Source organism: Eucyclogobius newberryi, unplaced genomic scaffold, assembly GCF_026437365.1.
Source record: "Eucyclogobius newberryi isolate DKJ021-1_F unplaced genomic scaffold, fEucNew1.0.hap1 SCAF_15, whole genome shotgun sequence".
In the NCBI taxonomy this organism is placed as follows: Eukaryota; Metazoa; Chordata; class Actinopteri; order Gobiiformes; family Gobiidae; genus Eucyclogobius; species Eucyclogobius newberryi.
This window is the reverse complement of record NW_027315779.1, coordinates 22,068,126-22,138,573: the sequence shown is the minus strand read 5'-3', so window position 1 is coordinate 22,138,573 and position 70,448 is coordinate 22,068,126. Positions and strand designations below refer to the sequence as shown.

Below are 70,448 nucleotides of genomic sequence, written 5' to 3'. Positions count from 1 at the left end.
TTACAAATACATGCACAAACGTTACCGTGCTGACAAGAGACATGGCATTGTAGTGGAAATGGAGGGAGACTTGGCACCTAAAGGCATTGATGTGATCATGGATGGAATGTTCCCTGACTGTGGTTCTGGTGCTGGAAACTCTTCCAGTGTGACTGTGTCGGTGCAGACAGGAAATGAATTAGATCAGAACAAAGACGAGGTAGGCATGACTTGGAAAGCAACAGTTTGTATTCGATCTGACATACTGCACGTAATCTATAGATTTGAGTTTACCATTTGGTTTTGAGACGTATGATGACAAACTTACAATTTAGCATTCAATAACGGAAAATAATAAATTAAACCATTTTAACAGGTATTTTCCTGCAAAAGTATGTGTTGGCTACAAAAAATTACAACACATGGCACATAAATGATAATAAATTGAAATATTACACTATGAATGCTCGAGTCTCAGGAGGACTCTGAATGCCAGAAGTCTGGACAGCAACTGTTTTTGTCTCAAGACAGAGCTGTAGAATTCTAAAATAATTTACAAAGATATTACAGAAAAGTTATTTTACAATGAAAACATTGTTACACAATAACAAGGTACTATAACACAATGTTTCAAGTTATACAGCCCGCTTCTTCTTCTTGATTTGATTATTTTTGACAGCTAGTCCGCATGCTGAAGGACCTGAAGGAGAAATACCCAGACAAAGACATAGACCAGTTAATAGAAATGGCCAACTACTCAACCCTGGTAAATCAAAAAAAGAGCCGGGCCTTCTACCGTGTCCAGGCCACTCGCATGATGATCGGTGCTGGGAACATCCTGAGAAAACATGCCGCTGACCATGCACGGCGCCGTGCTGCGGCCCCGGAGGCGGACCTGGCCACGTGCTCACAAATCTACTTCGAAAGTGCCCAATACCAGTGCACGGAAAACTGTGGACATCTGAGCGTCTGGGTCATCCTGGAAGGTGGCACTGGACAGAACACATTCCTCGTCGATTATTTTACTGAAAATGGCTCTGCAAATGCTGGGGCAGACTATGAGTTTACTGAAGGCACCCTCATGTTTAAACCAGATGAAAACCGAAAAGAGATCAAGGTGAGAGGGTCGGTGTCTTATTGAAACAGTATTGTCCTAATTTGATAACACTACTTTCATCATTGTGGCTTATCAAATTTGCATATGTTTTTTTTAATTTTCAGGTGGGAATACTAGATGATGATATCTTTGAGGAGGATGAGCACTTCTTTGTGCGTCTGCGAAACCTGCGCTTAGACGACGGTGGCTCTGACGGTTTAGGATCTCCACCTAAGGGACGCCTGGCGGAGCCTCACGTGGCAACTATCACTATTTTAGATGATGACCATGCTGGCATCTTCAGCTTTCGCCAGCAGGTACTGCGGGTCAGTGAGAGCTCAGGAATTCTCAATGTTACTGTAGCAAGAAACTCCGGCTCCAGGGGAACAGTGTCTGTGCCCTACCACACCGAGGATGGCAGTGCTAAAGCTGGGGTGGACTATGAGGAGACTAAAGGAGAGCTGGAGTTCCCTAATGAACAGACCAGGTGAGTCATTCATTAATCTTTGTATTTATATAGCGCCTTTCATGACACCCAAAGCACGGTTCAGTATATTATTCCGTACTTAATGGTAAGTTACTTTGGGGTAGACTGTTATTGGACATTTCAACATCAATAAAACATACATATTCAAAACATTACAGCTCTCCTTTTCCTCTGAAACACGTGTCTAGGGAGTTTATTATGGAGCAATTATACTACTGACTTAACTAAGATAATTCCCCTTTGTAGTCGGGTGTGGGAACCATTGGCCCACATGGATGCTGCCAGCTCTTTTTACCATTAGCATTTCAGCTCATATAAGGTGTGTGTGCACATGGACTAAATGAGCACTCAAGGAAATACCTAGTTATGCAATAGGCCAGACCTCTTGCTCTGTTATGGTACTTTAAATGAATTAATACATTGTTTACACCTCAGAAATTGGTCTAGGTATTATGAATTAATTAGATTTTTGTAAACAAATAAAAAAAGAAAAGTAGTATCCCCACACAGCATCCACAAACCTGCTTATATAGTCCAATGATATTAACTAAACAAACAGGATGAGTAGAAGAGGTGAAGTAGGTTAAACACACGTTGTCCAATGTCATTAATTGTTTATGTCAGTGTAGTTTGTTGTATTTGTTGTTTCTTGATGTCAAGTTTAATTGTTGAATACATAGGTGTGTTTTTTTATGCTTGCATTCCTCCAGTCAGACCCTTCAGGTGCACATTATAAATGTGTCCGAATACGAGAAGCAGGAACACTTTTTCATTGTGTTGGAGGAACCTAAATGGCTCAAACGTGGTATTTCTGGTAAGTTTATATGCAATTGTTTTAGATAATATTGATCATATTTATAATACATTTGTTGGGAGTGTCTCTTTTACTCTAGCACAGTACAGTACGGTACAGTACAGTACGGTGCAAGTCATGTACAGTAGGAAGCTTAAGATCAAGTATCAAAACAAGTGTACCAGAAGATTTTACTCCTCCCTCTGCTGGTCCTATTATTGTCATATTATTGTTTTATCATCAACACTTTTTAAATTCAATGTTACAGTATGTAAAAAGTATATACATATACAATACATTGATTGTGTATAAAATAAATTAATAAAATTAGTGGAATGTGTGTTGATGAGCGGGTTTATCGTCAAGGCAGAGAGCGGGCCCTGGGACCATAAAAAATGTAAAGCATGCTTCATGCTTTATGCAAATGTTCTCAAGTGGCATACAGAGCATTAGTAGTATTGTCAGATGTGTCACTGAACATACAGTTGGCTGTATTGTAGTTTTAATAGTATCTTTCTAACTTTAAGTTCATTTGACACAATAAACTTCACTTTTCAGTAAAACAAAGGGAACATGATTATATTTAAGATCTGACCAAACATTTTGCTTGTTTTTCTCCAATTTTTGCTTTTTTGTTACTTTTATAATGTCACTTCCTGGATTGACATGTACAGCAAATATGACATAGGTAGAGGTAATTCCACAACTGTAACTTAGCAACCAGATTGTAAATAAGGTCCAAAGTCCCTTTAAATAATATGATGGCTAAATACACATTACAACACATACATTTTGTTAAATAAAAGGTTAAACTGTCAGAAAAAGATGCAAGTTCTGTGCAAATTTTCTCAGCATTTTTAATGGGATGGCACTTTTTTGATGACATCACAGAGGTGGAAGTATTCTGTTGTACAACTCTGCACTACTTCCTACTGTAAGAAGAAAGTCTTAAGTCTAAGGCGTACAACTGTCTGTGGGAAAAGAATAAAATCTAAAGAATAAAGTCAGGTTTAGTAATGTAACAGTTGGATACCGACCGCCATAAAACACCGAAGAAGAAGCACTACTTCCTGTAATTTTTATTTATCACATTTTCTTCACAAACTGCATATCATGAAAAACTATGATCATTATTTACAACAGGGACTATCCCACTAAACTGTTGCATGGGCTTTAAGACTTTTACTTATCCCCCTTATATAAGCTCAGTTTCACTTCAATCAACAGGTTAATTTAAATCAAACTAGCGTAACAATTGTAGCCCTATTTTTAAACTGTATTTTGTATTTGTTCACAGCTTTGCTGCTTAACCAGGGTAAGAATGTGTGTACATTCTGGTTTTACTACTACTCACTGATGGCTGGCTGTTGCACAGATTTCTTCTAACTATTACTGAAATATTCCATTTCCGTCAGGAACATAGGGATTTCTTTGTTTTGGATTGGTCTTTGGTAGTGCATATTTCTTTTTATTTTCTAGCTCTTTTGTACTTTTGGTTTGATGTGTCTTCAAATAGCATTTAGAAGATACTATGCAAATATTATACTTTGTATGTAACATGAACATTTTGAAGTTGCATTACCACATGGGCATGTTGACTTGCAAATAACAGTACCTTTGCTTGTTTTTGTTTGTTTGTGACTTTCAACTTACCTCAGTTGACAGGATTTACAGAATATTTTAAAATGTCTAACAGGTTACCCAACCCCTGAAGAGGAAGAAGCCAGGAGGATTTCAGAGATGGGCAAGCCCATTTTAGGAGAGCACAGCAGGCTTGAAGTGATCATTGAGGAGTCTTGTGAGTTTAAGGTATGTGATGGTCATTATTGATGGATTAATGATTTTGGGGCATATATATATAAAATGTATGAATCTAAAACATGTGTTTGTTTGGTTCATATTCATTGTGCATCCTTGTTCACATCAGACTCCAAACGGAGTAATAGACCAGGTACAGTGTTTGGAATGCTGTGCATGCATGTGAAGTCTGCAGCAACATTTCTACCTTACTTCTCTAGCTACTGTTTTCAGAAAACCCTATTAATATTAGTCATGAATGGGGGGTGGATATGCATTGTCGTTTTGCATTCATAGCATGTGACAGGAACTCCTGTAGTATTCTCCTACATGCTTGTTTTCTGTTTCTGCTTTGACAGAACACTGTGGATAAACTTATAAAAGACACTAATCTAGCAGATGTGCTAGGGACACATTCTTGGAGAGAGCAGTTCATTGAAGCAGTAACTGTCAGTTCAGGTTGGTTTGATGTATTTTTATTCTTCCTTTTTCTTCAACCCTTAACAAATTCATGTTTGTCTTTAACAGGCGATGAAGAAGGAGACGACCAACGAGCGCCTTCCTGCTTTGATTATTTTATGCACATTTTGTGCCTCTTTTGGAAAATTCTGTTTGCTTTTGTTCCTCCCACTGAGTATTGGAATGGTTGGGCGTGCTTTCTCGTGTCCATGGGTGTCATTGGTTTATTAACAGCCGTTATTGGAGACTTAGCATCTCATTTTGGGTGCACCGTAGGCCTCAGAGACTCTGTCACTGCAGTGGTGTTTGTCGCTTTGGGGACCTCAGTTCCGGGTGAGTTACTGCTGTTTGAAATTAAAAAAATATATACACAATAACAATGTATTATTTATTGTATTCTTTCCTAGATACGTTTGCCAGTAAAGTGGCTGCCACACAAGACCAGTATGCTGATGCTTCAGTGGGGAACGTGACTGGAAGTAATGCAGTTAATGTGTTCTTGGGAATCGGCGTAGCCTGGTCTATAGCAGCTGTGTACTGGCAAATCCAGGGGAAGGTCTTTTATGTGGATCCCGGCTCTCTTGCCTTTTCTGTCACATTATTCACTATTTTTGCTTTCTTCACTATGGGCGTGTTGATGGTACGACGAAGACCATCCATAGGTGGCGAACTAGGAGGAGCTAAGATTCCTAAGGTCCTTACATCACTACTTTTGTTTGGATTGTGGTTCCTGTATGTTCTCTTCTCCAGTTTGGAGGCCTACTGCCATATTCAAGGCTTCTGAGAAAACTCAGTCGAGAAAAGTACATACTGTACCTGGTGACAGTCATTGATACATGTGTGCAGGACATTTATGGGACCTGCCGAAACTGCTGGTGGAGAAGCAATTACAAATGCTGCCATGGTTTTCTCAAAGAGACGAGTGCCTGCAGTGCAGGTGGGCTCAAGTCATCTGGAGAACGTACTGTTTTTATATTGTCTGTCCGTCCTGTTTATTTCCTAAAGGTTATTGTGTCACAGTTAACAGTATGACCACAACATGATGTGAAATACAGGTGCTTGAAATTACATTATTTTAATTTAAATCCATACTTAAGTATTACTATATATAGGTACTCAGTATTAATTTGAATCCCCTTGCATGAACGCTGCAGTGGAGTGTGTCCATGGCAGAGGTGGTCAAAGTACTGAATTTCATTACTTGAGTAAAAGGGCAGATATACTTCAGTCAAATTATTACTTTAGTTAAAGCACTAAAATATTTAAGCTATCATAAGTAAGTATTTAAAGCTACTACTTTTTACAAATTATTTTAAATAAGTGTTAAATAAGTATCATTGCCGCTACAACAATAAGATCAAAATTGTTTTTTGGTTCTATTCTGTACCTAGTTAAACTAGTATAACCGTTGAACAAGATTAGATTAGAAAGTGTTTTGCTTAGATTGGTTACATTGGAAAAGGGAGTTCAATTTGCCAATATTTTGTATATTTATCATCTCCAAAACAAATAGAATGAGAATAAGCCAACTCAAAGCTTGTTAGAACTGCTGGTATTGTTAACAACCTGCTTGTGTCTGGAACAGCATCTGCACAAGTCTCAGGAGAGAATGGGACTTTTTTTTTAATGTTGTGGAGTAGAAAGCATTCTCTTTCTAATGTAGTGGAGTCAAAGTAATGAGTATTCAAAGAAGTACAATGCTTGAGTAAATGTACTACTGACCACCTCTGGTTTTAGATTTGGTCTTATTAAAGCCCTCGGGCCTGCTGGTAGAATCAGAGTTTTAGAGTAGCTTATGAGTTGACAAAACCAAACTAATGCAAACTGAGTAACTTTGGGTTCTCAAGTTGCTTGTAACTGGATATAAACTTTCTTTGTTGACTCTGAGTGAAACCTGAGTCAAACCCTGAGCCACTGATGATGCAGCTGTAGAAAGGAGAAGAAAAGTAACAGCTGTGTTTTAGTTCATATAAACACTGACTCAGTTTAGAGACAAAGTGTAAAAACTTCTCAATCTCAATAATTTAATTTGCAATATACGGGAGATAATAAAATCATAATTATGATGCATTCTTTGAATAGGATTAATGCATATAAATGAGATTCAATGGGATTCAAATGTATGAAATGCATGTGCATGTATCAGAATAAGGTTTATTGCCATTTGTCAATGAACACAATTCACAAACATTGAAACTTGTCCTGGTGATTCGATGCAACACAAACAACAACACATTGAACAATGAATACAAAACAATGAACAATGATTAGCTACCAGGTATATATAAAAATAGGCATGATATGAACATAAATAAAATAAGTAGTGTAGTGTACTGTAGTGTGCAAAATCAAAATGTTTTACTAAAATCTAGAGAAATGAGTGAGATCCTGATCCAAAGGTTTGATTTAGAATGTGTCACTTGTAGGAATGTCAGGATTATTCAGTTAATCGATAATTTGTATTATTTAGGTCACAATATAAACTCAAAAAAATAAATAATTAAGACTATTTTTTTTTAAAAGTTCAATCCATTTTTAAACAATACATAAAATCACAAACTTGAGAAGTGATTAGTGATGTGTTAGTTAGACTATAATAAAAGCTTTAACTGTTGTTTGTTCATGGTCTATGGAATAATCATTAAATTGTTGTTTTTCTCACTGACAATAAAACATAATCATAACAATAAAATTTGATACTGTGACATCCTTAGTCACATGCCACTGTGCTCACAGCTGATTGGCACAGCCTGTTACCATGGTGATTTACACTGAACTAAAGCAAACTTTTTTGAGTGACAGAAAACTTAACCTAGCAGCAGGCGACTTGTCACTGTTAAAACACTGTCTCATCTGTGAGTGTCTGCTGCCTCTCAACATCCTCTGGACCACCCTGGAGTCACCTGGATTCAGGTCTGAAATACTGGAAATTCATTTTGTTAGTCTTAATTCCAAGCACCTGTATATGGAAGACTGCAATAAAAATGAATGACATTAATAGAACGACTCATATAATACACATTCTAAAGCACTGCAGTTAAACCTACCTGTGGACCTAATCTTGTGAAGACAGGGTGTTGCTTTGACAACACTGATTTATAAATGCCATTGCGCTTTACAATGCTTCACAACTGTATTATACTGTAATAGTGTAATTTTAGTAAAGAAGTAAAGTAAAGAAATACATTTAAAATTTTCTCTGCAAGTAATCAACAAAGATTACTGCACCTCAGTGTTAACTGCACAACTAATAATCACGTACCGTATTGTGTATGGAGAAATTTTAAAGAAATTCTTTCCTAAATACAAGCAGTGTGAAAAGACAAAGCTTGTTTATCCTGTTTATCAATGGTGTACTCTTTGTAAAAGAATGCACTGTATATTGTGGCAAGTATATAGATTTATTATATTCAATTGTACAGTATCAAGGCAATCGAATGTATGTGTCTCTAATGTATGTACTCTATTGTATTTATAACTAAATTAAATGGTTCTATGATGATGAATCAGGCTTGTTCTGTGACAATAAAAGGATGCATGAACCTGATCTGTTATGTACGACAGAACATAAGGGCCAACCCAAAAAAAAATTTAAAACTCGGGCACTATGAGAATAAAGTTATTAATTAATTAGATTATTCTCATTAAATAACGAGAATAATCTCATAATTTAAAGAGATTAAAAGCCCGGGCCGATAAGCGTTTCACTTTCAGCACCACCGCCAGGACGCAAATGGAGCTAGACTTGGATGGGTTAAAAGTTAATACAAAAGCCCACAATAGATGTCGATCTTTATAATGCGGGCCTTTTAGTCGTCACGAACAATAATTTCCCCGGTGCAGTGTCCCCATGTCAGGTCAGGGACCCTGGGCAGGACACTGACCATGCTCAGAGCCACAGCCGCAGCAGGCGAGGGTGTCTCGGACCATTTTCACCAATAATCTGCTCCCTCGACAAAGTTGCAGTTCATATGAGTTTTTTGTGTGCATAGGTTTTACATCAGAGCACTACGGGCTGGAGGAGCTGCAGTGCCTTACAATTGGGATATATCTGTAAAACGACGCACTCCGGTGTTGGTGCATTTGTGTTGTTGGAGCTGCGCTCATGCCATAGCCATAAGCACTATGTCTTTATAGTCTCCTCTCATTGTAGTCATCAGCCTGGGCTACATGGGTGCGTTAGGCTGTAGTTGTGTTACTTGGCTGAAGAGGTGGAAAGAGTTGTAGGGTAGATGTGTGTAAAACATCACAATCCAGGCGTTACACAAGAGGAGCTGAGTGGAAGCGCAGACTGCAAACAGATGTTTGTGTTCTGTGTGTTTTACTGAGTTTGTCCAAGGGATGACAGGGATGGTTAGAATCGGTGCATAAAACTTAACAGCACACAATGAGCACGTAAGAAATGTGATTGTGCGCAAAGTGTCCACGTAGAGAAACAACACTGTAGAGGAGCAGAGAATGTGTGACTATAACGCCGAGGCTGCTCCTTCTGTCTCCTGGGCGGCTGTGGCACGGAGCACGGCTGGTGTTTGAGCCCATGGTGCACCGCTAAGTAAAGCGTTTATCCAACAGTTTGTGAATGTGCGTAACAGGAAAGGTGCTGCTAAACGTCTTGTAAATCAGCACACACGTAAGACATCCGTAAGACATTGTTTTAAAGGCCAGGAAACACTTTAACATTTAATTTAATTTGTGTAGTTCTAAACTGTCAACTCATCCAAGCCCGTTCATTTGAGTCCTGGCCGTGGTGCTGAATGGAACCGCCATAAAACACCAAAGAAGAAGAAGCAGACTTTAAAGCAGAATTTAAAACAAAGGTCTGCATGGGGAGGAAGAAGATGACTCAGGGCTGCACAGTGGGCAGTCCGGAGGGGCAACCTCCTGTGGATGTTGGTACCCGGAAACGTAAAATGTCCTTTGGCTCGTCTGTGTCGGAGGGTTCTGGCAGTGAGATGCAGGACAGAGCTGCAAATATCGGGAATGAGAGCACAGAGTGTAAGGTGTTCATAAAGCTTGCACAGGAAAATGCGTCCTTTTAAGGAGTGGAGTCCAGTGGCATTGACGATGAGCCTTAATAAGGCTGAGGAAGAGATCAAGGATGCGAGAGTCCTTAGAGATGGCTCACTGCTGGTTGTGTGCAAAGTCAGCGAAGGAAAGTTATTGAGATTAAATGTCTGGGTGGAAAGAGCATTCTCGTGTCTGATGCTGAAAGAAACACGGTCAGAGGAGTTATCGCAGGCATCCCTACGATGGTCACTGTGGATGAAGCAAAGGAGAATTTAACTGGAGCTAAGGTAGTGGACACCAGGCGGTTGAAGACAACCCGGTTTGGAGAAAGCTGTGACAGCTTGTCGGTAATGATAAAACTTGAAGGGAAATGCCTGCCTAGTACGGAGTTCATTGGAAACATGAGCTATGGCGTCAGGCCGTATGTTCCACCGCCCCTGCATTGCTTCAAGTGCCAGCGCTATGGACATAAGCAGCAGTCTGCAGAGGGAAGCAAAGATGTGGTAAATGTATAGATGTATAGATCATGAGTATGGGAAGTGTGACGAAGGAGCAAAACTGAAGTACTGTAACTGTGGGGAAGAACATAGCTCTGCCTACAGGGGATCCGTGTTTAGCAAAAGAGCTGCTGAGGTGCAGAGAATTAAAGACTCTCAAGGCATATCCTATGCGGATGCAGTCAAGAAAGTGTCAAGTAAAGAGGTGAAAGTAGATACAGAGAGAGAAGCCAGCGCTGCTCACAGCCAGAGCCAAGTGAGAGAAGCCAGCGTTGCTCCCAAGTGTGAAGGTTCCAAGTGTGAAGCTTCCAGAATGACTGAGAATACCTTGGTTGTGGATAGAAAGGATTTTGTACTCTTTATGGTGGATGTTGTAAACTGTGCTGCTCAAACTCAAGAGAGAACTGAAAGGATCAGGATCATTGCTAAAGCTGCAGGAAAATTCCTTGGAACTAAAGAGCTTGATTGTGCAGAAATAGAAAACACGCTAAATGCGCTAAATGGGAGTCAGAGTAAAATAAGTCTATTTTTGGAGAATCTTTTTGGAGTAATCGAAGAAAAGGAATGGAGGTAGGGGCGTCGCTGGTCTCCTGTCCACAGTAGATGCACAACGGCAACATTACAGTGGGTGGATGCCGGCCGTCGTGGAGCGCTGGGAAGAAGAAGAAGAAGAAGAAGAAGAAGAAGAAGAAGAAGAAGAAGAAGAAGAAGAAGAAGAAGAAGAAGAAGAAGAAGAAGAAGAAGAAGAAGAAGAAGAAGAAGAAGAAGAAGAAGAAGAAGAAGAAGAAGAAGAAGAAGAAGAAGAAGAAGAAGAAGAAGATGTTGTTGTTGTTGTTGTTGTTGTTGTTTTATGGCGGTTGGCATCCAAGTGTTGCATTACCGCCAGACTTTATTCCTCAGACTTTGTCGTAGTCCTCAGACTCTGTCGTAGTCCGTAAAAGTACTCCTTCCATTGCTTTGGTGTTACAAAGCCCATGAGGTCATGATATGTCTTTGTGACTAGAATAGTTGTTGTTGTTTCAGAGACCAACCGGCTTTATTCCAGGGAGACTCTTCTTCATCTTCCTCTCCTTCTTTGACGTTCGGTGCTTCCACCGTACAGCTTTATTCTTCAGGCTTCATTCTATAGGCTTTAATATGTCCACTGATGTCGCCGCTTGGTAGCCGTGCGTCTACGAGACTGGGCGAGGACAGGAGACCACCCCCATCTCGTCACTCTGATCACTCTGACTCCCCACAAGCAGACCCCCATCACTCCGACTCCCATTTAGCGCCTTTAGCCTGTTTTCTATATCTGCCCAATCAAGCTCCTTTGTTCCAAGGAATCTCCCTGCAGCTTTAGCAATGATCCTGATCCTTTCAGTTCTGCTTTGAGTCTGAGCAGCACAGTTTACAACATCCACCATAAAGAGTACAAAATCCTCTCTATCCACAACCAGACTCTGTCGTCGTAGTCCTCAGACTCTGTCGTAGTCCGTAAAAGTACTCCTTCCATTGCTTTGGTGTTACAAAGCCCATGAGGTCATGATATGTCTTTGTGACCGGCTTTATTCCAGGGAGACTCTTCTTCATCTTCCTCTCCTCCATTACTTTGGTGTTTCCTCTTGTGACTGTTGTTGTTGTTGTTGTTGTTTTATGGCGGTTGGCATCCAAGTGTTGCATTACCGCCAGACTTTATTCCTCAGACTTTGTCGTAGTCCTCAGACTCTGTCGTAGTCCGTAAAAGAACTCCTTCCATTGCTTTGGTGTTACAAAGCCCATGAGGTCATAATATGTCTTTGTGACTAGAATAGTTGTTGTTGTTGTTGTTGTTGTTGTTGTTGTTGTTGTTGTTGTCGTTGTCTTATGGCGGTTGGCATCCGAGTGTTGCACCACCGCCAGACTTTACTCCCCAGACGTTTCGCAGTCCTCAGACTCTGTCGTAGTCCGTAAAAGTACTCCTCCCATCGCTTTGGCGTTACAAAGCCCATGAGGTCATGATGTGTTTTTGTGACTAGAATAGTTGTTGTGTCAGAGACCAACCGGCTTTATTCCAGGGAGACTCTTCTTCACCTTCCTCGCCCTCTTTGACGTTCGGTGCTTTGGAAGTACAAAGCCCATGAGATCATGGGACGTCTTTGTTGTTTTACAAAGCCCATGAGGTCATGGGACGTCTTTGTCGTTTTATCCTTTAGAAGTCCTTCTTCCATCACTTTGGCGTTTCTAGGCCCATGAAGTCCAAGCGCGTTAGAACATCCTCTTGCTCCTCATCCTCGGCTCAGTCTCCAACACCCCCCACCTCTATAAACGTTTACCCAGCCCTGTGCTACATAAGTAAGCAACCACAGCCTGACCCAAACCCTGTGACTGGATCGCCAGAACGTTCCGCAGATTGAACTCCCGCCCATTATTCCGAAACCACAAGGCCAACCCGGCCCTTTCCCTATCATAAGCCTCACAGCAAATCAGCACATGCTCGACAGTCTCTGGCACCCGACAGTGACCACACAGACCGGTCGGATGTTTGCCTATCCTACTCAGTGACCAATTGAGTCCAGTATGGCCAATCCTCATGCGGGCGAAGGCCCTTTCCTCCCACGCGTTCCTGCCCATAGACCCGCAAGGACCCACACTACCCTGTATGTGATAGAGATGCCGTCCAGTAACACAGTGGCTCCAAAATTCCTGCCAAAGGCCGACCACATGACTCTTGATAACAGGCTTGATTTCAGATTTGCTTAACTCAACCGCCACATCAATTGATGGCCGCCGAAGGGAACGTTTAGCCAGTGCATCAGCCATTTCGTTACCATCCACCCCCACATGCGCAGGGACCCAAATGAAGGAAACCCTCACATCCTTCCTGGACAGGGAGAGCATCAGACAGAAGATGCCATTCAACACATCCTGTCTGCAATCCGATTTCCCAGATTTAATGCTTTGCAATGCAGAAAGGCTGTCAGAGGCCACCACAATGCCGCAACACTGCAAAGCAGATTCCGCCCATTCCAACGCCAACCGTATCGCTATAAGTTCCGACGTGAAAACAGAAAGGCGATCTGTCAACCTCTTCTTGACCGCTAGCCCCAGGTCAGGCACAAAATAAGCGGCGCCAGTACGCCCACTCTCAGGATCCCTAGACCCGTCGGTATAAATAAACAAATCACCTGAGTGCTTATCGATGAGCGCTTGAACGGCAAACTGCGGTGCCCTCCCAGCGACTCCTCTAAGCTTGCCATGCAAGCTAACATCAACAGGAGCCGGGACAAACTTCCACGGAGCTATAGCAGACAAAGCCACCGACGAGCTCACACGCAGATCACCAACCCCCGCAAGCCGCGCCTTCGCATTTCCTACCTGGCTCGCATTTCCTACCTGGCTGAAAATCATACCGCCAGCCTCACTCTGCCCCCCATCAACCCTGAGAAAGTCCCTCACCGGGTGAGAGCTCGTATGACCTTGCACATTCACCCAGTAAGCCAACAGAAGTTCTAGCCTCCGGAGCCGTAACGGCAATTCCCCCAACTCAACCTGCAGCGCCGAGACAGGGGAGGTCCTAAAAGCCCTACAGCAGATGCGCAAGGCCTGGGCTTGCTCCACATCAAGCTTCTTTAAGTTAGTCTCAGCCGCAGACATGTAGGCTATACAGCCATAATCAATAGCCGCCCTCATGACGGCCCGATAAATACCCAGGAGCGACCTTCTGCTGGCCCCCCAGTCCTGGCCGGATAGACAACGAAGCAAGTTATTCACCCTTTTGCATTTACCACTGACCTCATCAATGTGCCGACGCCAACTAAGCCTCTCGTCAAAGGTGACCCCCAAGAACCTCACCTCCCTGACCTGTTCGAGCACCTGCCCATGCAGTCGAAGGGAGACGTCCCTATGTCCATTGAAGAAACAGATCACTTGAGACTTCCGTACGGACAGTTTAAACCCCCACTTCAGGGTCCACTGCTCCACCTGCTGTATTGCCCTTTGCAGTTTCGCCTCGTAAAACCGGAGATTCCTCCCTCTCACCCATAGAGCGCCATCGTCAGCATAAAGGCTCCTCCCAACAGACCCATCCACGTCGTCAAAGATGTCCTTAATCATAACATTGAACAAGATAGGGCTACACACACTCCCCTGCGGGATCCCATTCTCCACCCCATAGACCCCAGAGTAAGCAGCGCCCACTCTGGTTTGGATACGCCGGCCAGACAGAAAGCTCCGGACCCAGTTAAACAGTTTACCCTTCACACCACACTTCCGCAGCTTAATGAGGAGCCCATCCTTCCAAACCATATCGTACGCCTTCTCCACATCAAAGAGCACCGCAATAACCTTTTCTTTCTGAGCCCTGGCCAGCTGGATATCAGATTCCAAACACAACACGGAATCCATGGTGTTCCTGCCCCTACGGAAACCACTCTGGTGCGCGGGAAGCAAACCCTGACTCTCCAAGAAGTAATCCAACCGCTCGGTAACCATGCGCTCCATCGTTTTCCCGAGCTGCGACGTCAAGGCAATCGGCCTATAACTTGAAGGGTCAGACGCTGGCCTACCCGGCTTCAGAACCGGCACCACCGTAGACTGTTTCCACGCAGATGGAACACAACCTGAATCCCAAACACGGTTGAAAAGACCCAGGACTAGCCCAAGCGTGTCATCAGTCAAATGAGAGAGCATGTCATAGCACACCTCATCTTTACCCGGGGCTGTCTGTTTCGCCTTAGAAAGTGCTCTCCTTAGCTCAAACAAACTAAACGGAAGGTCAAGGTCATCTTGAGTCGAAGGCTGGTGCCCAATCAGCTCAGAATTCTGGGCCAAAGTACTCTCCCTGTAGTGCCTTTCCGCAGGTGAGAGATTGTCAGAGCTGTGCACCGACACAAAGGTGCTGGCCAACAGTTCAGCTTTGTCAACGTCGCTGACTGCTTCAACACCATTCAGTATTAGGACCGGGGTCCCACGACGGCGCTCAACCCCATGCATCCGCTTAATCATCCCCCAAACATCCCCGAGACGCGTTTCTCTCCCAATTTTGGAACAATACCGCCTCCAATAGGCACTCTTGGCCGTTCTCACAGTTTTCCGCACAACAGCGCGGGCCCTCTTGTAGTCAATGAGGGCACCCTCAGTGTGGGCAACCCTTAGCCGGCGAAACGCCGCATTTCTCGCCCTAACAGCATGACCACATGCTTCAGTCCACCACGGCACCCGCTTCCTATGTCCACTACCACCACTCTTAGGAATCGTGCCTACCGCTGACTGCGTGATGAGCGAGACAATTGCACTATTGAGATCATCCACCTGAGTCAATCCTCCTTCCTGCAGAACCCTAGAACCATCATCAGCTTTCCTCAGGAAAGCCCCCCAGTTCGCCCTTGCCAACTGCCACCTCTGGATCCTCGTCCCCCTGACCACACAGCTCCCAAAGCCAATCACGGTGCGGACTAGATAGTGATCGCTACCAAAAGAAAGATTACCAAGAACCTCCCAACTACAAACACCAGCTAACTCCTTGGACACAAGTGTAAGATCTATTGCACTTTCCGCACCGGTCCCCATATCATAGCGGGTCCCACCCCCATCATTCAGACAAACCAACTCCCTTTGATTGATAAAACCCTCTACCACCTGCCCAAACCTATCGGTACCACTACCGCCCCACAAAGCGCTATGCGCATTAAAATCCCCACACCACACGGCCTTTCCCCGAACATCCTTACCGATACTATGTAAGGACTCTAGCGTTAACTCACCACACGGATTATAAAGGTTAACCACAGTAACAGCTTCACCACCCAGCCAGACCCTCACCGCCAGGGCCTCCGGCGCTTTACTCACACTGACAACAACGTAATTTAGGTCATCTCGGACAAACACAGCCACACCTCCGCCTCTACCCTGCTCCCTATCATTCCTAACACACACATACCCTTGTATCCCAAAACCCCACCTAGGTCGTAACCAAGTCTCCTGCACGCACATAACGTGAGGCTTGTTCAACAAGGTAGAGACAAAATGCTTAAATTCCTGGCCATTAGCACGAAGACTACGCGCATTCCATTGCAAGACAACCACCGCCATTATGAGCCCCCGGAACCTGACGGCGCATCGGGAGCCCCCCCACTCCCACTGCCAGAATGGGGCAGGGCGCCCTCCCGCAGCGCATCCTCTATCTCCGTCCACTCGGGGCCCCCAGCTCCAAAGTACTTCCCTGCAGCCTTAGCGATGATCTTAGTCTTTTCGGATCTCTTCTTGGTTTGCCCAGTACAGTTAATCACTTCCACTATAAAGAGGAAGAAATCTTTCCTCTTCACAACCAGTACATCCTCCGCACCCACAGGGCCTCTGCCCGTGGAAGCCACACTCACGGGCATCCCAGTGGGGACCTCCCCCTGGCTGCGGGCAACGCTGCCCCCTCCCCTGTCGCCTAGGACACCAGCAGCACTGGCAGCCCCCACTGCATCCACCGTCACCTGACTACCAGACACCTTCTTGACCGCATCCGCGTAGGATATGCCTTGAGAGGCTCTAACTTTTTGCACCTCCGCAGCCCTCTTGCTGAACACGCATCCCCCGTAGGCAGAGCTATGCTCTCCCCCACAGTTACAGCACTTGAGTTTTGCTCCGTCGTCACACTTCCCATACTCGTGGTCTCCTGCACATTTACCACACTTCTGCTTCCCTCTACAGACCGCTGCAATATGCCCAAAGCGCTGGCACTTGAAGCAACGCAGGGGCGGCAGAACATATGGGCGTACGCCATAGCGCATGTACCCAACGCACACCACTCGAGGCAGGATCCCACCTTCAAATCTAATCATTATCGACAGGCTGTCACACCTTACCCCATCCCGGGTCATCTTCAACCGCCTAGCATCCACCACCTTAGCTCCAGTCAAATTCTCCTTTATGTCATCCACAGATGTCGTCGTAGGGACGCCTACTATAACTCCCCTGACCGTGCCTCTTACAGCATCAGACACAAGAATGTCCTTCCCACCCAGACACTTAGCTTCAATCGCCTTCCTTTGCTGAGCCACGTCCTTGCACACAACCAGCAGCGAGCCATCCCTAAGGACACTCGCATGCTTGACCACTCCCACAGCTACAGTCAGGCTCCTTGTCAACGCCATCGAATCCCACCCCTTAAAGGACGCATTATCCTGCGCGAGCTTTATGAACACCTTACACTCTGAACTCACATCCCCGACATCTGCAAGAAGAAGAAGAAGAAGAAGAAGAAGAAGAAGAAGAAGAAGAAGAAGAAGAAGAAGAAGAAGAAGAAGAAGAAGAAGAAGAAGAAGAAGAAGAAGAAGAAGAAGAAGAAGAAGAAGAAGAAGAAGAAGAAGAAGAAGAAGGGCGAGATGAAGTGGAGAAGACAAAACACCAAAGAAGCAGAGGGAGAAGATGGGGAGGAGGAAGAAGAAGAGGATCTCATGTGCTTGGAATTTGAGGGCTTTGAACAGAAGAATGAAGTCTAAAGAATAGAGAATAAAGTCTAAAGAATAAAGTCTAAAAAATAAGGCTTTGAAGACACAGAAGTGGTAATGTAACACTAAAGTCTGGCGGTAATGCAACACTCGGATGCCAACCGCCATAAAACAACAACAACAACAACAACAACAACAACAACAACAACAACAACCGGCTTTATTCCAGGGAGACTCTTCTTCATCTTCCTCTCCTTCTTTGACGTTCGGTGCTTCCACCGTACAGCTTTATTCTTCAGGCTTCATTCTATAGGCTTTAATATGTCCACTGATGTCGCCGCTTGGTAGCCGTGCGTCTACGAGACTGGGCGAGGACAGGAGACCACCCCCACCCCCATCTAGTCACTCTGATCACTCTGACTCCCCACAAGCAGACCCCCATCACTCCGACTCCCATTTAGCGCCTTTAGCCTGTTTTCTATATCTGCCCAATCAAGCTCCTTTGTTCCAAGGAATCTCCCTCCAGCTTTAGCAATGATCCTGATCCTTTCAGTTCTGCTTTGAGTCTGAGCAGCACAGTTTACAACATCCACCATAAAGAGTACAAAATCCTCTCTATCCACAACCAGGGTATTCTCATTAATTCTGGAACCTGCACACTTGGGACCTCCACTCTTGAAACCTTCACACTTCTTGGGAGCCACGCTGGCCTTTCTCATTTCGCCCTGGCTGGGAGCAGCACTGGCTCCTCTCTCAGTATTTACTCTAAACTCGTTACTTGAAACTTTCTTGACTGCATCTGCATAGGATATACCTTGAGAGACCTTTATTTTCTGCACCTCAGCAGCTCTTTTGCTAAACCTGCATCCCCCGTAGGCAGAGCTATGTTCTTCCCCACAGTTACAGCACTTCAGTTTTGCACCCACGTCACACTTCCCATACTCATGATCTCCTGCACATTTACCACACCTTTGCCTCCCTCTACAGACCGCTGCAATATGCCCAAAGCGCTGGCACTTAAAGCAACGCAGGGGCGGCGGAACATATGGCCTGACGCTATAGCACATGTACCCAATGAACACCTTACTAGGCAGGCACCTCCCTTCAAGTGTTACCATTACCGACAAGCTGTCACATCTTACCCCAAACCGGGTCACCTTCAACCGCCTAGCGTCCACCACCGTAACTCCAGTCAAATTCTCCTTAACTTCATCCACAGACGTCGCCGTAGGGACACCTACGATAACTCCTCTGACCGTGTTTCTTTCAGCATTAGACACAAGAATGTCCTTTCCACCCAGACGTTTAGTTCCAATCGCCTTCCGTTGCTGAGCCGCGTCCTTGCACACGACCAGCAGCGAGCCATCTCTAAGGACACTCGCACTCTTGATCACTCCCACAGCTACAGTTAGGCTCTTTGACAATGCCACTGAATTCCACTCCTTAAAGGATGCACTATCCTGTGCAAGCTTTATGATCACCTTACAGTCTCTGCTCTCACCCCGGACATCAATAGCTTCAGCCTCATCCTGCTGCTCATTCCCAGAACCCTCGGACGAGCTAAGGGACTTTTTACGTTTCCGGGCACGTGCAGGCAGAAAAGGCTGCTCCTCCACGCCGTCCAGAACGTCTTCCATCCCCGATCCACTCTCCTCCGCCATCTCCCGTCTCTCCAGACCGGGTGTTGAGCAAGGTCTCTCCTCACAGTTTTGTACAATAATGGCGGTTGGCATCCAAGTGTTGCATCTGTTGTTGTTGTTGATTACCGCCAGACTTTATGGCATCCGAGTGTTGCATTACCGCCAGACTTTATTCCTCAGACGTTTCTGAAACAACAACAACTATTCTAGTCACAAAGACATATCATGACCTCATGGGCTTTGTAACACCAAAGCAATGGAAGGTGTACTTTTACGGACTACGACAGAGTCTGAGGACTACGAAACGTCTGAGGAATAAAGTCTGGCGGTAATGCAACACTCGGATGCCAACCGCCATAAAACAACAACAACAACAACAACAACAACAACAAACTGCAGGGGAGAAGGCCAGCTAAAATAACAACATAAAACACCAAAGAAGAAGAAGAAGATAAAACACGCAGTGCGAAGTGGGCAAATACTTAAACAGGTCAGTGAAGTGAGATTCTTGGGAGGCTAAGTTGGCGATAGCACATTGATAAGGTGCAGTGATAAATGCAAAAAGGTGAATAATCTGCTTTGTTGTCTATCCGGCCAGGACTGGGGGGCTAGCAGAAAGTCGCTCCTTAGTCATTTATTGGGCTATCACGAGGGCAACTATTGATTATGGCTGTATTGCCTACATTTCTGCAGCTGAGGCTAACTTAAAGAAGCTTGATGTGGAGCAAGCCCAGGCCTTGCGTATCTGTTGTAGGACTTTTAGGACCTCCCCTGTCTCTGCAATGCAGGTTGAATTGAGAGAATTGCCATTACAGCTCGAGAGGTTAAGACTTCAGTTGGCTTACTGGGTGAATGTGCAAGATCATACATACATACATACATGCACCCAGTAAGGGAAATTCTCAGAGAAGATGGAGGACAGAATGAGGCTGACAATTTGGGTTTTAGCTGCAGGTAGGAAATGCAAAAGTGCGACTTGCTGGGGTTAGTGATCTAAGTGTGAGCCCTTCGGTGGCTTTGTCTGCTATAGCTCCTTGGAAGTCCTGTGATATTAGCTTGCATCGCAAACTTAAAGGAGGCACTGGGAGGGCACCGCAGTTCATTGTTCAAGAGCTCATTGATAAGCATTCAGATGAGGTATTTATTTATACCGATGGGTCTAGGGACCCTGAAAGTGGGCGTACTATCGCTGCTTATTTTGTGCCTGACCTGGAAGTGGCAGTCAAGAATGGGTTAACAGATTGCCTTTCTGTCCTCACCTCTGTACTCATAGCGATACGGTTAGTGTTGGAATGGGCTGAGTCTACTTTACAGTGTTGCGGCGTTGTGGTGGCCCCTGACAGCCTTTCTGCATGGCAAAGCAGTAAATCTGGGAAGTCGGATTGCAGACAGGATATTTTATATAGCATCTTCTGTCAGAAACTCTCTCTGTCCAGGAAGGATGTGAGGGTTTCCTTCATTTGGGTTCCTGCACACGTGTTGGTGAATGGTAACGAAGTGGCTGATTCGCTGGCTAAAAGCTCCCTTAGGCGGCCATCAATTGATGTTAAGCAAATCTGAAATCAAACCTATTATTAAGAGTCATGTGTATAAACTTTGGCAGGGATTTTGGAGTTGTTGCAATACTGGACAGAATCTCTATCAAACACAAAGTAGTGTTGGTCCATGCAGATCCATGGGCAGGAACGCAGGGGAGGAAAGAGCCTTTGATCGCATGAGGATGGGCCATATTGGACTCAATTGGTCACTGAGTAGGGAGTAATCACTGTTAGGAGCCAGAGACTGTCGAGCACGTGCTGATTCACTGTGTAGCTCATGAAAGAGAAACAACCGGGTTGGCCTTATGGTTTCAGAATAAAAGGCAGGAATTCAATCGGCTGAATATTCTTACATTCCAGTCACGGGGACTGTGTAAGGCGGTAGTTGGCTGTAGTTGCCTACTTATATAACACAGGGTTGGGTGAACGTTTATAGAGTTGGGTGTGTTGCACTGCTGTGGTGGTGGTGGTGGTGGTGGTGTGGCACTTGGATGCCGGCCACGGTGGAGTGCCGAAGGAGGAGGAAGAGGATCTCTTGTTGTTGTTGTTGTTGTTGTTTTATGGCGGTTGGCATCCAAGTGTTGCATTACCGCCAGACTTTATTCCTCCTCAGTCGACAGCCGAGTGTCGTGATTGGAACTCTTGTGGGCTTTGAACTGAAGAATAAAGTCTAAAGAATAAAGTCTAAAGAATAAAGTCTGGTGGTAATGTAACACTTGGATACCAACCGCCATAAAACACAATAGAAGATGTGAACTGCTCACGTCACTTTGAATATCCAAACTGACACTGACTAAACTGAAGAATACATTTGTGACATAAAAATGTCACATAAAACGTCCGTTTGGTTAACATTTATTGTGGTATTAATACTATTAATTTCCCTTTTTGCGTTTTGAACTTTGTGCCATTTTCCATAGTTAAAGCCCATGAGAATATAATAAGAGCTAATGTTTTCAAACGGAGACGTTTGCAGACCCTAAGCACAGACGAGTGTTTGTGTTTTCTGTTTATTCATCCCTGACTCATCTGTAAAGTAAAATGTCTCCGTCAGTGTGTGTGAGCTGAAAACCATGTGGTCGTGGTTGTCGCGCAGTCACCTGACTTTCTTCTTATAAGATATTGGTGCAAAGTGAAATCTCCCAAAGTGCCATGAACGCAGCACAAGAGCCGAGCGGAGCACAGGACAACAACATGGCTGCCGCTCCAGGCCGACAGTACGGGGAAGGAGGCAGGGCAACCAAAAGACAGAAAACTGACGAAGGAGGGATGACTACGGTGAGATGCCCATCGTGTTTATGAACTGAACCGTGTTTGTGTCTTCTGTCCGTTTGAAAACGCACCTACACTGATTCAGACATGTTTAGTCGTGGAAACACATCATCTGCCTGGCGCTAATTGTTGAGCTAGCTTAGCATACAGCATTGTAGTAGCTAACGCTAAGTGTTGAACGCATGACTTGCTATTGAATCCTCGTACTGATCAATAGATTAGATTGTTTATGCTGTTTTAATTTTAGTGCGTTTGTGTTTTATGGAGGGCAAGTCAATAGTGGGAATACGTCTTCAACGTTTAATAAATATTCAAAAATGGATTGTCTTCAGGAAGGCTACGATGATCCGCACAAACCACTGCCCTCCGCGGTGGTGCACATCAGGGGTCTCGTGGACGGTGTGTTGGAGGCAGACCTGGTGGAGGCCCTACAGGAGTACGGCACCGTCAGGTAAAGCTACAGCAACACAAATGCTCCAGCTTTAATGTTCGCTGCACAACGTGAAAAACTTAACCCTGCTATCTTTCTCACGCGATCGGTTTTGCCCTCTGCCGCCATATTGGTTCTAGCGGCAGTACTTCCTCCGACAGAAGCTAACTGCCCAAATCATCAGTATTATAGTTTTCTATGGATATGGTACTTTCAGTTAATAATAACTCTCTTCTCTCGTGATAAGTCTGCTAAAGGAACGAAAGGGGCATTAGAACAGCCCAGTGTGGCGCTAACTGCCCCAATGTCTGCTCTGAATGTTTGTAAACTGAGTGTAGTGCATACATGCTGATAATCTGCCATCTTTTTAGTTTTGCGGTTATGATGCCCAAAAAGCGCCAGGCTTTGGTGGAATTCGAGGACATGAATGGCTCCTGTAATGCGGTTACATATGCTGCAGAGAACCAGGTGTACATAGCTGGTCACCCTGCATTCATCAACTATTCCACCAGCCAAAAGATCTCCCGTCCAGGGGACTCTGATGATACTCGCAGTGTCAACAATGTGCTGCTGCTCACCATCATAAACCCCATCTATCCAATCACCACGGTACGTCACTACTGTATTTTGGTGGAACTTAAGTCCCTCTGTTTTTGACCTGGTTCTAATGTGAAAATGTCTTCCACAGGATGTGCTATACACCATATGTAACAACTGCGGTCCTGTCCAAAGGATTGTCATCTTTAGGAAGAATGGGGTGCAGGCCATGGTGGAATATCCTTTTTATTACTTGTTTTGCCACTCAAAAGTATAGACGCATAGTTAAGTTCCTAAATTCGTTATGACCTTAACAAAACTTCCACATTTGACTCTGTTCAAAGTGCTCAGAGGGCTAAAGCGTCTCTCAATGGGGCAGATATCTATTCTGGATGTTGCACTCTGAAGATTGAATATGCTAAGGTATTTAGAAGTAAATTATGACATGAAATTACAAGATGCCTGTAGCGTTACTATCCTAACCTTGAAAATGCTGTTGTCTACAGCCAACACGCCTTAATGTCTTCAAGAATGACCAGGACACTTGGGATTATACCAACCCCAATCTGAGCGGCCAAGGTAATGCGCAGCCTCCCCAGTAGAGCCTACCCATTTCTTCTCCTTCTCTCATGAAACTATACGGGATGTAGGGCTCACTGCTTCACGGGGTATTGCCATTGATAACAGATGTATTATTACACTGCTCTTGTAGCAGTTGTTTGACGTCAGAGGCAATATTCCTATTATCACAGTCTTCATGCTCAAAGTAAGGGCAGGAGGAGCCACCTTTTTTTAAGTTATGTGCAGCCAATCCAAGTATCAAACTACCGGCAATGCATGTAAAAACAACCTAACCTTTTTAACGCACTTATATATTACATGTAGTTCTTTTGTTTGTTTTGTTTATAAAGACAAAGTAGGTTGTTTTACTTTTGATATGTTTTGGTGAGTATCTGGCACCTTCCTCAGAAACAAACAAAAGAATAATTTAACAAAGACATGATGAATGTCATCAATCTAGTACATGTAGGTTCACGGTCCCAATAGAGCATGTCACGGCCAAGCAACCTCACAGCCCCTGTTACTGTAAACGAACACATGCCTGGCTTTTTTTCCAAACATGGTGGAGATTTAGACTGTTAAGACATTGCACCTTTTTCAGGAGGGTCAGACGGCCCAAAACATACTTGGCAAGTCAACATCTACTTTGTCTACTTTACATCAAGAGATATATATATATATATATATATATATATATATATATATATATATATATATATATATATATATATATATATATATATATATATATATATAATAAATGAAAAAAGGTCAAGGACAATTATGTTATGAATATGACTTGTTTAACACTCATCCCGTATGCGCTTTTGTAATTCTTTCTGTTAAACATGGCTGCCTTAGAAACCGCTGGTACTCCTTGTGTCCTCACTTTGCGAAACCTATACAGACTTACTTCAACCTGCAGGCAGACACATGCTGTCAAAGACAACCACCGCGTTCTACAGCACCACTGCACCTACAGCTACAACAAACCCAAATCTCGTCAAACATCGGACACAGTGGGGCAGCAGACACTGGAACACATCCTCAACTCAGTACCTGGGTATTCCAAGTGCATCATCACTCCAGCATGTGACAAGGAAAATCATTTACTCTTGATGGACAATAGCTGTCATTTCAGAGACAAAATACTTCCATATACAGCATAGAGCAAACTCTTTACGCTAAAGCCACCTTCCACCACCTCTATCAGCAGAGAGCCTGAGGAATCACAACACATTGATGATGGGGCGGGAGTCAGTTGTGTGGTCATTGTGACCATGCCTCCTAGCCTTTGGGAAGTGACTGCCTTAACACAACCACAGGAAGCAACAAAGGACATTTCAAACACACTGTTGACCAGGCAACAGACGTGGACACATACGTGCTCAAATACAGCTCGCCTCCTGCCTCCAGTGCCGAACACAACATGAAAACTCTACATGTATAGAGTGGAGCTGCCGCGACTGCACATCCATCTACATGCAGATATTCCAGATGTCTTACTCTTGTGCACTAGACGCCTTTTTCACTCTAGATATCAAAGCACTACGTCCATGAGAGTCCATTGTTACACAAAGAAGAAACATCCACATGGGGGCAAATGAAGAGACACGAGCCAAGCATACAGCACAGACTCAAAAACACATCAGATATGTTCCCCAAAGCTCCCCTCTTTTATGGACTCTGCTTTTCTGTTTTTACTGTCCCCTTTCTCCATCTCCCTCCTCTCTGTGCTTTCCCTGTGTTGTTCTTGTTTCATTTTTCCCTTTTTTACACTGGCCCATAGTGATGCCTTAACGCCTCCCGTGTGATGCAGGTTTGGCTCAGTGTTTCTGTGGACAGACAGCCCACTCTCTAAACGGTGCAAATGTCCTGCTAAGTGGTCAGAGCATGGTAAGATGGAAACTTTGAAAACCACAAGAAGAAAGTGAAAAGCAAGTATGAACTTGTGGTCAGACTTTGCTATCTCGTGGTGGTGATACAGCATGAAAAGGAGACAAATTTGAAGCGAGAGATTGATTTGAAGATCCAGTAAAAAGGTTGGCAGATGGCATCCTTGCAGAAGACTGCCCCCTACCTGCCCACTGTGTCTCGTACTTCATGTGTGGTGCTGTAAGTATTTCTGAAATGACACAAAACTGCACAGCCACATCCAAAAGTTGCCTTCTAAATGATTGGGTCGTCAAATGTTGTCGTCTAATCTGTTCTGGAGCTCTGTGTAGGCTAGTTTCATAGACTGAGGTTACCAAATGTATTACCAAAGTGTTTTTTGTTTTTATTTTTGTTTTTATTCTACAGTGAATTGTATTCTGTTTAAACGTACTCCAATGTAGAAGCTTGATAAATCTAGTACAGAATGTATTTCAATAAAACATCCGTGTGTCAGTAACATGTCTGTAATGCAAAGTGCTGTGTGTAGTTGAATAGTTTTGGCAAGTTTGTTTTGGTTTTTGCACAGATGCTGATGGTGAAGGCAATTGGAACAATTCACAAGGTGTGTGTTATTGTACAAAGATGGCACATAAATAAGATTTAATATTAAAAAGTAAAGTGGCAATTAAGGTTGACCTCTGGTGTATAAATCTCCATTATGTAACTGGAAGAGTGCAGATGTCTCAAATCCTGCTTGAGTTGCATGCCAATCAAAAACGTGTCCCTTCTCTTTTACTGTAAATGTTTTGACCCTCTAAGTAAATGGACATATACAGTTTGATTGGCAATGTTTTTGCTGTTTTAGATCCCAATTCTAACCCTAACAAACGCCAGAGGCAGCCAGCGCTTCTGGGAGACCACCCACCGGACTATGGTATGTCATCCTTAGAAGTTAGAATAGATGGAGCGAGCATTTGTGTGAAAGTGAGTTATACATTCAAGTTTCTTGTCAGGAGGCCCTCAAGGAGGTTATCATGGCTACAGTGACGACAACTACGGGCCCCCTCCTCCACACCGTATGGGCGCGGGCATTGGAGGCCGGGGCCGTGGAACTCAGCGCTATGGTCCAGGGTATGGACCCCCACCCCCAGAGTACGGACCCCATGCTGAATCACCAGTTCTCATGGTTTACGGCCTTGAATCAGCTAAAGTCAATGCTGACAAAGTTTTTAACATCTTCTGTCTCTATGGCAATGTAGAACGGGTGAGTTGGATTAAACACATGTGGTTGAGCCCCTGCACTCGACCCCAAATCAAATGTTTCCTATTGATTCTACATTGAAGGTCAAATTCATGAAGAGTAAGCCTGGAGCAGCAATGGTAGAGATGGGAGACTGCTATGCGGTGGATAGAGCCATCACTCATCTCAACAACACTTTTCTGTTTGGACAGAAGCTCAATGTTTGGTAAAAACTGAACAACATGTGCGATATACACGCATACACACTGAAAAAACGAATATTAATTGCTGTCTTTCCACCATTTTATAGTGTCTCAAAGCAGCAGGCGATTGTGCCGGGCCAGTGCTATCAGTTGGATGACAACACCAGTAGCTTCAAAGATTTCCACGGCTCTCGCAACAATCGCTTTACTTCTCCAGAGCAGGCAGCTAAAAACCGCATCCAGCATCCCAGCAATGTACTGCACTTTTTTAATGCAGCACCAGATATTACTGAGGAGTTCTTCACCCAGGTAAATTAAAATACTCTTCTAATTTTATTGCATACAAATTATCTTTTGTCTAATAGTATCACACTTTTTTCCTGACAGATTTGTGAGGAGCTAGGGGTCAAAAATCCAAGTGTCAAAGTTTTTTCTGGTAAAAGTAAGTTGATGGGTTAGTGTTATTCTAAAAATACATATTGTATTTCTAAAACTTTGACATTGCAAAATAGGTGAGCGGAGTTCATCTGGTTTGCTTGAGTGGGAATCAATCAATGATGCCATGGAAGCCCTTGCTTTGCTGAACCATCATCTAATGAAGAATTCGAGTAAGCCACCCTGAACCAAAACTACATTTTCTCTTGCTATACATGCTGCATTTGTCATTTATATATTTTGTATTATTTTAGGTGGACCATACCCCTATACACTGAAGCTCTGCTTCTCAACCACACATCATGCCAACTAAAGAATACTCTCCTAACTCCTCTATTATACTGTATTTGATTTTTGTGTAGTGTTCCCACACAGCAGTCTATCAAAGTTTAATAAGAACTGTTTTAATGTGTTTCCACAAGTTTTATAACGTTTATTAATTACAATTTAAGTTTTTACAGCCGATCAGCAAAATTGTTATTTAACTTCAAGCTGGGGTACCCAATTTCTGTCTTTAGATCAGCTTTTTCAGACCCAAAAGTGAAGCAGGGAGGATATTCCTGAACAATCAACTCCTAGCACAAATTGTCCAAAGTGTCCTAGTGACTGCGTGTTTTGTTTTTTTTAGTTTTAAAAGACAAAGTGTTTAATAATGAATAAAAGTTCTGCTTTTACAATACACTTTCTTGGGTGGAAATATAATTGACTAATTATGAGGGGTTTGAAAAGTTGGGTACCCCATAGTTTCACAGATATTAATGCTGTACGCCATATTGTCTTAATATTTATGGCTTAAGTTCTTGTTTTTTCCCCCCCTCCAATAGTACAAATTTAAGTTGTATCTAGTCGTGTTTAATTCACAAATATGAATTGATTTTTGTCATAAGTAGAACAGACAGAAAAGTGTTACTTTTGAATTATGGATAAAATAAATGTTTTCACACCTTGTATTTCCTATATCCTCCATCTACAGCTTCAAACCACCGGTAGAGGGCGCACCTACACCAAGCCCATAGACCAGGGCTATTGAACGTAAGGCCCAGGAGCCATCTCCTAAATGTGTATATATATTTTTAAATGTCACTTGTTTTCTTGTTTTAATTTGGAGTTGGTACTAGTTCAAACCTGGTTTGATGCTGGCTTAGTCATTTAATTCTGCTTTAGATCTTGTTTGATTCTGGGTAGTCTTGGTTCAGACCTGGTTGGTATCTACTCTTGCCCAAGGTTAATAACTATCTACCTGATCAAATCTAACACCGCAGTAGATTTACCACAATTGAAACGCGTCAGTGTTGATATGTTGTATCAACCCAAATGTTCATATTCGCGCTGACACGTCCTATTCGGCCCCCGAGAAATGTGGCCCTCAGGAAAGTTGAAGAGCACTGAGCCAGGCAGCAAACAGCACCCTCAAATAAATTCTGGAAAGGTAAAACTAAAATAATTAAAATCTTTGGAAAGCGAAATACCAGGCAATGCACATGGCCATGGATTAGACGGAACCTTATTTGAGTGTGTGATTTTGATGATTGCCAGGAAGGAGGAAAAATACTCTGGTTTTCTGGTATTGTAAATTGTATTTGAGTCCAAAACGCTCTAAGTTTTATATCCACAGGCCTATATCGTATGCCATACTAATTACGCGTGTGTTTAATATTTTGTATTCTGCTCAACGCTCCTAAACTACAAATCCCACAATGCCGCGCGTGACCCGATTGGCGTAGGTGTTTCCGGTGTCTTATAACATTTTACTTCCTTCTACACAGACTGACACGAACAAACCAAATAAGAAGACATCGCTAACTTTTCAATGCCGTTGTCAACACACGTGTATTTTGGCTCATCTCGTTAGATTTCTTACCATAAACATTGCAGCATGTGGTAAGTAGGGGCTACATAGCAGAGAATTGTTGTTAAAAGTAGACTAGCGCTAAGGCCTCTGAAGAAAGTTTAGTCGCGGCCCTGTAAACAACATGTCCTCCGCCTCGCAGTCTTCCTCTAGACGGCAGTGGTGCTATCTCTGCGACCTGCCCAAGATGCCATGGGCCATGCTGTGGGAGTTTAGCGAGGCCGTGTGCAGGGGCTGTGTGAACTATGACGGAGCGGACAGGATAGAGCTGCTCATCGAGACGGCCCGCCAGTTAAAAAGCACACATGGCGTTTTGGACGGCAGGTCTCCCGGTCCTCAGCAGAGCAAACCCAGCTCTGCCGGACCCATCGAGGTGGGTAGGCAGCATGGGGACCGTACAGACAGGGGGAGGGCTGAGTACGGGACATCCTCACGTCTCCCCAACGGCCTCCACAGAGCAGAAGACGTGGCCTTGTCAGAAGGGAGCCGTCAGAGTCCTAATACTCGGCGGGCCATTGTTGGGACAATGCAGAGCCTACACGGGGCACTACCTGCTCATGCCCTTATAGCCCAGGGCCTGGTTGCAGCTCCTCATGGTCTTTTAGCCCCTTTGTCAGGTTCTAGAGTAGGGACCGGTCCTATAACTCTGTCTGCAGGTCCTATGATGGGAGATGGTGCCAGGAGGCAGCCTGTGCCCCTGGGGGTTGGATCCAGCACCTCTGCTATGGGCATAGACCCTGCCGTTTGGAGGAACAATGAGGTTATGGCTGAACTCAATGAGATTGCTCGAAATCGCGTGGAAGGCTGGCCGACTCGTCCCAAAGCAGTGCGGGATGTACTTGTAGCCCTCAACAGTTGTGTCCCATTCAGTGTGCGCTTTAGGAAAGACCACATTCTAATAGGCAAGGTCTTGGGCTTTGATTCTACATCCACACCCGAGTTTGAGCTCAAAGTCTTTGTGGAGTACCCCTGTGGCTCTGGCATGGTCTTTTCTGGGGTGCCAGACTTGGTAAGGCAGATGTTCCGTGATTCAGCAAAAGACGCTGGCAAAGCGGTGAACTCTGGGCTGCGTTATGTAGAGTATGAGAAGAGACACAGCAGTGGGGACTGGCGCGGCTTGTCAGAGCTACTAAACGATGGTGTTCGTCTTTTCAAAGAGCCCCCTATTCCTGAAGTTTTGCCTCAGCCAGACCCAGTTCTTTCCATGGTAGCCACAGGACGGCCTTTATCATCTAAAAGTACCAGTCGGCGTCGCAAAGCCTCTCCGGGTTCAGAGAATGGTGAGAGTGAAGGCAGATCAGAGCACTTAAGCAGAGAGGCTTGGCCCAGGGGAGGGTATCCTGGCATGGAGACCCATCCCGCTGATGGCCCCCCTCGCCTTCACAGCCAGCCATCGCCCATCTCAGCTCTCATGGGAGTAGCGGACAGCCTGAGTTCCAGTCAGCTGGCTCGGGACAGTCCCAGCATGTCAGCCGGGCATACCTCCTCAGTGGGCCGCCCCCCCAGCAGCAGCCCTTCCACTGCCTCCACATCTGTGTCCCAGGCCGCAATGGGTCAGGGATCAGCCTCCGGAGCATCCAGTAACACTACAGCCGGCGAGTCAAGCACCGGAGCTCAGCCAGCTCTGCTCTGCTGCACCCTGTGTCGAGAGCGCCTGGAGGACACTCACTTTGTCCAGTGTCCCTCTGTGCCACACCACAAGTTCTGTTTCCCATGTACACGAGGATTTATCCGGAGCCAAGGCCAGGGGAGCGAGGTGTACTGCCCCAGTGGAGAACGCTGTCCTCTGGTGGGCTCTAATGTGCCTTGGGCATTCATGCAAGGAGAGATCTCCACCATCCTGGCAGCTGACGCAGATGTGACTGTCAAGAAGGAGAGTGACCCTTGACATGTGGTCTTTGGTAAGAACAATGTATATTTACACTATGATACAAGGTATGTCAATGCTTGGCTACTTGCAAATTCCCTAAATATGTCTCTTTTTGCAGTGGAGCACAAACTGAAAGCACTTCCCATAATGTCAGCGATCTGCTTTGTGATGTGGGCCTCTATCCAGGAGAACAGCTACAGGAACAGACTGATCATCCACTCACTCGAGGGCAGAGCTCACCTGGTGAATTGTGGCTGAATGTTACTCATCAAAACTGCTCCATCAGGAGTTACAGAGGCTGGTCATTTCTAACACCCAGGATCAAAGCACATGCTTCTTTTATGAATGACAATCTCTTCTTTTTGTTACCATTATATACTTTTGCATATTGTCCTGTACTGACCGATCACACCAATATTCAAGTTGGCTTGACAGAATACACTTCATTAAAAAAAATACATGAATGTCAAATGTGGCAAACCATGAGGTTAAACGTCACAGTGTGAGCTATAAACCATTGTCTATATATCAAAATGTGAATTTACTTTCAATATGGCTCTGTAATTTCTATTTTTGATACAGTACAAATTTATATGTATTAGTTTTGAGAAGACCAAAGATGGCTTCATGCTCAATGTAATTTCTGTATTGTAGCTGTGTATCTTGTATTTACGGTCAGCCTTAACATTTGTCACTAATTTGTTCATCACAAATGTAAGCTTGCTTTGTCTTATTACTTTTTGAATTGTGTATGGTAACTTCAAATGGCTAATCCACACTCGTAATCGTATTTGGACAGCTCTATAATAAAAGATAAATAGGTATAGGTGGTTTTACTTGTTATTCCTCGTTATAAACAGCGTGATACATACAGTGCATTCAGAAGACAATTCTGTAAATGTGTGCAGACTACAGTTGACGGATTTGAAATATATAGTAGTTAAAAAAACAGACTTAGTCCATACTTTATATCAAACCAAGTAATAAGATTACCACAGAATTGGTGTAAACATTAGGATAAAGTGGTTCTTAACTAGTGCTCACATTTCACATGCTTTGTGTTCCACTGCACAGGCAGTGACGAGTATTATCAAACAGGCTCTAAATGGGACACCCGCCATTGGCAAGAGCCTCCTTTGCACCATTCAGAGTCTCTCGTTTCACACATTTCCAATAACCAGAGATGCCAGTCTGATGCTGGACCTGAGGAAACATCAAGAGGTTTGGTCAAAAAAATGCAAGTCAGAATAATGTCCTCTGAGTGAGCGGTTTTACCTTCAGACCACGCAGTACTCTGTCGGTCATGACACCGATGAACTCTTTGTGGCTCAAACAGTTGTCTCCGTCCATGTCAAAAAGTTTAAAGACAGTGTCCAGTACATTTTCGGACAGATTATGTCCTGTGGCGATTCGGACTGCCCGCTTGAACTGAGCTGCATTCAAAAGTTTGAAAATTGCCTTGATATTAGTACACATTTAACCATCAGTAACCATCATTAAAATAATCATCTTACCCATCCCAACAGGACGATTTGCTCCTATGACCATTTTCATAGACACAGCAAAATCTTCCAGATTGTTTGTGAAGAGACAGAAGGCTCTGAATTCTTGAAAAGTGATACTCTAAAAGACAACACAAAGAGATCCTTAAGTCACAAACTACTTTACTGATCAGCTGACAGAAGGTGAAGAGGCTTACTTGTCCAGCAGGGATCTTCTTCCTCATGTTCTGCCAGTAGATTTCATTGTCTTCCTCATTAGTATAGTGCAACAGCCACTCAGCAAAGTCTTCCCGGCGCATGGTGTCCATCCCTTTGGAAAAACGCAGGAATTCCATCTCCTGGACTTCAGCCTGGAGGTCCTCCATGAATCTAGCGTCACCAAACATATCATTTATCTCCCGATGACAATAAGCAATAGTTTTTTTTTTTTTTTTTAAGTTTTCTTTTTACAGTACCTACGGAACTCCTGATACTGCAACTTGTTTTCTCCTTTCTGCCCAAAAAAGTATGCCTGAAGAGTGGTGTTTACAACGTCTTCCTCTACAGTGCTCTGGGAGAAGACACAAATTTATTAAAAGAATATCAACTTAATACAATCATTTTATAACGTTAATGAAGGAGAAATGTGCTTACCTCAATGTTGTGCTTGGCCCGTGACCCTTTACTTTTCGATATTATTTTCTTGAGCTATAGCAAAAAAATATATATTTAAGTTTTATCATCAAAATTAATTCACATTTGGTCAGATTGGATTTACCCAATAGCATAGTAAAAATAACTAGAATATCAGACTTCAAACTCAATGACATGAAACAACATATTTATAATGACACTCATGCATCTCTACTTATTACACAGAGTGTGTTTTTGAGTTGTGCACCAAGTCAAAACATGTAGCATCTAAACAGGTGCCAACATGTGGCGAATGGAACTGAAACATTAGGAATGGAACTACAGTTCTAGGAGTCCCGGATGACTGCCAGAGGGAGTCATTCAGTAGCGCCCTCTGGCGGTCAGCAGGGATGAAACAGAACATGCCTTGACCGGATCTAAGATAAGATAAGATAATCCTTTATTGTCCACACATGGGGAAATTTCATTGATATCTATGCAAACAGGTTTGCTCTTGACATCGATCTGACTGGAGCAGACCCTCAAATATGAAGAGGAGAAACAGACGGACGCAAACACAGAACAGGCACTTGTACCTCACCTTCCACTGGGAATGAAGTCACAAGAGTCAAGACACTACTGTGTAGCATCTGGACTTGGGCAGCATTAAGAGTGGCAACAATTGTAGATTAAGGACTTTTAAGTGTAATATATATATATATATATATATATATATATATTTTTATTATGAAATGAAAGGTTTGATTCTCACCTTTAGAAATTCCTTTTTATCCACCTGTTCATTGCCATCCACATCCAGCATTTTGAAAGCAATGTGAAATCCAGTGCGAGGCTCTGAAAACAGCACAGATTATTGAACCCAGGAAATGAAAGTTAAATGAATACATGAGTAATTATGCAAAAAAACTTTCCAATGCAGAATCTGGTTGTGCTATGAATGGAATGTTCCAGTATGGTATTAAATTGAAGTTGGGACACACTTTTTAATTTACTTTTTGGATTCTCAATGAAGCTATCAAAACTTTGAGTGAACATACATGGACTGTACTATACAAGAATGTTTGAAATAACTCAAAATCACCCTCTGTTTTGCTAACACTCTTAGCATTCCACTAATGAACACAGGCTGACAAAGCGCATCAATTAAATGAAAACCATTTCAGGTGACTTCACCATGAAGCTCATTGAGAAAAGGTCAAGGGTTAGCAGCACGGTCAACAGAGCAATGCATGGCTAATTTGAGAAATATTAATCTAAAATATAAACCACTTTTTTTGTAGAGAAGGAGACATGAAGAAAAAAAAACATTAAATGAGACGGTTTGTCCAATCATTTGGCGGGTTGTGCATCTCCAAGGAGACAAGCAGTGGCACCAGCAGGCCAAGAAATAAATGCTAGATTGAGTAGCGGTAGTTTTAATGCCATACTGAGGAACATTCATGCAAACAAAGAGGAAGCAGATCCCACATCAGATATATAGATATAGAGTCAGTAATATAGTGCACCATTTGTAATAAAAAGTATAACGTACTTGTCAGGATTGTCAAAAGAAAGAGATACTCAGTGTAGGATATCAGACCTGAAAGCACATTTTAGTTTAGATCCAAGTCTATTCTCACCATTTCAAAATAAAAAGGCACAGAACTTACCATTGTCTCCCAGGTTTCGGAACCAAGAATCCCCTGCGCTGGCTTTTGAGGCTGCTGTCAACATTTGATTTACCTCCTGCAGAATTCAACACAAATGAAATAATAGTTAAGTGTAATGGTTTGTATAACTACATAAGTATAATGCAAATCACATACATGTTGTGATAAATCTCTCTTCTGTAGCTTTCCTGCAAAGCATAACATAGAAGTCACTGGTTAAAAACAACAAGAAGGGAAGGATGTTTCTTCTGACAACCTTCACTTTCCCTCACATTTGAGTATCCAGAGAAAGCCAATAGAGAACTAAAACAGCAAGGGTTTTACTACCACTACATTTTTCCATTCTGCTATTTATTTATTTATTGCATTTGAAAAAAACATATTTAGTTGGGTTTTCCTTCTATTGTGTCAGTGGGATAAAGTGGTTTCATTTTTTTATCATTTAATTAAAAACATGAATTCAATATACTGCACTTTGTAATGTGTTATCGCCTCAATTATTTTGAAATAGTTGTTGTCGTTAACGTATAATTAAAACTTGTAATCTATTAGGCTGGAAATCACAAAACGTAAAGCTATTTCCTATTTGTCCATCTTCTTCTTAACAGCCTTTTCATTCCATGTGGTTGCAGGGCAGTTGTTCTACTCAGGGGCCAGGGGCCCTACTCCCCGGGGCCAGGGGCCACTTACTGTCTACATTCTCCAGCATGACAGAGAACAGGAAGTCTCTGGGAGTCATGTAGGGCTCGTCCTGGAACATCACTGAGGCAAACTGGCTGAAGCGGATCCTCCGGGCGGACAGCGGGGCGCTCGCCTCAAACACACATTCAAGCAAATGTGAAAACATTCTTTTCCATATTTATCAGTGACAGCTGCGGCGGGGCCACTGCTTTACCCCGCAACTACGAGATAATAAAAATAATAATGATGATGATGATGATGATGATCCTAAAGTCACTTTAGTAATAAACAACTATCATTACACGACAATCAACAGCAGTTTGACTTTTGCAGGATTCTTAGCCTACTTTTCTGTCCTCCTCTTCCTTTGCGTAAACTTTGCAGGGCAGCGTCCGGTTGATTTCCATGTTTTGGTAATAACAAACGACCCCCGCCCCGACCAAAGAGCCCAAAACACCGGGGCCAACAACGCGGCGCAACCCCAACACTTTAATGCTCCGAGGAGCGCGCAAGAGCCTCAAAAGAGGAGCGACCCTTCCCCAGCCGGCCATCGTCACGCAGCTAGCTCCTCGCGCTAGCGCCACTGCAACACTTCCGCAAGGAAACACCGAACTGTGAACATGGAACTGCGAACATGGAACTGCGCGAACATGGAACTCAGACTTTTTATTTTTTTCTTTATGCGCTAAATGGCATTTTGGCTTATAACTTGTATATCATTCCTCTACAACTATAACATAAACAAGAGGTTTTATTGTAGGGGTTAAAGACCGACCGAGGACCCTTTTTATTTTTTTCGAAACAATCCAAAATAAAATAATGTTTATTTTGCTCTGAAGATTTCCATCTCTTCAGCCGATGAACAGACATAATATAACATAATATAACTTAATACCTGACAGAGGGTTTGGACCAGCAGATGTGGCGCCTCCAGGACTTTCAAACAGGGGTCGGTCCTCCCCCAAACATATTTGAATATTACAAAACACATTTCTAGTAATCTGGTGCACTTTTGGGGTGTCTCAGCTGCTTTGGGTAATTTTGGTAATTTATGTCAATTTGTATCAAAATACTCTCAGTAAGATTTGATGTTCTGATTATCATAACTTTCACCTTTTAAAGAGTGCAGTGGGACACATGGGAGAAGAATGATCAGGTCATTGTTCTGTCACTGTTCATTGTTCTGCACAAACTGCGTGGCTGTTTATTTGTCTAGTATCAGCAAAGTAAAACAGGCTCCTCTAAATCAAGACTAGAATATATACTTCAAAAAGTATTTGCTAAACCTTTATAATGCATTTTTATCAAAGGATTGTTATTTGACACGTATTGAGCAAAATGTAGGCCTAAAAAGATCATTTTCTTTTTTGTTTTTCCCCCTTCTTTGCACATAAGCTTTATTTGACAGGACAGTTGTAGCTGGAAAGGGGGAAATATGGGATATAAACAGTCAGCAAATGTCAAGGGTTGGACATGAACCCATGATGTCACAGTGACTGTAACCGCACATGTGCAACACCCTTGTCACAGCATCACCAAACACTGGGGTGGCCCTGGGGCACCCCTCAGATTTACAAGTCCTGACTTAGTACTTGAGTCAGACTTTAGTTCCAATTTTGATGACTCGATTTAATAAAATGATAAAAATGGACTATGGGTTGGACTTGAATGTCAGTGACTTGACTTGGAGACGTTGAGATGACTGAATGTCTCTCAAAAACAGAAAGCACTTTCAGTGCTTAATTTTAAAGGAACAATTTGGAACACATGTTTTTAAGAAGGCCTGTTTACAAAATTAATATACAATGCAAAAATAAGAGCTGTATTTGGTCATTTGGTATAAATATTTGAAACTCAAAGTGTAGGATTACTTGGGACTTGTGGGCCATTGTCCAGAGACTTGACTTGTCTTTGACTTGAGGCCAAAGACTTGAGACTTACTTGAGACTTATTTGGTTTCAATTAAGCAAATTATGTGAGCAAAAGTGCAAGAGGTAAATGTCACCATTAACTTGACATCAAGTTTGCATTAGCAAGTTTGGAGGTTTATTTAATGTCATATAGCAGCAAGTTGTAAAGTAACAAAGACATACACACTGTAAGATAATCAATGAAGGAAACAAAGGTTTCACAATATTTTTTCTTCGGTCATGGTTTACTCTTCTTATTTACGTTGGTTATAACTATGTTTATTATAACATAGTTGAAATTGCCCTGTGTGTTTCAGAAAAAAGTGATGAGAAGCAAACATTTCAAACACACACAGTGGTGCAGGCTAAATATCTGCCATGAGCAATGAGTAGGAACAATCACAGCCACATGAAAATACTTAAGCTCTTATGGTAAAAAATATGTATTGCAGTGACATATGTATTGATTGGTTTACTCAAATTAGTTCCACTGTCAATAAACCTATATCTTTCTCTCCCAAACTCTCAGACTTTTGCAGACTGCATGACATGGCACTTATGTTAAAAAGTAATGCAACAAACATTTTCATTAAAGCATAGCTTATTTAGATTTTAAATAAGACAGCATTAATGCAGGCAGAACCGGAACACTCTTTATGACAGTGAATTTCAACAATGCAGCATCCACTGCACTTTCATGTCTACAAAGTACTTTTGGTGCTTTCAGAGAGGAAGACTGTAAACAAGTATGTGACTGATCATTCATCAACACTTAAAAACAAAATTCATTTACAATCAGATGAGGTTTTTCACTCTCTCAGCTGGAATTCTGTTGCTTAAAAAAATAAATAAAAGAATGGCACCATTTTGCAGAAATCTGAAAAATAATTTGTCAAGATTTATGCGAAAATAAATAAATAATAATAAAAATAAAAAATATGCTGTTTCACCTGCGCAGACAATAGTCGAGACTCAGTAATCCTCAAAACATTTGGTTACGTTTCTTTGTATAGAGGACATGTACTAGTGTACTTGGTAATATACATCTATCTTGTTACAGACACACACTGACTAACAGAGATCTTTTAGGGCTACAGGGAAACTCCTGAATCTGACCTGATGTTGTTACATACAGACATATAAAAATAGATCAAGCATACCTACAGTACAGTATGGCCTGCTGGTCTTCCTGGTAAAAGGTGTTTCATACAATTTAATAACTGTGTACTTATATACACTGTATAACTTCATAATCCTAATTTGCATATTTTTTATGTGATAAACATTAGGATATTGGAGTGATTGTTTCTTTTGACTTATGTGGATTAGTAAAAATGTTAAATTGTATCCATTTAATTTCAGAGTATTGTTTTATTAGATCACTGGATTTATTGGTATAAATACAAAGGTAAGTATATACAATTTACGACACTTTTAAATTGGTCTTTTATGGAGGGTTTGTCAATCTGCTAATGTCTGGATTCAAACACAATGTGGTCCAATCTATGTTGTTTAGTTTTTTACCATGATTTTGGGCACCACTGCATTAGCCGAAGTTCAACATTTCACAGCTGAAATCTTTACATTCTGTGAATAAAAGTCACATTAGACATTACAAATAATAAGAGCCATTTTGGCCAAGAAGTCACAGATCAAAGACTTTTCTCTGGACTGACCATACATCCCACTCCTCTCACTAGCGACTGCAAACAGTGCCACACACTCTCCTCCTCACATTCAGTTATTGCAGTTCAAGCTCTTTTCTGCCCAAATGGTTTCAATAACATAAAAATAAAAGCAAGTTAAAAGGGCGCACTAATAAACTAGTTCATGCAATGCTTGGGTTTTCATCATGTATACAAAGGCATTGTGTTACGTAAGCTTACTGTTACTTTGAGCATTGCCATTTCACACCTCATGTATTGAATTAGAATTTGACAGAGAGCTCTTTGTTTGACATTAGGAAAAATAATTATAATAATCTTGATGATAGCAATCGAACTTAAAGTGAATAGTGGCCATGGATATTTACTGACATGATGAGCTCAGAGAATTACACCAGCATTCCGTAATATTCACATCACTCAAAGCTTGTGGTGCAATGGGATTACAAGTTTACTTTACACAAGTTTGTGTTTAAGGTGCCCAACTGCCTCAAGTAAGCTTACGTGGGTGTGACAAATCAGTTAACATTTGCAACTAGTCATTGTTTCCTTCCCATTTTCTCACTCTAACAAAGAGAATAAATAAAAAAGTATATTGCTTCAAAAAACTTTTTTTTTTAAATATTGTGAAATGCCATTCACCACTTCTCAAGTTGTCAAGAGCAATACATTATCAGTCAAGATACATACAGAAAAATGCTGTGAATCCAAGAGATTAAACTATCAACAATGAGACGTGACAGTGACTAATTCCTGGAACTTGTTGGAGTCTGACTGTGTGTCTCGGCCCACCTCCTCTCTACCAGCAGGTGGCGCTCCTGTATTGCCTGGGTGAAGGGGAGGGGCTGAGAGATGAGTCTGTCACAGTTGAGTCAGTCCAATGGCCTCAGTGTGTTCCAGCGAGTCACTGAGGATCTGAAAACCTAGCTGCGCATGCTCCCGTCCATCTCTCTCAACATCCTTCTGTCCATTCACCCACCCTCCAATGCCTTTAGTCAGTGACAACTCCAAGTCACAGGGACTCCTCATTTGCTCTTTCCGGAGGTGCTGGACCCCCCAGCCCCACCCTCAAATTTATCTGCAATTTCTGATGTGTCTAGCTTCTCAGAGCCATCTCCTTTCTCTGACCTCTCCTTATCAGAGCGCTCTTCTCCCTCCACCAGTTCCGACCGCTCGGACCTGGCATCAGCGTCGCCCTCTGATTTCTCCTTTCGCTCAGAGCGGTCTGCCTCCATGCCTGAAGTACCAGGTTGGTCCCACTTAGTCATGGACTCATTATCTGTTATAGCAGAGGTGATGTTAGACGTCCAGGCTTTTAGGTCCTCCTGTACAAACACAAATGAAAAACTGTTTAAATTATGCTAAACAACAACAGCAAATGCTAAGATGTGTCATGAATAAATATAACTATGGATTATCTTTTATTTTTTTACAACGCAGTCATTCGATCTAGTCTAAATCATGTATAAAAAACAATTAAATGACCATTAATTTCACTTTATTGAAATGTTTGCTTACCTCATCTTTCGCATGGAATATGAAGTTGTTTCCATCGTTAATTCTGGTACAAAAATAACAAAACAACAACCACTTTTAGCTTGTGTTTTAGATTAATGGTTTTATGTACAGACAATTTTACATGCTAAATGATGTTTTCTAAACGGCTAACTCTTACTGCACAATGAAGACGTTCTTCTTCTTCTTGTATCCCATGGACGGGTCAAATGTGCAGTTGCACATTTCCACAGATGGCTCTTCATTGTAAGTTGTAGTTAGATGCCTTGCATCTTTGTAGAAGTTTAACTTCCCATCTTTCAGCACACAGTAGACATTCACCCAAGTTTTACTAGAAATTAAAATAATGCTCTGTTAGTTCTGAACAGTTTTTATGGCGTTCGATTAAGCTTAAATAATATATATATATATATATATATATATATATTAGACGTATATGATATACTTTATCATTTTTATATGTTTTTTTATTTAAGAGAAAATGAACCTCTAACACCAAATTGGCTTGAATGAATTGATCAAATCCTTGAGTACCTGTTTGGGCTTCTCTGTTGAGCCTCCAGCTCAGAGGTGGTGGCTTTTTTGCGGTAGAGGAAGCCTTCGTTTTGGGCAGTGTTAGGGGGGGGCTGGGGCGTGGTGGGTGCACCAGTGGCTGGGGCCGAACGAGACCGTCGTGGCTCCTCTGGTTCTTTTGGGCGTGGCCTTCTTCTGGGTTTGGGCCGATCTCTGGCTCTGGGACGTCCATCAAATCTGGTGACAGGGGCAGAGAGGCTGCTGGGAGGCCGGTAAGGCTCTCCTCGAGCCTGAGAAACAAACACGGGGACATGATGAACATGGACAAAATAAGACAGCTTTTCAGTATTGTAGGGATATTTACAGATGCAGCTTCTCGCTCCTGAACCTGCTCAACAATCTCTGCCATTGTAGATCTCTTGTCCCTGCAGAAGCATTACACTTGAGTCATCACACAATTATTACATCATTTTAAAAAAATCATTAGTGCCATACACTACAGACTAGACATACTTTGAGCTAAATGTTGCAGTGAGGTTGAACCTACCCTGAGCGTTTGTCAGATCCCTCCTTCCCCGATCCCTCCAGGTCACTGGAGTCCTGCCTGGGTATCCGCTGCTTGCCACTGCCCTCTTGCTCACTGGACGATTGTCTCTCTAATCGTCTGCGGTAACGCTCCTGTCGCACAATCATAGGAAGTTCATTGAGCCTGGCTTGGATCTCCTGCTCACTGGAGGTCTGACGACCCAGCTTGTACTCCCGCTCCCTACGCAGATGGTCCATCTGGGGGTCAGAGCGGCTGCCGCGGGGGTCCCTCTGGAGACGCCCGTGTAGTAACTCCAGCCCAGACTCTGGCCCCATGTCAGCCATGGGAATGTCTCCATACTGCTCACGCTGGATCCTACTGGCCTCCAGAAGGGGGTTCACTGCCTTGTGTATATGGTTGATTCTGGGCTGCATAAAGTCAGCTTTCAGGTGCTGCCAGGCATAGGCCATTTTAGGGTCCATGATGCCCCCACTTTGAGCCAAGTAACCTGAACTGCCTAGACTACCACTGCTGAAGTGATTTTGTGCCAGAAAGCCTGAGCTGCCCAAGCTACCACTGCCCTGATAATTCTGTGCCAAGAATCCAGAACTCCCTAAATTAGACGGTTGTGCCAAGAATCCGGAACTCCCTAAATTGGGCTGTTGACCCATGTATCCAGAACCTCCCATGTGTTGTGTTTGTGCCAGATATCCAGAACTTCCCAGGCTCTGTGGATGAGGAAGAAAGCCTGGACTCGACAATACTCCACTTCCTGGCTGCTGAACCAGATTTCCCGAACTCCCCAGCCTTCCACTACCTAAATGGTTTTGGTTGGAGTGACTAGAACCACCAGCAGCATTTAGTCCAAAGTACCCAAAGCTTTCCCCAATGCCCCCTGTTTGATGGTTTGTTCCAAGATAAGACGAGGCGTCAGCTCCTGTGCTCTGAGAGGCCAGAGCAGATAAACCAGCGTCAGCCACAGGGGCAGGTGTAAGGTGGTTCATCCCCAGGTATGAGGAGCTACTTAGCTTGGAGCTGCCCTGATGATCAAGGGAATGGTAGCCAGATCCGTTCAGGACAGGATTGTAACTGCTTAGGGCTGCAGAAAGTCTCTGGGATGCCGAAGTGGCCCCCAGCTCCAGAGCACTCTGTAAAGGCTTGGGCTCGATCTGCGCCTGTACCGTCTGCCTCAAAAAAGGAGAGGTAGAAGTAGAGGAAGCACCAGGAGTCAGGCAGGACAACGGAAACATTCGACGGCTGGACAAGGGCATCTTTTTCTCTTCTTCCTTTTTCTTCTCAGCCTAAACAAAAACAATTATAAGTTGGAAATACTTTGGAATGGGAAAATGTTTAAAATTATATATTATTTTTGCAAAAATGGAAGTAATGGTAATATATATATAATTAGTCCATGGTGAATGTAGCACATGCAAAAGAGAAAAAACAGCTGTGGTGAAGTCCTGGCCTGCATTAAGCGCGCCTACTAAGCAATTTCTTGTGTGACTTTTTTCTTTTAAAGCCATTAAAGTGCGACTCCAACACAAACTGATTAAACATTTATCTCCTGTCAAGCTTACTGCAGAAAGCTGGCGGAGGGAGCTGAAGCGCTCTTTCCAGGTTACAGCAGCCTTGCGGAAGGCTTCATGGCGAAGGATGAGCTGCTCCACCTCGTCTGTCTGGGCCTGGGCCTGTCCCCCCTCAGCCTCCCGGGACGTGATCAGTGGCTCTTTGGCCTTTAGCCACGCCTCCGCCTTCACTGTCTCCTGCGCAAACTGGAAGTGCTCCTGCTCTATACGGATACAACAGGGGCACAGTTTTTTGCATGTTGTACCTGTGTATTACTCTTTTACATAAAATTTCAGTAATATGTGACATGCTAAACATTCCATAACGTGTTGGTGAGGCTACTCACTGCACAGCAATCTTTCTTGATGTTTTTCCCACTTCTCATTCAGAGCGTTTTGTTTTGCCAGAAGACTGTCCAACTTCTCCTTTATCTGTAGTTATAGTATGGGTAACATAGTAGCTTACAACCATTTAAATGCAACATACATTTTTTTCCTTATCTTAGAAAAGGTAATGTTAATTTATGAGACTAACCTCCTCAGATGCAGGATTGCCAGCAGCGATGAGGATTTTGCCCAGATCTGCACATTGCTGTAAGGTCTTGCCACGGTTTTCTATTTTGGCTTTTTGCTCCTGGTGTTGTCTCATCATTAGCTCCAAAGATTTCTGATCCCTAAGAAAGTGTTCCTTATTAATAACAGCCAAATATGCAAAACACACCAACCAAATCTCATAAAGTTTTTACAAAAAATAAAAAAGCCAAAAGGTATTTTAAATGAACATGAAACAAAGCCTTATTGAAAGCTTTGTGCAAGTGTTTTATTACATTGAATGCATATGTGAAATGTTGTATATTATTGTTTTGTGCTGCTCTCTTTTGTTATTCTACCTATCTATTTATTTGTCACTTGTTCTATTACTACAATAGACCAAAACATTTTGTTTCCATTAGCACACCACTATAAATGCAAATAAATATATTTGTAATTGTATGCTTTTAGAACATTCTACACAGTTATACCTAGGCTCGTCCCACATGATCTGTCCCATGACGCCTTCCATCCACATCAGATGTTCCCGAACAAGGGAAAAGAACTGCACTTTGTCAGTTACTGAGGTGACCTGGACGCGGCTGGCCTCACATGAGCTGAGCAGTTCTCTCCACGCCTCCATGATCTGCTGCTCTTTAATCATGATGGCTTCAGCCTTCTCCCCGGCATAGATGGTCCTGAGCTGGGCTGCGTTCTCCTGCATCTGCCGCACCTAAAACATTAAGGTTTAAGATAGACTAGTGAACAGTCTTTTTAGAAGGACAGAGGGCAATATTTCTAATACAAACAAGTTAGTTACACTGTGCAAAAATCTACATTTTTCAACACAGCAAAGTCATAAATCGTATAAACTGTATGGTACTTTTAGCTAGACCTGTTTCCATGAGTATATTGTAGTGTACCTGTGCCACTAAGAGTTGAAGGGCGTGCTCAAAGGAGTGCATGAGTCTCTGCAGGGTGGCCGGGTTGGTGATGTTGGCTTGGCACGCCCTCACTTCTGGCAGCTGCTTCATCTTCCCCATGATTTGAGCCAAAATCTACAACAACAAAACAGCTGCGTCATCATAGGCACTCTGAAAATCAAGTCCATCTTCTCTTGTCGTGTGCTCTGTATTTGAAAACATTTGGAGTTTGTTGGTACCTCTTTGCAGTCAGTGAAGAACTTGTGTAGTTGATGTGATGCTGCGAGCATTTGCCTGCGAGTCTCCATCAGCTCCAGCAGGTCGGCCCAGGACTCGTTTAGTCCGTCCTTCCACTCAGCGATTGTGGCGGCATCGGAGTGGCCACAGTCAATCATCTCGTTCACCATTTTGTTCACCTGCTCTAATCGCTGCTGCCCAACATTGTTGGTTTCTGTGGCAAATTTGGTAAATTTCTCCTGAAGGACCTGGAAATTAATTACAAAAATATCAATCATGTTTTATTTTAAGATATGAATAACTTAACTTAACCTGTTAACATATTAGAGAGAATAGTGTATAAGCCTTTGGACTAAAGCTATTTGGTGTGTACATCCCAATCCCCTGTCCTGCATTCGCACTTACAAACACAAACACAAACACACTAATACACCACAGTACAGTTACAATGAACGCTCTGCCTCTGAACCACTGACACATTTGAAACATATAAATCAATTTCAGGTAAAATAAAATGTGTGAGCGTAGGATAACAATTATTATCAAATCAAAACAACAGTATTGTCTCTAGACTAGACTAGAGGCAAGAGTGCCTTATACGGCAAAGCAGTTAACCTACATGTAGGTTACATATAAAATACATCACAGGACAGTATTTAAATCATGCTTAACACTTATATCATACGTACTGTGACTTCCTCTAAGTCATTGCCAAGCTCTGTTGAACTGGCAACTGTTTCCCGCTCTGCAATCCACTTCTCCAGTTCTTCCACCTCCTTATTGAGCTGATAGAGCCAGTACTGCTGCTCCAGCCTGGTCTTCCTTTGTTCTACCATGTCCTTTAGAGACACGTAAAGCCGGTCTATATGGGACTGTTGTTTGGTGATCTGCTCACTGTTTGAAAGAGAGAAAGTTTCACTTATTACTGAAATTCACTGAAAACACACACATGACTGACCTGTCAGGATGGCCTAGCCCCAGGAGACACTGACACTGCTGGGAGAGCATGCCCACAGTCTCTGCATATGTCTCCACTGTCTGCTCTAGAGCCAGATGAAGCTTCAACAGCTGCAGTGTGCTGGTCTCATCCTGGGAAATGTACACGCTCTGTAAAAGTCTGCATTTACGCACAGCGGCTACATAAGGACTTTTGTGTATTAGTGGTTTACCGTGCCCTTCTCCTCATTGGCCAGCTGTAGCTTCTGCTCGGAAAGCCAGGACTCGACTTTGGCGGCCTCAGTATAATACTGTTGAGCCTGGAGTGTGGCGTCCAGGAGTACGGCCCTCCTTTCTGTCTCCAGCTGCAGCACCTCCCACAACTGTCGCACATGCCCCGCCCCCTCTCGCACAAACTCAACTTCAGGCGTCCGGAGAGACGCGATGATAGCGGCGCGGTCTAGCACCTCCTCGACCCGTGCGCGCCGGCCTGTGAGCTCCCTGTGGAGAGTCTGCAGAGCGCACACGGCAGATGAGAACACATTGCAGTGGGAGACATCAGCTGAATGGAGCTCATGTACCTGGTGTTTCTTAACAAGCTGCTGGACACTCTGGAGGTTGTTTCCATAATCTTTGGATGAGGCCAAAGGGAGCCTCTCCTGAATCCACAGCTACAAAACAAACAAAACATATTCACATTTTTTCACTTGTATTAGGACAGCATCCAGTGTTTTTCATGTATAGATAATGATGATTGTATACTAAAACAGTTTGTATAAATCAGGAAAAAAGACTCACTATTTCATCCTCCAGGTCCTGTGCAACTTGGTGCATCTCTTTTGAGGCCAGTAGGATACGACGTCGCTCCTTCAGCGGCTCGATGAGCCGAACAATGCGTGTTTCTACCATGCCTGGCTGCTCAGCTGCCTCCGGCTCACCTGTCATCAGGCCTCGCTGGGGGAGACAGACCCCCTGTAAGGCACCCACATCCCCGACGTCTTTATAGAAGTCCCCAATCTGGGACTCCATTGCCTGTACCAAGAGAGTGGTCAAGGTCATATCATAGCCACCGCCAAAGGAAATAAAGGTTAATTCTATTGTTTTTTGTGTAATGTGGAGGGAAAATTATTAGTCTCTATAAGTGTTTGAAAGTGAAAAGTCTCGTTAGATAGATAAACCCAATGTTCTATGTCAAACATTATTAATCAAAGGCCACACCTGGAACTTCTGCAGCTGCTGGTTGAAGGTGGGCAGGTGATGGGCCTGCTCCAGCTGAGGCGGCTGCTGCTCCAGGTGGGAGAGCTGACTGTCCAGGTCCGAGTAACTCTTGACAGCCGGCTCAGGCTTGTTGTTCTCGAACAGCTGCCGAGCCTTGGCTTTTGTGGTGTTCTCCAAATCAGACCAGCATTCTCTGATCTCCTCTAGTTTCTGCTGCACCACAGAGCGCAGCTCAGGCTTCTCCTGGATCAGCTCCTGTCCCTCCTGCACACACACCAGTAAACCTCCATGTTAGTGGTGGCCACCTGCTTTATCTAACTCCTCTCTGTGTCACTCAAGTGGGACTGTTATTTCCCACTTGAGTGACTTGCAGTGGCTCATTTGTGCAGACTTTATTGCCAGTCTTGAAGCCTTGAAGGGGAAGCTCTTGGCTAAAACATAATACTCAATTCACAAAACCTAAGACTATAAATAAATAAATGATCTAAATACAGAATTTTAAATAGCTCTGCAAAACAAGTGGATAGTATACTGTATGCGAGCATATTGTGTCACTTTAGCTGCACGGAAAAATGAAATATTCCATTTTGTATGCATAAATAGCAATTTGTTTGAGTATTAAAGCCTGGTACTGGGTAAGGGCAGGTGTCCTTCCCATGACAGAGGTCAGGAGTAGCAGATTCCCATATCAAAGCATTTTACAAATACCTTTGAGTCAATGATAATCTTTTGGCATTTTCCATTTCTTCTGATCGTGCCTGAGCAGATGGCTTTGTTTAAACTATAACAATTTGACAGAAAGGCTGGCGCTCAAAAAACAACAAACTTCCCACCATTCAAATCCTCAAACAGAGATGTGTGGTTGCGTGCTAAAATAACCAGTCGAGTGAAGGGTTGTGGCTGTAAAAACCCGGAGAAACCCTTTTTGGATTAGCACCAGATGATGTCACATTAAATGCAATGAAAGCTGAATAGTTCTATCTTATCTTAACAATATCACCAGTATGCTTTTTTATTATCAATATAAATAATTTAATTTACACAACAGTATCAGAACTAGAGATAAAGTGTTATTACGACACTGGGATACAGGCTTCACATTCGCTGCCACTGATGATGAAGATGGATTCATTCATCTGTTCACATGTAGCGCAAAATAATTGAAAGTTTGTATCTTGTAAATCCTGCTCGTCTTTCTCTTCCTGACTGAGTGGGACCCTGTGTATATCCTATAGCTTTCATAATGCAGTGCTGCGTTTGTCCTCTTGGCACAAGCCTGCTGCTTAGCTGCTGCTAGTGCTCACACTCTCCCATCCCTGTGCTCCACTCCTATCTTCCCTCAGCTTCACTCTCCCTCCCATAATGCAGAGCCAGCAGAAAGCAGGGCTCTCTCTCTCCACTGGTAGGCTTTACTGACACACAGAATGGCCTAAGAAGAAACTAGAGAGAGGGTGGAGAGAGGGGAAAAGAGAGGAAAAGGGGAAGGTTTCAAAGATTCAAACGAGAGGGAATGGAGAGAGAGGGCCTTGTGTAAGTCATGGTTCCTGGTAATGTTTGCAGTTAAAATGTGCTGTGTATGATTATCATATCATCATGTATGAATTATGCTGTAATGGCTGCTTTGTGTTCCCAAAATCTGCAGGCCAGTAATGCTGATGCAGCATAGTGAAATAGTGGGTGGGATTGACTGCCTTGCTTTATAGTACAGACACAAACAAAATGTGTACACGCGATAGTAGCACTGCACAATCTGCAGTAACATGCTTTCGACTGCCTATGCAAGAAAAATGATGCTGAGCCCTTATCATGTTCCATTCCAATATGCGAGGGCGGTTATAATCTATATATACTACAACAATCATTATAAAAAAGAGTTAAATGTGTTAAATATAAAGCAATATTGGTGCTTCTGCATGTGTCTACTATAATACTATACACACATTCAGTAGTTATGTTATCAGACAGAATTGACTGAGCAGAATCCAGCTTTCTGCAATGAACAAATGACATTGCAAATTAATTGAAACATAAAATAATATTGTTTGGCTCCTTTTGTATGCCTTCTCCCTTTTTAGATTGCAGAGTGTTTAAGACGTCCTTCCTTTCACAAACATCTGCATTACTCCGACTAGACAATATAATGGGAGAGAAGTATGTCTTGTATTCTACAAAAAAAAGTTTTTACATTGATCAACTGCATTTCAATTTGAGCAAGGTCAAAACTGAAAGATTGTTGATAATACATGGCATCACTGTTCAAATGTGTTGCACTGATAATCATAACAGATAAACAAATCTGATCTGAAAATACTGTATCTTTAATAGTCCTAATGCATGTAATATTATTTGTCTTACATTTTTCAGTGATCGTGTTGTTTGCTTAAGAGTCCTAAGAGTAATAATTTAAGCCTCTTGCAAATGAATGAAGTTTCACAAACAAAGATATTGAGTGCTATTTCCAGTTGGTTTTCTGTGCACTTAAGCTGGACGTATGTGATCCTGATGTTACGTGTTTGAACTTGACTGTTATGTTCAAGTGATATTTTACCATCAGCCAGTCTAGAACAACAATTTGATTCATGGTTTGAATCTGACAAATTCATTTATAACATGCTAACATTTATTAATAAACTTGCATGAGTATATAAGTATAACTATAACTAAAAGTCTATTACAGGCTTTTATGGTATTTATTTCATATTGGGAATTATGGAAAAAAAAAAAAAGTTTGAAGCAATTGTTTTACCATTTTTAGGTGATACGTGTATCTAAACTGATTACAGGTTACTGCAGGGTGCGTTCACATGACAACATAACATCAGGATTGAAAGATCCTAATTGATACTAAAACTATAAACTAGATACTCATCTAAAACAAAAACTACTACTGTTGTAGAAAAGCTGTTATAATCATCATTGTGGCATCAAAATCTGTATCGAGTATTGTGGCTTTTCCTTAGTATCGAAATCAAGTGTGACATTTTAGTATCGTGAAAACACTATAACATAGCTTCAAAAGTAGAAATTCTACTGTGAAATTGGCTGTCAGATTGTAGATTTGTTGACCTGGTTTACAGTTAATATCTCTGTAATTATTGGGCCGATCCACATGAAACGAAAATGAAATAAAGTTTAATGTCCTCTGTCATAAATGAGTAAAACAGAAATGCGGTTTTTACAATAGCTTCAGACACAATATTGGCAAAAACAATTACAAATAAACTAAATAGTTGTAGAACAATATTTTTGAACCAATGTTAAGTTTAGTATTTAGCATCTGAAAATCTATATTGGCTTAACATTAAAATTCTCTGAAATATGGCAACATAATCCTGAGCTTTGTTATGTTCATCTCCTCCTACTTTTTGTATCTTAATAAATATTTACAAATTGTATTACAAATTCCACAACATTCTAGCCTCAGTACATACAACAGCTAATTGTGCATTTGGTAAATTACAGTGTATTCCAGTCTAATGTGTTTGTTTACAAAGGCCTGACCCCTGAGCCTGTGAAAGGCTTGGCACAAGGACAGCTCCTGTAACACTCGTCCACACGCCCAGTCCAGCACAGAGCAGAGAGCACAGAGTACAGAGTCGTGTGGAGCTTCATGTGCTGACTAAGGCCTGAGATAATCGAGGGAAGAAGGGGCCTGAGTGGGAACCCGTCCAAAAGGACGCCGAGTTCTGGGAGTGTGCAGGACGCAGTGTCATGTCCCCCCTGTGTCTCTCACACAGAGGTAACCACACAGAGGTGCTGCGCTGGTGCTGGAGGGCTGATGTTATGGCTATGGACGTACAAGGGCCCTTGTGAGACGCTGCATTGAGCTACGAACAGGAACTTAAGGAAAATCCTGCCAGTCAGCACACAGGCCGAGCTACAACGAGCAGCCATCTTCAGCTCAGTGTCTGTGCCTTTGCTTTTTTCATATGGTATTAGCCATTAAAGGTTATACAAATACGCTGATCATTCAGAAAAGAAGCAGGATCCTGTTTCAGTTCATTTTCATTTCAAGCAGAGATGTTATTCTAGGCTGAGCTTTTCTCACTTATGTACAAATGTCCATAAGCTAGATGCATTATTCTCAACTACAAACGTTACAGACATAACATTTCTCTATGACAAAGATTCATTATTCATCAAAGTTTCATAGTTTCCAGCTATAGTTTCCAACAAGCTTGAATTACATTATGTTTGTACTACTGCATTCCAGACTGCCTAAAAATCACAAACTAAAAGAATCTAAGAAGAATGAAAACTGTTTCTGCTCACAAAGACACATGTCAATACTGGTACAAACTAACTAACTTACAAGTAACTTACTTGCTTGACACCTGCAGGGAAGTGTGTAACTTGTAGGTGACACCATCATGTATATATCGTATTGTCCATCTAAACATTACAACCACAGTCATGAAGTTAAAAACCAGACAGCAGCAGCAGGCTTTTGCGCCAATAAAGAACTCTAATCAAAACTGTCCTTGTAATGCATTTTAAGACAAATAAACGTTACCCACTGCATACAACATTTAAACACTGTATGAAGAGTGCGTTTGACATTGTTGGAAAAGGATAACTTACTATGTTCAGACAGTTAATCTACACAATCATTTAGTATTATAATATTTGTTTATTTGGTCAAGACAATGCATGTAACTGAACATGTATGTTCAGTAACATGTATTGTATCATGCCGGCTTGAAGCCATGGGACATTTTTTAAATCTGTTTCACATTCATAGGAGAAATAATCTCAATGATAATGTATTTGAAATACCTGACCACCTATTTACATGGAAATGAGTGGCCCATCTCATAATCATACTACTTCCTGAATTACTAACCTGTCGGTCCTCATTAGGCCATACAAAACATATATATTTATAAGTTACATCAGCTAATAAATATTTGAGTGTATTTACTACAACAAGCACGTGCCTTAGTCCTTGATGAATATGCAAAAAAAAAAGAAGGTATATTTGTTTAATTTCTAAGAGAAACAATTCAAGGAACCGTTTTAAAATAGATGTCAGGTTTTTTTTTTGGGGGGGGGTTTGTGTTACCGTTTTTGTAGAATTACTAATAGCAAATATTGACTCGAATGTTTGGTGTGATTGAAACAATAAAATCCCTCCAATTCAAATCCAATGATATGCGCTCTATATGAAGGGGATATGCTATAATATTATAGTGTTATATATAAATTATGAACTGCCTTATTAAGCTTTACTACCACAAGAAATCATTAAATTGCTTAAATTAGGCCTTTAGGAATACAATTGACTGGAAACAGATGTATTTTGTTAGTCTTCTTTCATCTTTCATTAAGCCAATAAACCCAGTAAAACACAATATACAGTACGAGCTTGAGACGTTTCTCTATGGCTAAAGGCTAGTATGTAGTATGTGTACATTTTCTACTTCACATGTGTGTACCTCCCGAATACTATATCAATAACAAATGCTGTAGACCCTATCAAACCAGCAAAGCATCATGTGTATCCTGGGAGAATAGTGCATGAAAAATATTGACAGCATGTGTATCAAGGCAAGCACTGCTAAAGCAATAGGCCACAGAGGTGTTTCTCAAATATAAGGCAATGGGACAGAGACAAACCTCGATATCACATGGATCTCATCATCTATGAGAGTGAAAACAACACATCTACTTCGGCAATAACCTTGACTGTGTAATTCAGGATGTCCCTATGCTCAGTGATGAAATTAAAACAGGAGGATGACACCTTTCACACCCCACTCCCCAGGGCTCGTGTGTGTTGTGTATCCTCCACGACTCACCTGCTCTGCATTTCTGACCCCCCGTCCAGCTCCCCTCTGCCAATGCTCACCTGTTCTATCTTGGCCAGCCATTCCTTGTTGCGGGCCAGCTCTGCCATAAAGGCCTGGTGCTTCAGCCACTTCCTGTGCAGCTTCTGGGCCTCATCCCGCGCCGTGTCTCGGGCCATAAGCATCTTCTCCTGCACCCGCTGTCCCAGTCACTCAGCTAGGGGAGACAAAAATAGCCACCATCAGGAGCCCAATGCTCAAGCCAGCCCCTCTCCTCCCCTTTCCCACAGGACGTCCTGCCTGCCTCTTCTAAGCGAGGCCCACCAGGTCCACTCAGTAGGGGCCTGGGTACCTGTGCTGACACCACCCACCCTCACCCCCACCAGACACCCTTTTTCTGGAAGAAAAAAAAAATCAAGATAAGCACCTCAGCAGCAGTGGTAGCAATGGAAGAACTCAAGCCCTTCCACTGAGTTGCCCCTGGGTCCTCATGCCCTACCGCTTCATGGGTCTTGCGGTCCTGATGCTGCAGTGCCTGCTAGCCAGTCTGGGAGAAGGCAAAAAACAAGCAACCAAATAGAGGAATTGCACCAATGACAACACTGCTAAAAAAATGACACTAGCATCCAAGATTCCCAGTGGGTTGTGGGTTATCTTCTAGCACCAAATGTCAATTACAATCCATCCATTAGGAACGGTGGCAATGTAGCATAGCCACAAAGAATGTTCAAGCCAGGACCGTCCAGTACTAGCCAGCCCAGGTCAATCTGTAGTCCAGTCTAATGATGCCGTAGACAGGAGGAGGAGGAAGAGTTGGAGTGGGAGGAGCAGGGCGACCAGGATGCAGAGGCAGTGCAGTGAAGGCCGGAGAACATAAGCTATCCTCTCCTGAAATGCATTGTTCCCCTGTTGCAAATATGCAGGAGCGGGATGCTGTGAGATGGTACACTATTTCCTCTCCTCAGCTCCCCTTCCGCGTGTCCCTGAACAGCTCGTCAGCGCTTGGTGCATGCTGCTGCAGTCCTTGCCTCTCAGCTACACCGTGTGTGTGTACGTGTGTGTGTGCAATCACAATCAGCACTGCAGTGCCGGAGCAGAGAGGCTGAGAGAGAGGGAGAGAGAGAGAGAGAGAGAGTGAGAGAGAGAGAGAGTGAGAGAGAGAGAGAGAGGGAGGGGAGGGGGACAGCCAGGAGGAGTAGGAAATGGAGAGAGGGAGAAGAGAGTGTGCAAGAAATAAATAAATAAAAAAAGGAAGCAGAGCGAGGGCAAGTGAAAAGAGGAGGATAAGATGGTGTTAGTGTTTGGGGGTAGTGGATTAAAAAAAGGGAAGAGAGAGTCTGCGTCATCCCTCAGTGTCACCAGGGACATTTCTCCGCACTAGAAATGACTGCACTCGGAGCAGGAGCAGGATTTGGGATGGAGGGAAGGGGGGGAGGTGTCGGTGCTTTAAAACAGCTGAATGAGAGGGGAGAGAGATGTGCACATGGCCCACGGTGCAGCTGACTGATTCTGATCACTGCTCTCGCTCTACATGATTTACAGGCAAGCGCTGGATCTGTGGGCTTCTGCTGAGGACAGAAGGGTGAGAAGGCACCGAGGCTATTAGGTTACATTTCACATGAATTATACAGAGATGTAAAGAAGAAGAATTTGTTTTCAAGGGAATGCATCTTTTTTGTTAGCTTTCTGTTGTAGGAGCTTTACAAATGATCTGCAAAGATGGTGAGGGACTACTCCAACACTCTGTACATGTATGAAATGTAAGAATTATGAGCATTTATTAAAGGAATTTCATCACATGGTAAATAGAGAGATGTTTTAAAATAATACCTTTGGGTTGCACCACACTCAAATCATTCTAAAATAATAGGTATACTGATGTGATTTATTGTTCTCAGACAATAATGACTGTAAAATGACGCTACATAAACATTACTACAGATTACTACATGTGAAGGGGGAGGATATGGTGCCACCTAGTGCTAGTTACATTTGCAGATTCGTTTTCATATCTGTTTTGTCGTATTAGTTCAACCAGATCACCTGAAACATTAAGTTAAATTGATGTCAGCTTAACAGCAGGGATTCATTTAATATTAAATACCTGTGCTGCACTTTGGCCAAGGGGCTGGGTCAGAGAACATATGAAACTCTCTGTGTTGAGCGGTTGACTCCAGGTTGCTGAACGTCTCTCTCCATTTGTTTGTCCCATCTCATGCTGCAAACTGTCCTGCACACCCCAAAAAAAAGATACAAACAATACCGGAAACAAGAATACAATATACATCATCATAATATAATCACTAAACAATGGATACACTGCGGAGAGCTAGGTAATTCTAACTCAAGTGGAAATTTACAATCAATAAAATCAATACATTAATACTAATCTCAGAAATAAACATGCTCTGAACACATTCTACATGAAGCAGTTTGCAGGCGTTTACACTGAATAAATAAGATGCATGGATGAATGTTCATAGCATTGGTATTTTAAAACAAAATACTTAAATAAGGAATAGCCCTCATTGCTAACAAAAAGCCAAAGCAGCGCGCTGACGCCCTCTACTGGGCAAACACAGGTACTTTAACCACTGGTATTAAACCTCTCAGCCAGTTGAGTCCATTTTGCACAGTTTTTACTGGTGTGACTAAGCCCAAAACACGGTTGTTCCTTGGGGTGAGTATTACCATTACTTTTAAATAACATTACATATTAAGTAAAGGCATCCAAATAATAACTCAAATAGAGGTACAAGATGTGACGGGCAAAAGACTACAAGTGATGGGTAACTAATAGTAATAACCATCAAAATATAATAATTTGACAGAAGATACCTCAACATCATGAGCTCATTTCCAAAGAAAAGTAATAAGGCACAAGAAACATCAAGTTTAAACCATTTTTAATTCAGCTGTGCCCCAGTATAAATCAGCTGTACCCAGGTATAAATCAGCTGTGCCCCAATATAAATCCATCAGCCGTACCCCAGTATAAATCAGCGTTACCCCATTATAAATCAGCTGTACCCCAGTATAAATAAGCTGTACCCAGTATAAATCAGCTGTACCCCAGTATAAATCAGCCGTACCCCAGTATAAATCAGCGTTACCCCAGTATCAGCTGTACCCCAGTATTAATCAGCTGTACCCCAGTATAAATATGCCGTACCCCAGTATAAATCAGCTGTACCCCAGTATAAATCAGCCGTACCCCAGTATAAATCAGCGTTACCCCAGTATAAATCAGCCGTACCCCAGTATAAATCAGCGTTACCCCAGTATAAATCAGCGTTACCCCAGTATAAATCAGCGTTACACCAGTAAAAATCAGCCATACCCTAGTATAAATCAGCGTTACACCAGTATAAATCAGCGTTACCCCAGTATATATCAGCCATACCCCAGTATAAATCAGCGTTACCCCAGTATAAATCAGCGTTACACCAGTATAAATCAGCCATACCCCAGTATAAATCAGCGTTACCCCAGTATAAATCAGCGTTACACCAGTATAAATCAGCGTTACCCCAGTATATATCAGCCATACCCCAGTATAAATCAGCGTTACCCCAGTATAATCAGCGTTACACCAGTATAAATCAGCGTTACCCCAGTATAAATCAGCGTTACACCAGTATAAATCAGCGTTACCCCAGTATAAATCAGCGTTACACCAGTATAAATCAGCCGTACCCCAGTATAAATCAGCGTTACACCAGTATAAATCAGCGTTACACCAGTATAAATCAGCCGTACCCCAGTATAAATCAGCGTTACCCCAGTATAAATCAGCGTTACACCAGTATAAATCAGCTGTACCCCAGTATAAATCAGCGTTACACCAGTATAAATCAGCCATACCCCAGTATAAATCAGCGTTACCCCAGTATAAATCAGCGTTACACCAGTATAAATCAGCCATACCCCAGTATAAATCAGCGTTACACCAGTATAAATCAGCGTTACCCCAGTATATATCAGCCATACCCCAGTATAAATCTGCGTTACACCAGTATAAATCAGCGTTACACCAGTATAAATCAGCGTTACCCCAGTATAAATCAGCGTTACACCAGTATAAATCAGCGTTACCCCAGTATAAATCAGCGTTACACCAGTATAAATCAGCCGTACCCCAGTATAAATCAGCGTTACACCAGTATAAATCAGCGTTACACCAGTATAAATCAGCCGTACCCCAGTATAAATCAGCGTTACCCCAGTATAAATCAGCGTTACACCAGTATAAATCAGCTGTACCCCAGTATAAATCTGCGTTACCACAGTATAAATCAGCCATACCCCAGTATAAATCAGCCGTACCCCAGTATAAATCAGCGTTACACCAGTATAAATCAGCGTTACCCCAGTATAAATCAGCTTTACACCAGTATAAATCAGCGTTACCCCAGTATAAATCAGCGTTACCCCAGTATAAATCAGCCATACCCCAGTATAAATCAGCCGTACCCCAGTATAAATCAGCGTTACACCAGTACAAATCAGCGTTACCCCAGTATAAATCAGCGTTACACCAGTATAAATCAGCCGTACCCCAGTATAAATCAGCTTTACACCAGTATAAATCAGCGTTACCCCAGTATAAATCAGCTTTACACCAGTATAAATCAGCGTTACCCCAGTATAAATCAGCTTTACACCAGTATAAATCAGCGTTACCCCAGTATAAATCAGCTTTACACCAGTATAAATCAGCTTTACACCAGTATAAATCAGCTTTACACCAGTATAAATCAGCGTTACCCCAGTATAAATCAGCTTTACACCAGTATAAATCAGCGTTACCCCAGTATAAATCTGCGTTACACCAGTATAAATCAGCGTTACCCCAGTATAAATCAGCTTTACACCAGTATAAATCAGCGTTACCCCAGTATAAATCTGCGTTACACCAGTATAAATCAGCGTTACCCCAGTATAAATCAGCGTTATCCCAGTATAAATCTGCGTTACACCAGTATAAATCAGCGTTACCCCAGTATAAATCAGCGTTACACCAGTATAAATCAGCGTTACCCCAGTATAAATCAGCGTTACACCAGTATAAATCAGCGTTACCCCAGTATAAATCAGCGTTACCCCAGTATAAATCAGCGTTACACCAGTATAAATCAGCGTTACCCCAGTATAAATCAGCGTTACACCAGTATAAATCAGCGTTACCCCAGTATAAATCAGCGTTACACCAGTATAAATCAGCGTTACACCAGTATAAATCAGCGTTACCCCAGTATAAATCAGCGTTACACCAGTATAAATCAGCGTTACCCCAGTATAAATCAGCGTTACCCCAGTATAAATCTGCGTTACACCAGTATAAATCAGCGTTACCCCAGTATAAATCAGCGTTACACCAGTATAAATCAGCGTTACCCCAGTATAAATCAGCGTTACACCAGTATAAATCAGCGTTACCCCAGTATAAATCAGCGTTACACCAGTATAAATCAGCGTTACCCCAGTATAAATCAGCGTTACACCAGTATAAATCAGCGTTACCCCAGTATAAATCAGCGTTACACCAGTATAAATCAGCGTTACCCCAGTATAAATCAGCGTTACACCAGTATAAATCAGCCGTACCCCAGTATGGAAAGACCCAGCTCGTGCTGTGCAGGAGGAGCGCCTTGTGTGCAGAGGCTCACAGTCCAAAGTCAGAATGACATGTTTCTCTGCAGAAAACTGTGCCTCAAAAAAACAAAGAAATACTGAGGAAACATTGGGACGAGCTTCAGGCAAAGTCGTCTTTGGAGACATCGGCAAAACCCCACAATGTTTGACTTTTAGAAGTGCAGCCATAATAAAGAACCAGGACATCAACATGACCAGCATGCACCACTGTGACCATTGTGCCTGCTGCAATAATACAACCAATACAAATCCTTTAATCATCCCCATACTGGGAGAAAGTACTCAATTTGTCAATTTATTCATTGTAGACTGAGCGCTCGGAGGAAGCCTTCAAGCAGAGATGCATTAGTGGTTTAGTGGTTTGTTGTAATGTTTCATGTTCCTCATGTTTCAAATGAAAATGTGCCCATGTTTGCTGCCCTGTCACAGCACACGTATGCCAGGCTCGTGAGTCGTGAGTTTGAACGCTGACTCTGATCATTTACTGTATGTCCTCCCTTCTCTCTCATCCCCCATTTCATGCTGTCTTACCTGTATAATAAAGACCAAGGGCCAAAAGGCCTTGAGGATGTGAAACCTTCACCCTCTCAACAGGCGTCTGTATTCTAATACTTCTAATTATTCAAAATACATATCATATCAATAATAGGACCATATAACAGGATATGTTACAAAATACATTTTAATGCAGGTTTTCAAAGTGCATTTTCAAAGTATTCTTCCCAACATTGTCTAGCTCTAATAAAAAAAAATCACATTTTTTGTTTGAGAAGAAAACCTTTTCTGTCAGTAGAGGGCAACATTTCAACATAAAAGCTGAAGCAGTGCTAGCACAAACCAGTACCACCAATGGCACTGAAAAGGGGTAAGTTGGGATACCAGCAGATGGAGATGGGCCTTGAGCCAACACTACACAGAGCCAGCACAAATAACTGAACTGCAAAAAGTAGTTTATAGAATTTATGGTTCTAGATTAATGCGACAAAGTATGGCTTTGGTATCTAGACCGTAAACAAGGCTATCATTTTTAAGTAAATACTGAATCAAGACAGACTGCTGAAATGGAAAAGGTGAGAGTGATAGAAGAAATGATGATGTATTTAAAAGTGATGCTCATAAAGGAGACATATTATGTAAAAAAATACTTTTTTGTTATAATGGTGTCTCATTTCATCGCTCATCATTAACTTACTTGGAGTTGTATTTCATCTAAGTTTTAATAATATTGAGTAGTTTATTGTGCTGCAAGTGAGACTTAACTATGCATAGGGTGAAAAAAAAGAAGAAAAAAAAGGCACCTGGCCATTTTTTAACAATAAAAACACATAAATGACAATGAGAATTTGCTTTTTGTTGAGGGGAAATGCTGTCCTGGGGGTTTGAACAGGAAATCAATGGACTAGTTTCCATTACTTAGCCATTTATACGATGCGGATCACAATTAACAAAATGTTACAAAGTTATTGTTTGATACAAAGTACAATAAAAAAGTATTTAAACTGGTAACGATAGATCATTTCAGAACAAATAACAAAGATTTTTTAGAATGCCATTTATTTAGTAGGCATACAGTAATCTCCCCACGGTTTATTAACAGATAAACAGTCATTATTAATCAATAGTATCGTGTATCAGACTTTCTCCACTGGGACGCAGGGGTTAATGACCAGAGCCAAGTGAACACAGGGTTATGAAGTCATAGGATGCTGGAGGCCCCATCTAAACCGCAACACTATAATTATGAATGACTGGGGATTACAAACTTTCCTTTTCCTTTATTTTCCACCACTGCTTCCGACCGTCTTGTTGTATATTTTCAATGAGACGGTGTCGTTTACTGCCGATTTATTGCACTCGTTTGAGCTCTTCATTTTTACAGATTCAAGCCTCAACCAACATGTCTTTAGGACGGCTGTAAACCTATTAGACTCATTTGAGCATGGAACGACTGTGGCGATCTGAAATGGTCAAGGGGTGTCACTGTAGTCGCCGTGTGGGAACTAGCCTACAGACAGTTAACCTTGACCACATGTTCCAACACCCCAAATGGACCCTGTAATGATAACCTGGTATAATGACTGACTTCTCTTTGGAAAGAATGCACTATAGATGTACAGTGCAGCCCCCAGAATTGATGCCACTTATTTGAGTACGATACTGCATGCAAATAACTACATCAGTTTGAATCGTTACGCACAATTATTTCTTTTTAATGGTTAATACGATTTTGCTCTTAAAAGTATGGTTTAAATGTATCATTTGTGCAAGAATGTGTATTTTTTGGGGCCAGGGCGGAAACGCGCTGACATTCCGGTGTGAAGGAAACAGTTAGACATGTCATGACATTATGTACTGACAGATTTGCGTGGTTCTGTTACAAGTTATAAATCACTTAGAGGGGATTTGTTGCAGTACTCAACATAGGGCTAAATTAGAGGGTAAAGTATTGTTAGTGACCAAAGCTATGCTGTTTGCCTCTACATAGCAACCGTTTGCCAATAAAACCCATCAAAAATAAACTTCAATCTTCGTGTAAACTCAAATCTTCGTGAATGAATAACATGCGTTTATCAGTCTCTCTCATGTAAGCTTTTCAGTTTTACCTGTTGTTTTTCCCCTCATAAATCACAACTGCTCCCAACCAATAAACCTTTGGAGACACCTTTAATGTAGCAGAATAAGCTCTATGATTAACAACCAGGAATACAACATAGATTTGGTGAATAACATTTCCTATGTAGAGATGCATCGGCTGCAGTACCTGGGGCACTGTTTCTCACCAACAGGTTTTATAGCAGTCGTACACCGAGAGGCATCACAGCAGCCAACAGCGCATGAGTGCCAGTAATTTCAGACTGAATGATTCACAAATGTGCTGTCAGGAATCTCTGTTGTCACTTTTTGTGTTGGTGGACTAATCCAGCCATGTAGACGCGTGACAAGTGTATATGTTTCATAGATGCATGGTGATAGACAATAACAAGAGGTGGACTAGGTATTACCTCACATTAAAGCCACATGTTTGGCCTTGTGTAAACCACCAGATAAAAAAAAACAATAATGAATGTGTGTTTAAGAGGAGCGCAGAGGAAAGTGTGAGTCAAAAGAGAGGCCTTCCTTCTTCAGCGGCAGGTGATACATTCAGTCTGATACATTCAGCCATGACGGGCAACATCAGCGCTGACAGCAGAGATCGCCACTGACAGATGAACCTGGTGGACAGTCAAGTGTCCTTCAACAAAGCTAGCTAAAACCTCATGTAACACAAGTGGTGTCTGAACAAATGGCAAGAAACATCAGCATCACAGGCCTAGGCTTGAACAATAGTTTCAGTGCACTGTAACTGCACTGTAACTCCAACATGTAGTCGACTCTGCATAATGTACAGTACGATACAGTCTGACATTGACCAACCTCACTAAAGAAATGTATGCATCCAGCAACATTCATATGAAGAAGCATGAAACCTTTTACTTGGAGTTGATCACATAACCTTTTGCATGGATGAGGATTGGCTTTATATTGAGAAAATGCATTATCAGCTGAATGTGATACCTCCTTCATATGAACGTACTCAGTAAAACTGACCCAATGAAATACTATACATTATCCAGGGTTTGGTATTGTCATTGATGTGATAACATAACTAGTGATAACATTGATTGCAACAGCCATTATTGTGGTATGACAACAGTGGTGGGGCGAGATTACCACAACGTTTTTTCCTAAATGGAAGCTTTTATTGAGGTGAGAAAATTCCATGGCAGACACCAAAAACATGCATTAACATACCACTGCAAAGCCAAGGTTAGCGATCTTACTCACTTATTAGGCCTAACTACCCCTTTGGAAATATACATCTATAACTTTTGGCACACAGACCTCTAATAACAAGCGGCTAACAACCAGTCATTATGGGGGCTTGAGGAGGAGATTTACAAATCTAGGGTTCAGCGATGTTGGACAGGTTCGCTTCACTTGAAAATGGTTATTCCATCAAGGACACACTGAGCTGCATGATAAAATCTTATGATTTATTCTTGGCGGCTGATAATTACTGGTGTCTTGTCACCTGTCAAAATGAATGGACGGGGAGAGTCCGAGCTGTAGTCTCCATGCTCTTTACACCACAGCAGTAAATCTGACATGTTTGTGAAGCCATAAATCAAAGCTCCTCTGAACACAGTGCTGCGGCTTCAATGTTACAAACTCTTTAAGTGGTTCAAACAAACAGAGAATGGGCTGGCTGATATAAAGGTGTGCAAGTGGAGATGTCTAAATGATACTTTATTAGTGTCCATGGACATTGGTGAATGAATAAAAGAGTGTTTGTGAGATTGTTATGCAGCACGGCTGCAAATGGGAACAAGCCCATGGCTACAACCCGGCGTGTTTACAGCATATATATCATGTATGTTCATTGACACTGCTCAAATATAACATAAAATAGGGAAAAAGAGAAGATAGGAAGAAAATGTCCCCCTAATCTTACACGCTGACTGGACCACGACCCTGTGTTGCACATGCATGAAATATAAGATAAGATAAGATAATCCTTTATTGTCCACACATGGGGAAATTTCATTGATACAACGCAAAGCTGATATTTCACAGCCTGTGAGATGTCTTCATATTCAGAAGAGGCCAACATTGCAAAAAATTGCACAAAATGCAAAAAAAAAGAAATAATCAGGAAAAATACATATATTTGTAATAATGTAATGAGTGAGAACTGGGACAGGGCAGTATAATGAGTAAAACTCACAGTAGCTGACCCCACGAAGAAAGCTGTAAAAAGACTAGACCTCAAATCAATAGTTGTACTCTGAGAGCTGCAGCGCTGGGCTGTAATTGTTTAAAAGGTTGGCGTCTCAAAGCCGCAACACGTACAATAAAAAGTTGAGAGCAGGAAGAAAGCAATGTGTGAACGACCCCTGGTTCAGTATCTGAGAGCCTGGCCTTTACTTACTTCTTACTTGACCTGCTGCTCTTGGCAAGGAGCTTAGCTAAAGGTCAGTGCAATTACCTTTCACTATCCTCTATCTAACCTATCATACAATATCTGACACACACATCTATTACGTGAAGATGAGCTCCTCTCACCTGCAAACTAGACATTTGTTCCCTAGAAACATGAGACATTTCCCGATAGTTACTTTCATCCCTTGTATCAAACTACCCACTATTACACTGTTAACAATGACGCCTTCAAAAAGCCCGAGTCTTAGTGCTACATTGTATGAAATTAAAATATATTAGTGATGTTAAAATGTTGTCAGTGAAAGATAAATGGTCAAAGCCAGCAGCAATTGTAGGTCCTAATTGTAAAATATTTGCCCTTGTTTTTCTGTGTCTTTGATGTCTAGAGTTTGTACGGCTTCTGTCCTCAGGTGCTGCCCAGGCCTGATTTATGGGGAGAGGTTCCAGCGGAGCTCCTCTAAATTACATGGCCCTTAAGCCTAAGCGCAGAGAGATACACAGGGGGAGAATGGACACTCTGAAGACAGCTAATTGTAAGGACAAATCTAAAGCACCACAGATAAGAAGGATCTCCTCTTCCCACACCTGAGAAGGAAAACACAAATAACTGCTGCTCCCATATGTTCTCAGAATGTATATGATGTTGGTTACAATTAAATCAATTGTTTCCTTTTCAAAATCAGGCTTGACATTTATAATTTACATATTTAACCAGTTTTAGTTATATAAAGGGTTCATGGTATAATAAATGTTAACAATAAGGCTTTTTTTCCATGAAGATATTTCTTAATCCAATGTTACTGTTTTTAATACACAAATAGTTTGTTCAAGAAAGTTAGAAGTTGACTCAGTCAACATTAAGTTGAATTGATTGTGTTAGATCATGTAGAAGATTGAAGGGAGAGTCAAAGGAGGAGGTGACAGTGCCATTTGGCCTGAGGGCCCCCATAAACCAGGAGATGGAGAGAGTGCACAGTTCCTCACAGGTACCTGCATCATGTGACCACAGCAGTTTTAAAAGGCAGGCAAACCTGACAGCGGAGTTACAAGTAATCACAAGGCAGTAGGAGTCAGAGCAGGAGAATACCTGGGCTGTCGGCACAGCACTAAACACCGACAGCCCTGCACAAGACCAAGTCAGCAAAGAAACCTGACAACTTTACAACACGCTTTGTTATTTCAAAAACTTTTTTTTTCCTGGTGTTTTACCACTGCTAGCACCATGAGCTGCAGCAGTGTTGCCGGTTCAGAGTTCTCTGAGGAAGAGTTGGATCTCTGCACATTGGACCAAGGTGAAGAAGAGGCAAGTCCTAAAGGATCCTTCCAGGACAGCGAGAGCTCAACCAGCAGCCCAAGTGAAACAGAAGACGGCCAGACCAAGAAGCGCAACCGCCCAGTGCGCTCCAAAGCTCGGAGAATGGCTGCTAACGTCCGTGAGCGCAAACGCATCATGGACTACAACCAAGCCTTTAATGCCTTAAGGGTCGCACTTAATCATGACCTCAGTGGAAAACGCCTGTCCAAGATAGCAACTCTGCAGAGAGCCATCAACCGCATCTCTGCCTTATCTGTTTTTCTGAATTCCAATCCCCCCGGCAAACCCTGCAGCCACCGGGAGTGTAACCGAGGCTCAGCCGGGGTCTCTCGCACAGAGCCAAGCCGGGCCCCTGTACCCGGTGTGGAGCAACAGAACTACGTCCCTTGGCACGTGCCCATGCCTCATCAGAGACCACAACAAGTGTCTCAGCTGCACAGGTTATCCAATGAGCCCCACGTCTACATGGACAACTCCGGGTCCTCATGCCCTCCATCCCCACATTACCCCTGCTACCCTCCAGAGGCACAACTGTTCTCCACACATGGACAATGTGGAAGCCCCCACGAGCACCCGCCCAGCCCCATGAGGTACTCACAAGCTGGGGAAGGCCTGAATTACCAGTCTGCAGTATGGGCCTCATGCACACAGGGATACATTGAACAGTTTGTAGAACCATCCCCAGCGCCGGGGCTTCACTGGCCGGTGGGTTACCTGCAGGAGCCAGAGCAAAGTCTGTCATTGTGCTCAGAGATACTTTAACACACTGTGAGCCCTCTGGACTGCACAAACACTCATCAGTGTCCTAAAGGAGGATACACTGAGGAGGACATGGCTGGACTGTCAATTACTGAACTCACAGAGATGGTTACAGATACATGTTTGAATGTGCAATGGCATCTAGACCACAGAATGTGCAGGAACAGTGCAGAAATGCATGTTGTTCTCTCTGATGATGCTCTCTTTTCTCTCTTGAATAGTTGTATTTTGTGGTTATGGCAAACGCAACATTAATGTTGTTGAAATGCTAAACAATGACCACTATAAGTATGCATTGTACATATGGTCCTGCACTTGACAAAACCCAACTGTATTACACTGGTCAAAATGCACAAACTAAGATGTGACTTATGGTAAATGTATTTATTAGTTTGTTATTCTCTGCTGTTTATCATATTGTCAAATGTGTATGACATTTTAAATAAATTAAAACATGTACATGTTTTTGCTATCTTATTTTTTCCAAAACAACAATAGTGTGTACTACAGTGTGCATGCATGTCCGTGTGAGGGGCGGGGGATTTTGATTATAGCCCTAGGCCGGCAGCTTCTACGCTTCTGCCGCTGAGATGACAGAGGTCCTTCACTGTGTTGAGAAATGTCCTTACAAGTCTATTCATGTCATTTTTGTGAGAAGGGAAGTGAAGGGCACAATTTACACTCAGCTATTTAAAAAATAAAATAAAAAAGCCTATTAGGGGAAGGACAACAAATCAATGATCACTGCAGGAGTAGCATGAACTGCACCTTGTAAACACATAAGCCTTTCATGACTCTCATGTCTCTATAAGCAAGACAAACACAGCCACAACAGTTTAGATCCATATCATCAATAACAATAACCAATAACACGATACATAAGCGAGTAAAACCACAACATGTTCGCCAACAAAGCTTTCCCTCTCCTGCAGGGCCAAAGGTAATGGAAAACAGCCTTAATATCAGAGCCTGGGACAGAAGCCACCGACAGATTTATGTGGGCTCAGGAAGGAAGAGTGTGCCCCGTCATCAGCGTGGTGAAATCCCCTGTCGGTGCACACGGGCCCGCAGGTGCACTCCAGTGAGAGCCACTTTTTGAACGTCCTGGAGGTCCTGCTGAAGCTGCTGAAAAGAGTTGGTCCGGGGAGAGGGGCCAATTAATGGGCAGGAAGGAAAGGGACAAAGAGATGATTGGAGAGGTGGAGAGGAAGAATGGGATGAATTGGGAGGAAAGCTTGTCACGAGGCTTCTTCACAGACATGATTCACTGGAAAAGCTTGAGTCACTAGTGAGAGATGAGAGTGACTGGCAGTGTTCTGTGACGGCATGTCTCTCTCTCCTCCCTCTTTGGCTCGAGAACACATTTCTCCTCATATTGTGCCGGTTTATGGACTTGTTTGGGTCTTCAAGGACATACAGGAGTATAAGTGGACTGATGTTGCTGTGCAATTACTGAATGTTCAGACTTAGAATAATCCAGCTTTTACATGCAAATAGTGCTTTAAAATGCTTTTCTGATAAGTAGGACACCAAACGTTATCAGTTGGACTTTGTTAATCTGATAAAATAAGCAGTTCTATGAAGACTACAATCCAAAATGGCCCCTAGGAAATCCTGGATATAGATCCTGGAGGTGCCATCAAACATGTTTTTTGTAAAAATTGTATTACAAGAAAGTACTCCTTTAATCCTGTGATGTTTGTAATTATATTCAATATAACATACACAATACAATATGTTGTTGTGTTAATTCAATAGCATTTGAAATTGTGGAGAGACACTCTCACTGGCAGCAGTTCAGGCAAACCCTGCTTCGATGTTGTTTATGTAAATTAAGTCTTGATCTACAATAGTTCAATCTTTTGATTCAGTCTTTGTTGTTGTCACTGTCTCAACTTTTACTGTGTTATTTATGGTGTATTTAAGTGCAGTTTAACGGTCACTTACATAAGAGAGAAATCAGCCAGACCAACTGTTGTTATTCCCCAAGAATTCTCTACTCAAGCCTTTTTTACAACGCGTGTGACTCACCTGAGTATTTACTTCACTCCTCTGACATGTGAGCGTGCCAGTGATACATCGCTTCTTCAGACTGTCCCGCCTCCCTGACATCTCCCGCTGGCAAGCTAATGGAATGAAAACAAGAAAACATGAGTGCAATAGTGTCAGGACATAGGGGTGTGTTTACCTGATATATGAGAATGAGTCAGCCCGTTCAGTGAAGATGCATGATTTTCATTTCCCACTCAATGTAACACATTATAGAGGTGCACAGACATGCACAAGCTCCTGTGGCATCATGGGTAAAGGTGTTGCAAACATGATCAAACAGACAGACAAGCAAGAACAAACACATTATAAAACACAATGAGATGTCCAGAGTACAAACATTCCAGATTGCACAATGTACTTTAACTGTGATGTACATTCAACATTTTTAAATACATTTGTGTCAGATGAGGACTAAAGGGAGCAGACTAAATAGTTTTAGAGAAGCCTTTATACAAAATGTAACATAAACTAAACAAATCAAACATAAGGCTCTGAATTCTGTTTATGTTGGGTCACAAAACACTGTAATGCTGAATAGGCTTTGTTTTTGTTTGTTTGTAAAATTGTGAGAACTCTTGCCACTAGATGGAGACATGACAATGCAAAAAAGATTCAGTTCTGAGCTGAGCAGTATAAAGTGGAGAACTCTTTTTCAAAACAAGAAAGATTGATCGAATCTATTGCCCATGATAATAACTGTGTCTGCAGAACAATCTATTTAGGGACGGGCACAAAAGGAGAGTGACAAGCCTCTCTTACTCATACAATAGTTATTGAACCTGATTCTTTTTCCATCTGTGGTATCAAGAATAGTCATTTTGAAATATTGAATGCAATGCACCAAAAATGACATCTCTTTGTGTTTGTGAAAATCAGTTAGTCAGTTAGATGTACAGTGCAGTGCAATAAATGTTCAAATTATGAATGCTTAATTATTACTTTAAATGGGGCCAAACATTTTTGAAATGTGTCCAATTGGGATTTTTTAGTTGTAAGAATTTCAATTACAGACTGAAATATGAACAAGGATGTTTGTTGTTTGCAGAGGACATAATATGTTAGCTAAATAATTGCAAATATACTTTGTGATTTGCTAATTGTGCTTGAGTAATCTTACAAATCTCATGTTACTACCAGTAATTTACAATATGCATGTTGATAATGACATGGAGACCATCACTCTTCCTTCACAGCAGACGGTCCCAGGACAGCCAGTTTGCATATTCCACCCGTGTCTGGTGGTTTCCACCAGGTCCTCAACTTTCACCCATCAACATAGAAACATGTATAATTGGCTAATCCTGCAGCTAAAGTCGACCTGACCTGCTGACTGGTTCTGAAGCAGCTCTGAAGGGTCAAGTGATGAGGGTAAAAAGTATACACTCGTCAAAATAATATTGCTCAAGTAGAAGAGAAAAATAGTGGTCTAAGAAATGACTCGAGTAAGAGTAAACCAATAGAAAAACAGATTTGAGGCACAACAAATGGTATGTAAAAACTATACTAACCTTTTAAAAAGCCAACACGCTTTGACACAGTGACACATCTTCATCAGGACACTTAAGTGTAAAACAGTATTTGGGGAAACTAATATTCCAGGAAGAATAATTAGAATCAACATTCCATTTTTAATTTGAAGTAAATGCAATTGGACAGACCAGCCTTTACAAATTGCACAGATTGAGGAATATTTCCAAATGAAAAAGGTAAAAACATTTTTTTAAAGCCTTGGGCATGCGCAAGACCCCGGACATGTTGGAGGGAGGGAAATGAGTGTGGAAGAGGAAGTCTGGGCCCCCTGCTCCCACAAACCGGCCCCAGATAGAGCGGAAGATAATGGATGTAAAAAATATATACGATATATGATATCTAGGTGCAAGAAACTGAAATGCTCAAAATCATGTAATACAGGCACAAAATAACTTTAGTCATTAACAGAAGCGTAACCACTTTTACTCAAGTACTAATTTTACTGTTATTTCAATAAAAAACACTAAGAAGTAAAGGCCAGAAAACTACCCCGAGAAGTACAAATGCACTGTTTTATTTGAAATATTATATTGTTGATTTTAATGTATGTTTTATCTTATTACAGACAAATACATTTCTATTCTTTGTGACACAAGTAAATGTAACTGATAAAATGTGCATAAGACATTTTCCCCTAAAAAGGACTGTGAAGTTAACCTTAATCTTAACAGAATGTTCTATTTGCTCTTTGTGCTTTATGAAAGTGACAAAACACATTTTCTGCCATTGTTAAATCCAGAGCTGGGCTTGATCTGCCCTGCTGGAGTGTGACAGCAACTGAACATCTCTGACCATGCATTTGTCAGATCTGTTATATTTGGTTTCGCTCGGTTTGGTCTGACAGTGTTTGGTTTGGTGAAGTGCTGTGAAGCGCTGACTACATTAAACTCATTTATAATTAAACAGATTATTGCAACTATAGCTTTTAGTTGGCTTAATCAACACCATCTTATGCAAATATTTGTTGTTCACTGAAGCAAAGCTTTAGTAGAGAAGCGCTACAGAAGTTCTCTTGGAGCTTTCAGAAGGGATTAGCCCAACTGCCACACTATGGATTTTTTCATCTGAACCAGATACAGTGTTTCTCATGAGGCATGAACTGTTGACCATGGAAAGCTCTTGTTGGAGGCTGTAATATCTGAAATCATAAGGTTTAAAGATTTTCTTGTGCTGTTGTGGGCTTTCGCTTGGATAGAAGCCTTGTATAAATCATTCCTGTGTTGTTGAAGCTGCAAAAAACAGGTAAAAGTGAAACTTTGCTATGGCCATATCAGTGATATATGAAAAGCTCAAATTATGTTTGTGTCCTAAAATACATTGTAAACCTTTTAAATATTTGGATATGGTGTATGCTTCAGAAAAAGGATGATCAATTTAATTAGCTGATGTTTATTTCAATGATT

General features: G+C 42.3%; 6 protein-coding genes across 7 annotated transcripts in view; 4 read left to right on the top strand and 2 right to left on the bottom strand.

Annotated features, from left to right (window-relative positions):
- The window catches only part of slc8a2a (solute carrier family 8 member 2a), a 14,466-nt gene extending 8,679 nt beyond the window's left edge, over window positions 1-5,787 (top strand). Inside the window, exons 5-12 of one of the 2 annotated variants that reach the window (XM_072446760.1) lie at window positions 1-199; window positions 659-1,096; window positions 1,201-1,562; window positions 2,273-2,376; window positions 4,052-4,164; window positions 4,512-4,611; window positions 4,681-4,944; window positions 5,019-5,787. The exon at window positions 1-199 is cut by the window's left edge and continues 80 nt beyond it. In XM_072446760.1, the coding sequence (XP_072302861.1) occupies window positions 1-199; window positions 659-1,096; window positions 1,201-1,562; window positions 2,273-2,376; window positions 4,052-4,164; window positions 4,512-4,611; window positions 4,681-4,944; window positions 5,019-5,395 (1,957 nt within the window). In that variant the 3' untranslated portion in view covers window positions 5,396-5,787. Of the gene's footprint in view, window positions 200-658; window positions 1,097-1,200; window positions 1,563-2,272; window positions 2,395-4,051; window positions 4,165-4,511; window positions 4,612-4,680; window positions 4,945-5,018 lie in introns of both variants that reach the window. The other variant, XM_072446759.1, reaches the window with a different exon arrangement.
- Window positions 5,788-21,827: 16,040 nt separating this feature from the next.
- Window positions 21,828-27,855, top strand: LOC140361128 (heterogeneous nuclear ribonucleoprotein L-like). The gene is made up of 14 exons (XM_072446758.1): window positions 21,828-21,971; window positions 22,298-22,416; window positions 22,767-23,004; window positions 23,084-23,169; window positions 23,259-23,355; window positions 23,439-23,511; window positions 25,955-25,990; window positions 26,234-26,302; window positions 26,382-26,632; window positions 26,713-26,834; window positions 26,919-27,120; window positions 27,199-27,253; window positions 27,324-27,419; window positions 27,501-27,855. Exons 1-14 carry the CDS (start codon window positions 21,846-21,848, stop codon window positions 27,557-27,559), a joined length of 1,629 nt encoding a protein of 542 aa, XP_072302859.1. The 5' UTR covers window positions 21,828-21,845; the 3' UTR covers window positions 27,560-27,855.
- Window positions 27,856-28,985: 1,130 nt separating this feature from the next.
- Window positions 28,986-31,791, top strand: LOC140361126 (interferon regulatory factor 2-binding protein 1-like). The gene is made up of 2 exons (XM_072446756.1): window positions 28,986-30,996; window positions 31,084-31,791. Exon 1 carries the CDS (start codon window positions 29,220-29,222, stop codon window positions 30,981-30,983), a length of 1,764 nt encoding a protein of 587 aa, XP_072302857.1. The 5' UTR covers window positions 28,986-29,219; the 3' UTR covers window positions 30,984-30,996; window positions 31,084-31,791.
- micu2 (mitochondrial calcium uptake 2) lies at window positions 31,784-36,012 on the bottom strand. The gene is made up of 12 exons (XM_072446757.1): window positions 35,778-36,012; window positions 35,440-35,563; window positions 34,906-34,937; window positions 34,750-34,825; window positions 34,632-34,679; window positions 33,852-33,934; window positions 33,101-33,154; window positions 32,923-33,017; window positions 32,665-32,836; window positions 32,480-32,588; window positions 32,241-32,398; window positions 31,784-32,168 (listed from the first exon to the last, which is right to left on the bottom strand). Exons 1-12 carry the CDS (start codon window positions 35,979-35,981, stop codon window positions 32,067-32,069), a joined length of 1,257 nt encoding a protein of 418 aa, XP_072302858.1. The 5' UTR covers window positions 35,982-36,012; the 3' UTR covers window positions 31,784-32,066.
- Window positions 36,013-37,453: 1,441 nt separating this feature from the next.
- Window positions 37,454-53,839, bottom strand: sptbn4a (spectrin, beta, non-erythrocytic 4a). The gene is made up of 20 exons (XM_072446755.1): window positions 53,182-53,839; window positions 52,817-52,971; window positions 46,969-47,232; window positions 46,549-46,782; window positions 46,332-46,421; window positions 45,984-46,262; window positions 45,773-45,903; window positions 45,504-45,708; window positions 44,817-45,062; window positions 44,578-44,712; window positions 44,146-44,387; window positions 43,659-43,797; window positions 43,471-43,555; window positions 43,136-43,347; window positions 41,580-42,859; window positions 41,397-41,457; window positions 41,054-41,322; window positions 40,680-40,850; window positions 40,523-40,565; window positions 37,454-40,329 (listed from the first exon to the last, which is right to left on the bottom strand). Exons 2-20 carry the CDS (start codon window positions 52,937-52,939, stop codon window positions 40,030-40,032), a joined length of 4,509 nt encoding a protein of 1,502 aa, XP_072302856.1. The 5' UTR covers window positions 52,940-52,971; window positions 53,182-53,839; the 3' UTR covers window positions 37,454-40,029.
- A 10,614-nt stretch (window positions 53,840-64,453) lies between these two features.
- bhlha9 (basic helix-loop-helix family, member a9) lies at window positions 64,454-65,644 on the top strand. Its single transcript, XM_072445582.1, has one exon. It carries the CDS (start codon window positions 64,612-64,614, stop codon window positions 65,464-65,466), a length of 855 nt encoding a protein of 284 aa, XP_072301683.1. The 5' UTR covers window positions 64,454-64,611; the 3' UTR covers window positions 65,467-65,644.
- The last annotated feature ends 4,804 nt before the right edge of the window (window positions 65,645-70,448 follow it).

What these genes read in the sequence shown, in the direction of transcription:
- sptbn4a (XM_072446755.1), bottom strand. Translation starts at nt 52,939, where the DNA reads ATGCTTATGGCCCGAGACACGGCGCGGGATGAGGCCCAGAAGCTGCAC. An exon ending in AGGACCTGGAGGATGAAATA is followed by an intron (nt 46,422 to 46,548) that starts GTGAGTCTTTTT and finishes TTTGTTTTGTAG; the next exon opens with CTGTGGATTCAGGAGAGGCT. An exon ending in ATGACTTAGAGGAAGTCACA is followed by an intron (nt 45,063 to 45,503) that starts GTACGTATGATA and finishes ATTAATTTCCAG; the next exon opens with GTCCTTCAGGAGAAATTTAC.
- LOC140361126 (XM_072446756.1), top strand. Translation starts at nt 29,220, where the DNA reads ATGTCCTCCGCCTCGCAGTCTTCCTCTAGACGGCAGTGGTGCTATCTC.
- bhlha9 (XM_072445582.1), top strand. Translation starts at nt 64,612, where the DNA reads ATGAGCTGCAGCAGTGTTGCCGGTTCAGAGTTCTCTGAGGAAGAGTTG.
- LOC140361128 (XM_072446758.1), top strand. Translation starts at nt 21,846, where the DNA reads ATGAACGCAGCACAAGAGCCGAGCGGAGCACAGGACAACAACATGGCT. An exon ending in TCTATGGCAATGTAGAACGG is followed by an intron (nt 26,633 to 26,712) that starts GTGAGTTGGATT and finishes TCTACATTGAAG; the next exon opens with GTCAAATTCATGAAGAGTAA. An exon ending in CTGAGGAGTTCTTCACCCAG is followed by an intron (nt 27,121 to 27,198) that starts GTAAATTAAAAT and finishes TTTTCCTGACAG; the next exon opens with ATTTGTGAGGAGCTAGGGGT.
- micu2 (XM_072446757.1), bottom strand. Translation starts at nt 35,981, where the DNA reads ATGGCCGGCTGGGGAAGGGTCGCTCCTCTTTTGAGGCTCTTGCGCGCT. An exon ending in AGGAAGAGGAGGACAGAAAA is followed by an intron (nt 35,564 to 35,777) that starts GTAGGCTAAGAA and finishes TGTGTGTTTGAG; the next exon opens with GCGAGCGCCCCGCTGTCCGC. An exon ending in AGAGAGATTTATCACAACAT is followed by an intron (nt 34,826 to 34,905) that starts GTATGTGATTTG and finishes TGAATTCTGCAG; the next exon opens with GAGGTAAATCAAATGTTGAC.